The 72,089-nt window shown below is 33.7% G+C and overlaps 1 protein-coding gene across 1 annotated transcript; it reads left to right on the top strand.

The window, feature by feature from the left end:
• The first annotated feature begins 19,885 nt into the window (after nucleotides 1–19,885).
• On the top strand, nucleotides 19,886–40,900 carry LOC110106839 (potassium channel AKT2). The gene is made up of 11 exons (XM_020836889.2): nucleotides 19,886–20,341; nucleotides 20,533–20,751; nucleotides 37,387–37,545; nucleotides 37,646–37,703; nucleotides 37,957–38,274; nucleotides 38,365–38,604; nucleotides 38,689–39,006; nucleotides 39,096–39,281; nucleotides 39,734–39,809; nucleotides 39,885–40,454; nucleotides 40,568–40,900. Exons 1-11 carry the CDS (start codon nucleotides 20,145–20,147, stop codon nucleotides 40,681–40,683), a joined length of 2,457 nt encoding a protein of 818 aa, XP_020692548.2. The 5' UTR covers nucleotides 19,886–20,144; the 3' UTR covers nucleotides 40,684–40,900.
• Nucleotides 40,901–72,089: the final 31,189 nt, after the last annotated feature.

Below are 72,089 nucleotides of genomic sequence, written 5' to 3'. Positions count from 1 at the left end.
ATTGGAAATCTGCCTTTTTCAATCTCCTTGAAGTCAACTTTGTTCCCAAATAGTCTAGTTCTTCTACCACCTTAATCTTCAGGATTCTTGCAATTTTCTTATTCCTTCTTTTCTCAATAGTTTTACTAATAATCATGGCAGATTTTTTAAGATTCAATCTTTGTCCATTCCAACCATAGTAATTGCTTAAAATGATCTTCATCTTCTTAATGCTCTTAACCTTAGCATCAGAAAGTAAAAGGACATCATCTGCATAAAGCAAATGAGAGATCTTCTAACATCTAGAAGCAACCTTGTGCCTAAGTCCTTTCCCTTCTATTAAAGGACATTGGATAGCAATTGGGAACAGATAATAAAAAGAAAAGGGGATAGTGGACATCCCTGACGGAAACCACTCCTCCCCACATTCCACTTGGATAAACCTCCATTGATGATAATAGAAAATCTAGGCTCCATAATGCATTCCATAATCAGCTTCATGTATTTCACGGGAAAATCCATTCTTCTCATCATCTCATAAAGAGTCGTCCAACACATGTTGTCGTAGGCTTGCTCCATGTCAAGCTTGATGGCAACCAAACCTACATTAGATTTAGAAATCCTGATTTTATTAATCAATTCCTGAGCCAGCAATAAATGATCTGAAATACTTCTCCCTTTAAAAACGCCACCTGCTCTTCTGAAATAACTTTTGGGATTACCACCAAAAGCCTGTTCAATAAAACCTTAGCAACAATTTTATAAATGGAATTGCACAAGCTGATAGGACGGAAACCATCAGGAGATAATGGATTAGTAATTTTCGGGATCAACACAATAAGTGTTTCTTTCCATTCACTACACATTTTTCCGGAATAAAAAAATTCTCTAACAGCTTTACATACATCATTACCTATAATCCTCCAGTAATTTTTAAGAAAAGAATATGTTATACTATCATGTCCCAGTGATTTGTTGTTGCTAAGCCCTTTGATAACTTCCAGAATCTCCATATCTGAGATTTGAACCTCCAAACTTCTTCTATCAACATCATCTAGCACAGATAACGGGTTTGGCCAATTATCAGTGCTGCAACTCCTTTGCTTCCATTTGTTTTGAAAAAAAATTGAAAAAAAACCTTATGCAGCTCTTTAAGATCTTCAGTGAGAACTCCATCAACATTCTTAATTTTAGAAATTCTTTTTCCATTTCTTCTAGTATTTGCAAAAGAATGAAAAAAAATTAGAATTAGTATCACCTTCTTCTATCCACTTAGCCTTTGCTCTTTGTCTCCACCACATATTCAACCTTGAAAGAACCAAATTAAGTTCCTTTACTTTTGATCTCAGCATCCAAAGCTTTTCATCAGTAAGCCACCCCACCAAATCCTCTTCTTCTTGAATCAGAGAGATTTCTTCTTTCAGCATCTCCTTCTCCAAAGAAAAGTCCCTAATTCTTGCCTTGCTTCAATAATACAATTCATTCAATGCTTTCTTACACTTCTTATTGAGAATTTCCATATCACTTCCTTGGAACACCTTTCTCCAAACTCTAGCAATGATGAAAGACGAAGCTTTATAAGAAACCCAAACATCTTCAAATTTAAGCATCCCATTCCTTTTATAAGAATTATCAAAAATCTTCAAGACTATAGGACAGTGATCAGAAGCTACTCTAGCAAGGTGTCTTACCACAGCTACCTGAACACTATTGATGGCTATAGAGTTAAGCAAACACCTATCCAATCTCTCAAGTATACGATCTCCTCCTGATTTGTTGTTACACCAAGTGAATCTTGGACCAACAAATCCCACATCATGTAAGTCATTTACATTTAAGAAATCAGCCATCTCTTTGGGACCTTGAGAAAAACAAATTTTCTTCCACCCCTCTTGTCTTCTTGAGATAAAATGCAATTAAAGACTCCCCCAACAATGAAAGGAATCTTTCTATTGGAAACCTCATGTAAACTCCCCCATAACTCTCTCCTCTTAATAACTTCCTTATTGCCATAAATAGTAGCAATCATCCACACCCCTTTATTGAAGACATTGAGGTCTCCAATAATACACTAATATGCTTCCTTTAAAATTGACAAAGAAGCTAAGTCCGATCTCCACAACACCATAATACCTCTAGATAAGCCATCAGATGAAAGAAGATAGAAATCCCAATCAGCTCCCATAATCTTCGCAAAGGAAACTTTGTCAAAAGCATTGATCTTAGTTTCCACTAATCCCACAAACAAAATACCATGATCATTAATCACCTCCTTGAGATATAGAGAGGCCACTTTTTTCTTGGCCCCTCTACAATTCCAAAAAGCTATTGAATTCATTGATGCGACCTAGGGGATGCCGCCCCTTTCCTCCTTTTTCTTCCACCACCATAAAAATTCCTCCCTCTCGGAATGTTCTTGATAGGACCAAGAGATTTCAGCTCTTTAGCTAATTTCATATTGTTAAACTCACCATTAGTACTTCTGTCTTTTCCCATAATACTACCAGAGTTATTACTGTCAACATCTTTAGATTTGTTCAACCTCACTATTTTACCATCATAGATTCCCTCATTTATTTCCATACATTTATCCACATTTAACAACTCTTCGTTTAGCATATTTTCATTGACAGAATTTAGAATATCAAATTTATTAACAGAATTTGATATATTAGGAATAACATAATCAGAGATCGTACCCATATCAACTTCATAAACTTCCTTGCAGTTGACAGAAGAACCTTCTCTAACCACAGCACCAACTCCAATCTCTGTATTATTTTGCCGATCCACTTCCAAAGCCAATTCTCCTACTTCTAGTTGTTCTTCATCTCCCAAATCAGCTATATTTGTGAGGGAAGAGTCTTTCCTGGTATCAGATGGAAACGAACGTTCCTTTTGAACTGCAGTTAGATTGCCATTCTTCTTTACTAATATAGATTTGCTGGATTTCACCACATTGCTTCTTTGAATAGGCCTTCTCCCCTTCTTGTTATTGACAAGAATCCAAGGACCATAGGACAGTTCATCAACTTTATCTTGCGAATTACTTCCTCCAGCAACTTCATTATTGTTACTATCAACAATCTTCATCTCCTTGGAAATGTTTCAGATTTTTCCACACTCATCCTTCAAGTGCCCAATCAAACCACAATTGAAACAAAAGTTTGCCACTTTCTCATATTCAACTTTTTGAAAGAACCTTCCAGAAATGCTATCCACCCAAACTCCCAATGGAAGAGGTTGATCAAGCTTCACCTGAACACAAACTCTAGCAAATTCCCTCCTTCCCCATTGGAATAAATTCCCATCCATTGTTAAATGTTTACCAATTCTAGAAGCAATTCTTGCTATATTAACTTCATCCCAACATTGCAAAGGCAAGTTAGGCATTCTAACCCATATAGGAGAGGTTAGACCCTTCATGGATAAAGCAGAAAAATTTGTAGACCATTTCTCCATCCCAACAATGTGTCCATTAATAAACCACGGACCTCCTGAAAGAGCTGCTTCTACCATCTCTTCCGATTTAAAAGAACATAAAAACCACCCTCTCCCTAAAGTGGTAAAATGAAATTGGCCCAAGTGACTCCATTGCTTTCTAATTTCCCAAGCTACCAAATGAGAAGCTAGTTCTCTTCCAAACACCTTAATAACCACTGAATTCAACAATTTCTTTGAATTTGAAATCTCCATTTATTCATTCATCCTTACTACTTTACCATCATCAGATAACAACATTTCATCTTCTTTAAAATTAATTTTGATATACGGCTTATTACTCCAAGGATTACTGTTGCCAAAACTAACAGTAGTATTCGGCATTTCAACATTCACCTTATCCACTCTCATTTTATTAATCTCATTCACCAATGAATGAAAATTATTGTTAACCAAACTCAAAGAATTCGTATTTATCTCAATGTGTCCAGAGATTGCATTTGAATTCATAAATCTGTTAACAAAAATTTTCATCCCGGAAGAAGATGCAGCGGAATCCAATAAGTTAGATGCAAAAAAAACTTTATCAGTACCTGGAGTAACATTGATTCCAGATTCATATACTCCTTTTCCTTTACCTTCCACATGCTTAATCTTCTTGGGCGCTTCCTCTAAGACATCTTTAATGACCAACAGTCCTTGCGGCTTCAACAAACGATCCTCCGAATACTGTTTGGACAACAGTACTTCGTTTCCCTTCAAATTAATCTTCGAATTACGAATGAAGGATGGAGGTCTAATCGCCGGAGCCTGTGCTTGCCGGCGACTCTCCGCCGCCATCATCCACAGCTCTTCCTGAGAAACAGGAACGAAAACCGGGAACATAAAATTTGAATTTTTTGGGGTTTCTCTCTCTAACGAAATTTCTGGAGTTCTCTCTCTAACCGGGCAGCAAATTTAATCGGGCATCCCTCCAGACACTAAATTTGCTGGATATTGATTTTTCTTGATGAAATTATGATTTTTTAAAGTTTTGATGTATTTTTGAACTAAAGTTGACCAAAAAGTTGACTTTTGATTTTAACTAATTACTTGAGGTTTAACATTTTTAATTAATATTAGACCCTTAAGAAGTCTAACTCCTTCAGGTTTGCTCAATTTCAATATTTATGAAATTAATTATGAATTTTAAAAGTTTGAGTATTTAATTGAATTATTTAATTATTCAATTAAGGAGGCTTTGATGATTTTGCTCCAAACTCAGTCAAAACTTCTTAAAATCACTACAAAATACTAGGGATGATATTTAGGAGTATTTTTAAGAGTTTAAATTTATTTAGAAATTTTAGTGATTTTTATATAACTAATTTAATTAAATGTTAATTTTTCTTGGAAATTAAATTAAGCTTATATTAGAGGTCTAGTGCTGGCACATTTAATTTGTCTAGGTAAGGTCTTGAATTATGAATAATTTTACATTTTTGTGTTTTTTTTATTTAAGTTGAATTAATTATGAATTGATTAAGGCTCTTGGTAAATTTTAGGAGTTGATTTTTAGTTGCCTAAATGGTCAGCCAAATGGATTCCAAATTTAGTGAAATTTGAACCATAAGCTCACATGAACTAAAGGTTAAAACCCTAAAAATTTGCTTCCATAATGGATCCTCTAGGGTGGTTAGCTAAATCACCTAAGGTAACCAATTGATTACCTTCATGGATTTACAAAGGGCTACCTAGGCAAGGAATTGGGATGAAAATGGGGCTATCTAACCCTTACCCTATGCATAACTAATGTATCTAAACAAAAGTCCTTATGCCTATTGGATAGGCTATTAGGTTAATTTGGATTTAGGCATCAAATAATGACCCTTAGAACCAAACTAACCCAAACATGCCCATAATCAAATCAAACATAGGGTGAAATTTTTTGAAATGTTAAAGACATGCCCAAAATTAATTCCCAATGTCCCAAGCCATGGTACGTTCAATCCTAAGAGAAATCACATGAATTCCCATATAAAATTATTATTATTGAAAAGTTTCATACAAGATCAAGGCTCGAAACCGTAGGGCTTATGTGGGTCTCCTCAAAAACTTTCTAATGAGTCTACGAACACCAAATTTTGCCTAGTTCGTGGGAGTTATGATTTTTTGAAATTCACTACAATTTCAAGCATTTTTAAATAAGGAATTGCATATTTAGTGTAAACTTTATGTATAGTGCCCTTTGATTAGACGAAAAATCATTGGGTGATGACTGTGTAATGTAGGATTTTCCATAGCCATTAGATAAATGATCTGATAAATACGATTAAATTTGCTCTGAGATCATGGGATGTAATTTGTGCCGTTTATTTATATCAACTGTTAAGATTACGTCTTCTTACCTCCAAGGGCATTTGAAGCTATAAGATTTCTCCAGCATGATCCGAGAGATCATACCAGGGAACTTCCACCAAACTTAACAAGAAGGATTAGGATATTACTAGTCGTTAATCCAATGGTCAAAATTCAATGGTTTGGCATTTCATTTCACACTTGACCACAACTACAAAACTAGGAGCTAGGGTGAAGCTTATACCTCAGGGAGTGTCCCAATCAATGGGATTTTTACCCTGGAGCTTGAAAGGATGATGATTAGCACTTCTCCTTTAGATTCCACAACCAAAGGATTGCTAGAAGTTATACTTTGAGCGATGGACAAAGGGAAAATGCCAATGTTCACTTTAATTGATGGCCATAGAGGGCTGCAAGGTGGGGGGAAGCAAGGGGAATACTCAAAAACCTCAAGAGAGTATTTTAAAAATGTTGGAGGCAAATAAATAGGTCTGGATATAGGTACCATACTGAAACCTCAAACGATTTAGACCACCATAATCACTTAGGTCAGCCACTGGATTTTTTTCAATTGGAAGGGAATAAGTGCCTTAAGCCTCATAAACTTACGCTGATGAGCTTAGGCCTTTGAAAGGCCTTGCACAGGGATCAAAATGGGGGGGACCACCATAACTCATTTCCAATTGCTTTGGTTACTATCGACCACTGCCTGAGTTAGGCTTTTGTGGAAAGGTTGTTGGGGGTTGGGTAAACTTGATAGTGCGGTAAATTGGGGCTTGGGTGACCCAATTCATCAAAATGGATTGGGTTGACACAACAAATTGAATAATACATTAATGAATTTTACCCACTCTTTCAGCACATCTTATTCTACCCAATCTTGAGCCCTGAATCTTCATTGAGTGGTGCATAATGTACATGAAATGTTAGTGCACACAAAATACAAATATACACTAAAAATACTAGGAGGCATAAAGATGCAATCAGTAATATTTGTTATCATAAAAAACCAAAAACTTGGAAGTCTGAGTTGCAACATGTGGTAGATTATGGTAAAGCTAAAATTAAAAAAAATAATAAAAAAATAAAAAAAATAAAAAATGTTAAAGCTAAAGTTAAAGATAATCCTTCAAATATTGAGGTTTGTTGACATCATTTTTGTGTAAGGTCAAGAACATCAAATCAAATTCAATCTTTAATTTATCTAAATAAGAAATGCGAGTCAAAATCCAAAATCCAAAATAAAATGCTCAAATTCAAATAAAAAATCCCTCAGTAAAAAACCAATTTTGTGGGAAATTCAACTCCTTTAAAACCCTATCGAAAGATCTTAAATTCATAATCAGCCAATTGCATATTAATTAGGCATGTCCCTAGAGTCAACCATATCAATTTGGAAGAATTTTAGGACTCATAAATCCTGAAACTAAATGCATTTTGAAAGACTACAAAACCTTTAAATATTTATAGCTTATGCAATAGGATATTGCATCATATCGAAAATCACCTTAGAAACCTCCCCAAAATCATTCGTCATATTCATAATTAATGTCTAGATTCATCAGACCAACATTGACCCTAGGTGGATCATGGTTTACCACGATTGATCATAAAACTTTTATAACCCTAAAATTCCCTAAAACTAAATTTCTCTTAAACTCCAACATGGCTCAGCCAAACTAAGCATGAAATCTTCTCTAGCACATTTTATATATTAAATGGAGTGCATTGAACCAAACCCTAAGCCTTGGTCAACCTTGGTTGACCAAGTCAACCATAAGCTGGCCAAAACACACATATGTTCTTTAAAAATTAAAAAACTCTTGATTTTGACCAAACCATTAAACCAAATTCATGGGGACATTCCATGGTGTCACCTTGTGTCTCCTAAAAAATATTTTAGACCATGGCCCACCTTGTTTATCCAAATTGGTTGAACCAAGTGGACCCAAATTGATTTTCTTTAGCCAAATCATGATACTTTTGAAATTAAAATACACCAATCATTATAGTAGGTGTTCCTTGGTCTGTTGCATTTAGCCCAATAAGCCCAACCCATGGTATTACCTAGGTTAACCATTTGGGTTAAACTAAGCCCTCTAAAGCCCAAGTTTATGGACCCAAAGACAATCTAGCACAAATTGGTTGTTGTAGGTACTTTAATTTCACTTTAGAAGCTTCTTTCCACCTACCGCAAGCAGCCACTTCATCCAATTTATCTCACTGTGCACTAAAGTCTATAATCTTTTTTTCAAACTCATGTGTCCTTGCATTATCCTTTACCAACCTAAAAGAAGTAAGCTCCAATAACCCAAGCGATGTGGAAAACATCTATGGAAGGCTCCAATCATATTTTGGCCCTTGGTTTAGGCCCTATGGCTTGAATTATGCTGGGTGGATACTCCAAAAGGTGCATGATTGCAATATTCCTCATCCAAAGCATCCCAAGCATGGGTTTCTCTTCCTCATAGATAAAAATATCTACGTAAGTCTCCCCATACCATCTCTTAGCCTTCCCTAGATCTAGAAAGCATTAATTTAGAAGAGAGACACAGAGAGAGAGAGAGAGAGAGAGAGAGAGAGAGAGAGAGAGAGAGAGAGAGAGAGAGAATAAAGAGAGAAATTATTCAATAATAAATAATATTTAATCTAGTGAAAATAAAAGCTTAGATGCTTCAAAGGATTTGTAAAGGAAATTTATAGGAGTCCATAAAGCATAAAATTAAAGGATTTCACTACATGGATTGAGGCATTTTCTATTTAAGTTTTTTATATTCAATGTGCTATTACTTTAATATTCTAATGCATAGAGCCCCCAAACTCATGGATTGAAATATTAGGGCACCATGAAGCTGTATTTCAAATTTTATATTATTTAGAGCACTCCACACAATGTTATGAGCATTTAAAGTTTAGTTTATTTTTTAACTAAAAGACTAAACCAATTTGAGCCATCTGATCAAGTGATCCAATGGCGAAGATCAACTTAACCATGTTATACCACCTTGAGGCTCAAATACAGGTCAATTGGATGGGGCACATGCCTATGTGGCATGATCTCATCCGTTGGATCGATCAAGCATGGTATCGGATGGTTAGATAGAAATCTAACATGTTTAAGTGGCTCAAACACATGATGATGCATGTCTTGACACATGTTGCATCGTGCACCACACACTAATGATTGTGTCACTAGAATTTTATGTTCAAATAAATTTATTAAATTAAAAAATTCATCTCAAATCCATTTCCCACCCAAATTTAATATTTTGGGCTCATTTGAAAGGACTTCGGCCTATTTTTATTTTAAAAATTAATTTCAAGTTATTTTGGCCACTAGATTGTGAGAAATTAGAGGTTGATAGGTAAACTAAATTTTCTTTATTAAACATAAACCATTGGCCCAAGTGAGCTCAATTTTTTGTAAGGCATATTAGGGTGTGTGTCTAGCATACCCTAGTTTTCTTAGACATTGGTGATCAATAGATTTTATAGAATTAAGTTTTCAATGTTCTGTGTCATATTTTGAACCAAAACATTAGAAATTCATAACTCTCCATTCACTTAGAATAAGATCTTAATTTTTCATTTGTTTGAGCATATTAATGTAAAGGTTAAATGCTTATGATTTTATCCTAATCTGAATAGTAGATTTATCTATTTAAATCCCTAAAATATAGATGTATATATCTTTGGGGATCAATTTTGAAACCTAGGAGGACTTTGAGGGTCTTTAAATTTGGTCAATTTAAAGCTTGTGTTCTAATGAAAATATGTTTCATATTTCATAAGATTTGAAGTTCATTTGGCCAATCAATTAGTGGCCCCAAGTTTAACACACATAATTGAACTAGAAACTTGATTAAATTATTATTAATTCAAATTAAATACCAAAAATACACTTTAAGTGTTATACTGCTTAAATTAAAAATCTTGACAATGAAAAATTAAAATCCCCTTGAAATTCAATTAAAATAAAAATTAATTTAAAAATTAAGAAAATTTAATAATTTATTAAATTAAATCGTAAGAAAATTGTAAAGAAATTTAAGCATTTTAATCATCCAGAGGAGTCATAAATGCCATTTGAGGAACATTTCAAGAAATTAGGAGTTGATTTGGAGCCAAAATAAAAAATTACTCCCTTTAATTAATTAATTAATTAAAAAGGTTTGAACTTATAAAATTTATAGCTAATTATAGAAAACTACAAATCACACAAGTTCAAAGGCATTGGACTTATCTCTAGGTCAAGTATTTATGAAAAAATTATAAAGCTTCTAGAAATTATGGTAAATAAAAAAGGTAAATATTTGGTCAAATTTAATTCTTTAATAAAAGCTAAACATGTAAAATTCATAAATAATTATAAAAAAATTCAAATAACACAAACTCAAAGGAATTGGACTCATCTTTGGGTCTATTTTTTAAAAAAATAAGAAATTTTCAAAAATTAAAGTAAATTAAAAAGTCATATTTTAGCCAAACTTTATTAATTAAATTGTCCAACAAATATTAAAATTCAATAAATAATTAAAAACTGAATAAATCATTAACACACTGAATTAAATTAGATGAACAATAATCCCACTTTATACTCCAACAAAATTTTTAGACTGGACTACCTCGAGCTATAGGGCTACATGTTATAAGGAGTCCTTGGTCCTCATGTATAATGTGACAATGCCATGAATGAGTTGATGGAACATAAGTATTAAATTATAAACATTATAAATTAATAATATATAAACTAAATAATTAAAAATCACCAACTAACCACGCGGGCTTATGAGGTTGCTAACGTAACCCCTAAAAGGGTGAAATAAATCTCATAGCCTTAGTTTAATAAAGGTAATTACTGTCAAACTTAAATAACTTTCAAAATTTAGTAATAAAATACTTAAACATTTGAGGCTTTCATATTTCTTTCTTTACTCCTTTCAGGAAGGAAACCGTGTATTGGATTGAAAGCTTTAAATGACTAATCAAAATACTTAAACAACCAATCAACAATCAACTTCAAGAATTGAAATATATCAAAAAAATAAATCTCAAAACATTAAAAATGCTAAAGCTAAAACTTAAATTATAATTCCTTGGCTTTTAACAAACCAAATTCAATCCTTAGAAAATTTTAAGCAATAATAAATCCAAGGACATGTCCAAACCATATAGCCTATTACACACATTATAGATGGATTATTAGAATAACTAACTCTAGTTGTAGGTTTTGTCATTGTTCCTTTCATGTGCTTTTATGTGATGTGAAAGTGATGTACATGTGAATTAGTATTGGTTATTATGGTTTGATATGATGAATTTTGTTATGCTTATGCTGTGATATTTATACCATACTACTTATGTTGTGATCTGTGATGGGGGGTTTATTTTTACTCTAGGTTATGAGTGATCTGGATATTTACCACTTATTAGATTTTTTATAGGTGGTCATGCTTATGCAATGATATAATCAAAGGGGACTAAATAATCATCAAGCTTTAAATTAATTAAATTTTTTTTAGGTACCTTTAGTGCTAAGCAAAGCCCCCTTAACTAAATAAAAACATGGCCAATATATAGTTTGCTCATAAATGAGTAAATGAATGTTATAATGTGATTTTTTCATAGATTCAATTACTTGACTAACATATAGGAAATATGTTGATTCATTTTAAAAAATGTAAATTCATTGAAATAAGAGTGTTGAAAGTTTAAAATAAGGCATTCTTTCAAAGATTAAGGATCTAAAGAGGAAAGAACATCCTTCAATGGAGAGTTCTCTTCATTTGAAAACTCTAAGGGATGAACACAAAGAATACCAAAGACAAGAACAAAGTTGAAAAAGGAAAATTAAAATGCCTTATTATAACACGTACATTATTTCATATATATAGAATCTAGGTTGTTATTGGTAAAGCCTAGCCACCTTAATTTTAGCAGACCCTAGGTTATATATTAAGTGACATTTTTCAAATGGACTTTTCATGTTTATACTCTTTAAAATTGATGTATTTATATCATTTGTGAAGTACAAATAGCCTACTTTTTATAGATTTCTTTCTTGTACATGCTTTTGCCTTGAAGTTTGCTAAGCTTTTAGGAATAAAATTCTTCTACTAATAACTAAATAAAATTTTTATGATAATATAGAAAGATAAAAAAATTTAAGAAGTTAGAGCTTATATGGAGTATCAAGCATTCTTATCCTTCCTTCTCTCCTTATTTAGGCACCTCCCCGTCTGCGAGTGAATTCAGACTACTCAACCTATGGGAGGTATGCTCTTTTAGGAAAATATATATTTTTTATAAGGCCATTTTAGAATCTTCAAAGTTTTTTGGTTTTATACATATTTAATTAGCATGCATTTCATTAGAAATAAGTTAAAAATAATTAAACTTTAATTGTATTAGCTCTAGAAGCAAAATACCATTCATATGTGTAGAGCCACTTAGGATTTTTCTCTAGATGTCTGCCCTAAATTTTAAGAACTTAAATAATAACCTGTCCATCTTCCATAAAGATCAGATAGCATGATTTTGAAGAAATTAGGTGATTTAGCAGGCTTTCCAATCAAAGAATATGTAAGTCTTCATGCACTTCCTTAGAATAGGCTTGGGTTATTATTGCATAGTGCCCAACTTAGATATTGGTTTGGAAGTAAACCTGAAATCAAAAGTCGTCCTCCTCTAGAACTGTAATCCAAAATATCTAATAAAATACTAACTCAAATAAAAAATCTTCTCTCTAAAGTATTAAAGACGAACATAGATTGGAGTGCTTCTAAGAGGTCCCAGAATCTTATAGTGCTCCGTACTCTTCAATTATTTGGCTTCTAGAAAGAATTATTCCAAATTTACCCAATCCCCTTTAAAAATTCCTTACCTCTCATCATTGTCTTAATCATTGATATCTAAGAAAATTTTTACCACTACTTTAATCAAGAGTACTCTTAGGAGATTTAATTTTTCCTAAGATGTGATTAACATAAAGATTTTCCTTCATGGAGAACTTATAAATCTAGATTAAAATAAACCCTACATTATTCTCATAAGAAGAAAAAAAATCTCCAGGAATATAGATGATTTTATAAAAACCCATTTTTGTATTCAAATCACTTCGTAAAATATCATTTTCACTTTCAAGGTGATATAATAATATTATTATTGTATTTGATAACATAAATGGAAAATTTCCAAAATTTCCTTTTTAATTTTTAAATACTATTTTGAAATGATAGTTCTATCTTTTTTCTTGTATCTATATTTACTCATGAAAGTTATTGATTTTCAAAATCTTATTTTTGTATTTAAATCCATTGTAGCATAATTTGTCTATCTCCCGAGGTAGTATTTTATTCTTAATGTCATATTCGATCATAAGAATAGAAGCACCCTAAACTACATGAATTGTAAACTAAAATTTTATTTTCCCAAAAGATTGAGGAAGGTCATGCAATATACTTAACACTGTGACTATTAGATCAACTAAATAAAAAAGATCAATAGATCTCCAATATGAAGAAAAAAGTTGAAGAAATGTTAAATGATATAGATGTTATGCATAGTAGAGTCTCCTTCATTAAAGGCTCAAATAGAGTCACCTCTGGATGAGTCTATATAGATAAATAGTAAAAACAAATAAATCTATAAGGGGGAAGTAGAGAATAAACCAGTAAAATTAGAAAGAGAACTAGTTCACTTTGTTGGCATAAAGTAGATGGTAGGACAATAAGTTAAAGTGACATTAGCACTATCTCAAAGAGCCTTATTTGTATTAAGTGGTAGACCATACCTGGAGGAGTACAACTTGGTCACATATTCAAAAGAAGCTGTGCCGCCATCATTCCAAAACTTTGAGGGCTCAGGTAATACCAAATAACATCTTGCAAATTTTAGAGCTAATTATTATAATGCTAGAAGAAGTGATGCATTATTATTCTGATAGTTTGTTAGTAGTTTAGTCAACATTGCATTTAATTTGTATGTTAAACTATATAATGGGTAGTTTAGACTTTCGATGAACCAAAAACTCTATTCTATAGAAAATTTATTAGACTAAAACACTACACATCGTCAGAGATCTAGTTGTAAAGAAATAAAAATTAAGTGAGAGTTTAGTAGATTACATCCTAAGAAGGAGAAATCATGGCATGAGGTACGAGCCATAATTACAAGAATAACATGCTATAGAAATTCTTTTAAAAATATTCATGGTCCATTAGACTTTCCATTGAAAGGCTACAAAATTAAAACTTTTTAGAAAGTATTAAGCAAAGCTTCTAATCTCTAAGAGGAAGCTTCCCAGTTATCTTTCTTAAAAGATCAATCTTTAGCATATGTAAAGTTGTTAAAGCCTCACAATGTTTTAGAAAATAAATTCTGGGTAAGTGTCTATAGTTGATAAATACAAACACCCGTTATAAATTCAAGTAGAGAATCCAAGACATCGTTCCCAATATTAGTAGTACTGTAAACTATAAAATGATCAATAGTTCACATCTTGATCTAACTTTACTCCAAAAGAGAATAGATAGAAGTTCAAAGCATTTACATAAAATATACCCATTTAAAAGAGAAGCTATTAAAAGAATATTAAAAAATCTTTTAAAAAGTTTAGAATTTAAACTTCGCGATCCTAGGAAGCCGGAAGAAGTAGGTAAATTGGGACAATTCAATTATTTCCAATATCATCAGTTACTCAATCATGAAATGGAAGATTACATGACTTTCAAGGAATAGCTTAAGAGGAACATTAAAATTGGGTAAGTTGTAATACCTAAGGATTATTTAGTAGACTCGAGTCAAGGATCTGCTAAATGTTTAATTGGTGTGCCTTCTGCATCCTTTCCTCCTTCAAAACCTTATCATGTTTCTGACATCATATTATCCCACTCAACCAAAAGAATCCTAAATAAAAGTTATCATTAATTCTTTTACGAATCCCCAGGAGTACAGAGACCCATCCAAGTCGATGTAGTAGCTCCTGATGAAGTTCATGATAAAACTTAAATTGAAGAGTCCAAATAAGTGTGACTTTATTAGGCTTCCACAGTCTAAACTGGCCTTATACTTCAAAGAGGTTTTAATAGTCACATTCTTAAATAAAGATTTGTTCTTGGGAGCTACATATCATAATCAAACGTTGTATATCTCTATAAATATAGACAACTTTAAATTCTCTTGTGTCCTTATTGAATCGGGTGCATCGATTAATAAAATAACAATTATAATATTTGCTTATTTAAAAGTGGACACTCACAAATTCAATTATAATAAAATGATATTGTGAGGCTTCAATGAAAAGGTGAGAGAGCTTTGAGCTTAGTTACCTTCTCTTAGAAATCAAAAGCCTAAAAGTTGATGCCAAATTTTAAATAATAGATTACAAGGCTTCTTTTAACACTCTTGAGTAGACCCTGGCTCTGTGAAAATACAATGGAGCCTTCCACTCATCATCAATGTAACAAATACTTTCATAAAGGAGTTGAGCACTATATTAATGGTGATTTGAAATAATTTTTAATTCATGAAGCTAGAATATACAAAGATACTTTATATTATCTGCCTAAAAGTAAACAATCTACTCCAAAAACTACAAACTTGTCAAAGTAGAAGAAAAAATAAGAAAGGAATAGAAGTAGAAAAAGAAGAAAAAGAAAAAGAAAAGCATCGAGATCTCAAACATGATGTTTGCTTGCATCCGGCTCCTCCTTCACAAAGAGGTGTTAAAAGGGCTCAACAATCTTGAGGGGGAGGTAGAGGATGACAAAATGAAATAGTAAAAAAAATGAAAAAGAGGATACAAATAAAGGAATCTATAATACATATACATTTGGAATCATCTTTAGTGTATGAATCCTATGTGTTTGAGAAAAATCAACATGTTGTAGAATATATGAACGGTATCAAACAATTAAAGTTTAAAATTTTTATAAAAGCTGATAGAAGTAAGGATAGGGTCCAAACCTCTAAAAGGGTTAAAGTTGAAAATCCGATGACAATACCTTAGAGTTTGGTTCAAGTTATTATACTTTACAAATCACCTTAGTTTTAAAGTTTGAGATTAATTTACTATATCATAAGTCCACTCTTTCTAGTTTGAGATTGGTTTACTAATTCTCACATACTTTTGAGTTGCTCAAAATCTGGTGGTCTATGCTCTTCCTTCTTTGACTCTTGGAAATAATTTGTCCAATTTGAATCACCCATTTGAATTTCTAAAAACATCCTTTATATGAACTTTAAAATCCTAAACTATTTTCATTACTTTAATCGAGAGTATTCACCATAGATCACCACTTTTGGGGTGTAATTAATCATAATGTTATGGCTTTATTTGGAGCGTGTACTTTAGAATAAATTAAATCCTCTCTTACTCACACTAGATGGGAATTTCTAAAATGCATCCTTTATCTAGACCTTGAAATCCAAAAAATATTATCCACTATTTTAATTTAGGGTGTTTTTAAGAGATTTCCTCCATGGGGATGTAACTAAACATAAGGGCATGGTTTTATTAGGAACTTGTACCACAAAAAAAAAAAAAAAAAAAAAAAAAAAAAAAAAAAAAAACTTTTCTTGCTGACATTAGGTAAGGGAAAATCTTTAGGAACATAGAAATTTTTCTAAAATCATATTTTTATTTTTGAATCCTTCGAAGAACATGATTTCTATTTTTTTAGAAAGTATATTATTCTCCATGCCATATTTGATTACAAAAATAAAATTTTAAAATCTATAGCTTATTTTTCCACAATTAGTTAGTTGGCTCCATAAAGTTAAAGGAGGGTTTAATGGCAATAACTATTAATGTAAAAGAGAAAGAATTTTGAGATGAATCACCATGGAGAAATAAATATGATGTTTGGAGAGCTGTTATACATGATTGTTTCCTTAAAATTATGATTTTGTTGTGCATAATTTTGAAGAACTAAGTAAAAATAAAATATAATATAAATATTTGATAGCTCCTTAGTGTTGGACCCCATAAGACTAGTGAGATTATAAATGGTTGTAAATTGCCCTAAAATGAATTAAAATTATTTAAAACCACCTCTATAGGCAAATGTTATTCTAATTTTAAGGTTTTAGGATCTTTGGGTCAAGATTAGGCTAATTATGGTATGAATAGTTTGATAATAGGTCAAACCTATGTCAAAATATTCTTAAGGGAGCTTAAGAGTGTTTGAACTCAATTCCCAAGCTAAATGACAATTTTAGGTTGTAGATAATTTTAGAGCTTAAGGTTTCACATTGGTCAAAACATCTTTGACCAAGGGTTAAAAGGAATTTACCAACACTCTTTGACTGCTAAGATGGGTCCAACCTGAGGTCCATGGCCTCTAGGGTATGTTATAGGGCCAATTGTTATCTAGGAAAAAACCAAAGGTTTGGGGTATTTATATAATTTTGGATAGCTATAGGGTTTGGCCTAAGGTTGAACCAAGATTGACTTGGTGAGTTCATTACCTACCTAGGATCATTAGAAAGTTTCATAAGATCTCTATGATGTGTATAGGCTAGTCCAAGGGCTGATGGAATAAAAATAGTCTAAGTAGGTCCAGGGGTTGCACTTATGAATTGTAATCATTTTGAAAGGGTTTTCAGAAATTAGGTGGTTGGTTGGGTGAAAAGAAATGCATAGTAATATTTTCATGCATTTTAAACTCATCCCGTCATACTTTTTTGGTGAATTAAAAGCTTAATCAATTTGGATAATTTATAAATAGACCGTCCATTGTTGCCAGCTCGTGACTTGACTTGACTCACTAACACCCTAAATGGTATATAAGTAGCACTAAGGGTGTAAATGAGTTGATTCAACCTTGATTCACGACTAACCCAATATATGCTCAAACTCTGGTTCAAGCTTAAGCTTAGCTCATCGGAATAATAGCACGCTTGACTAGTGAGCTTAAGGCAAAGTAAGAGAATGCAATAATTGCAAGTAAGTCGTTGCAGCCAACAAGATATTGATGGGAAGAGAAGTTGTAATAAGAACTAATACAAGGATGCAATTATGATAATGATCTGAATCATGATGAGAACTCATGGATGTGCATTGGCAGAATTATTTCCTAGGATTGCTATGGGAGCTCGTTGGAGAAGACCTCGATAGGACCAACACTATTTATTGAAGAGGAAGAGCAGTTCATGAGATGAAACTAAGTTTCAAGTTGGAGATAGAATTGAAGGAAACAATGAATCTAATGGTTGAGAATGAAATGAGATTTATGATTTATTATTCACTTAATCCAAATCATAAGCTAATAAACATAGTCTCAATGAGCTCAATAATATATTATCACTAATAAAGCTTGAGCTTGTTGTTGATGAGATCATTAGTGAGCCGTATTAGAGCTAGCTCTTGAGCCACTCAACTTATTTACACCCCTAGGTGTCACCATATATTGGCTACATGCAACATAAATGCAGAGGGAGTTAGTTCATTTTATTTGAATTGTGTGCATAACATATTGACTCTAACTTTAAATTCTAATGTGATGAAATGCTTTTGTAAATGGTATGACAAAATGAAAATTATGCTAATCCTAATATAAATTAGGGCTAATCCTAATATAAATTAGGTCAATCAGGTTCTTATAGATTAAACAAAATTTATATACTAGCGTTCTGTGTTCCATGAAAGAGCATGATTTTAAGTGTATAGGGGTATCTCTATATTGTCACATTTTGAACCACTTATTTTTCTTCTTCTACTTTATGTGTGGGTGTACCTAAGATTTTGGATAGAATTGGTGATAACTTTTAATTTGTACAACATAATTGCGATTTTCTTATTATTGAATTCATATCTATATCAACTTTTATTTATTTAGGTTTCATTTGGGATAGCTTTTGATGACTATTTTTTTTTGCTACAATCAAGAAATTTTTATGATAAAATACTGTTGCATAGAGCAATAAGAAAAATATCTCAAACAAAACCTGAGTGTTAATTGAAGCTAAACAACTTAAATCTAAACATCTCTTTGGTTGCATTTTATTTTTTCTTTATTATTTATATTTAGGTTTTGTAAATGAGTGTAGTCTAGTATCTAAAAAATCGAGCTAAGCTTGCTTAACGCAACTCTCCTTAGTTTGTTGATTGGGAGTTTTGCTCCCAACTAAGAGGTCTTGAGTTTGAGTCTCGCGTATGTGTTGTATGTGTGTGTTTGGGTGCTACTCGTAATTTCTCAAAAATATATATTATATATATATATATATAAAAGAGCTAAGCTTGCTTAGTTTTTACCAAGCATGAGCTCGAGCTCCTTGTTTACTAAGCTCGAGCTCATTTACATTACTCGAACTCAACATGTTAAACATTTTAAAGGCTCGAGTTCGATTGGAAAACACAAACTTTATCAATTGTTGAGCTTAATTTCTTAATTTTAAATTTATGTTTTTACTTTTTGCCCTAATTTTAAAAAATTAAAATCATTATATAACACTAATTTAAATTAATTGTTAAATATATTTAAGTTACCAAGCGGCTTAACGTGCTTTCGACCAATGCCAGACTTAGCTAGAGCATGAGCTCTAGATCAAACTCATAGCTCAATATGCTCGACTCTTTAGCTCGTTAACGAATCGAGCTCGAGACAATTTGGCTCACTTATACCCTCTTTATATATGCTTGAACATTTTGCGCATGTTATGTCGTCCTACTCTCATATAGAATATTATTTATGGCTAATGAATCCTAATTGAATTTATGCTCCAATCCAATCGTGCAATAATGGTTCTTGGTGCCACCAGCGCCTTCTTTTCATGGCGTACGATACCCCAACAATTATAGTGGTCATAATTATCTAATCTCAACTTACAGGTACCAAAATCAGGGGCCACATGGCCCCATCATCCTTTGTCATCTTCTTCTATTCATCACCTCGCATGTCGGTAAGTCATAAATTATTGTACCTAATTCTCAGCATGTTAAACATTTATAATATTGTATCACAGATTATTGTACCTAATTCTCAGCTTTTTAAAATATTTTTTATTTCATTTAGAGGTTACATTATTATATAATGATGTTAATATGTTATATAGATACATAAATATATATTCGAATCACATACTTAATGATTTATTTGTCCATCTCAACCAAAAAGCAACCTGTTATTTACAAGCTATTGGTCAGGTTGCAAGTTAGGTCCAGTTGTTTGTTCTCTGCCATCACTCAATTATTTGAGGCTGATCTCCTCCACAACTTGGATCCTTTCCCTTTCATTTTTGTTTCTCTTTTTCTTCAATGGAGGATATGCTTATGTTGCAGCTAAGCTGAAGAGGTTTTTGTAGAAATTAACATGGAAATGCTTTTAGAACTCAGTTCCAGATGATTATTTTGCTGACAAGTTTAAAAGATATTTCTACAAATTAAGATGGAAATGCTTTCAGAGCCGAGCTCCAAGGAAGGGGATGAGCAGTTGAAGCCTGAGTACAAGCATAAGCAGTCATCACTTAACCTTCGGGGCCTCTCCAAGCTCATACTTCCTCCCCTTGGTGTTGCAGGCTACAATCAGAGCTCGTCAGGAGATCTATGCAAAAATATTATTTCACCGTTAGATTCAAAATATAGGTAAGAAGAAGGTTTCTCTGCTCGAGTAGTATTTCAGTATGTTTCCTGAAGTTTTTATATTAATTGTTATAACTCATGTGGACCATTTGAGTTCAAAATGTAAAGAATATTTTTTAGGAGCAACAGAGATGCAATTATTTAGCTTTTGAGCTAAGCTAGAAGAGAATTGACCTGTAAATCAATACTTGCAGGTGCTGGGAGACATTTATGGTGATATTGGTGGCTTACTCTGCGTGGGTTTACCCCTTTGAGGTTGCCTTTATGGAAGCAGTTGCAAAAGGTGGTCTTTGCATTGCTGATACCATTGTGGATCTCTTCTTCGCAATCGACATAGTTCTGACGTTCTTTTTGGGTTACATCGACTCGAGAACGCAGATGCTTGTTTGTGAACCTAAGAAAATTGCCATCAGGTTTGTCTTCATGAAACAAACTGGTAGCATAAATTTTTTTTCTCGTTTGTTTTGCAAATCATTACTCGTTCAAAGCGTTAGCAGTGGACACCATCCGGAATCAAAACCTTTAAATTTCCAAACAAATACTGTAGTATGGTAATAAAGCCTTGGAGTTTTTTTTTTTTTTTCATTTTTTCAAGAAATTTTTATTATAAAAAATTGTTGTAGAAAACAGTAAGAAAACGGTCTCATACAAAGCTTAAATCTTTCAGTTTTTCCATGTTAAATTGATTGCTCTTCTATTGAACCCATCATAACATAAGGTCATCATCTACTACTACCAATATGGGTTCAGTTTCATTGCAATTAATTATATTGCAATCCGCACATAATGCATTAAATAAGTTTAGGCATCAAATGCAGTATGGATGTTCAAAGTTTACTGTTTGAAATTAGGAGCGATTTTCTTACAGCTGGCCTTGTTTTTAAACTTCAAATCCTTAACCATACAATTTGGATTGACCGGCAAGAATTGAAACTGCGGGATTTGCTTCAGTCCATTTCAAGGATAAGAAATGCGAATTTTTATTAAGGAAAATATAAAGTTTTAATTGATAAATGTAAAGTTTTTATTTTTATTTCGGTTGGGTTACATCAAGGAAAATATAAAGTTTTAATTTTCACTGCCTTTATTTTTCTTAACATAAGTCAAATCTAATACCTCTACTTTCCTAATTGGGTCATCGGAAGGCTGTCGTTTTATGTGACCAAATCATCTAAGGCGACTCTCTCTAATCTTATCTTCTACTGGAGCAACTCCAACCTTTTCACGTATATGCTCATTTCATATTCTATCTCAAAGGGTAAAGTCACTCATCCACAAGAGCATCCTCATCTCTGCCACACTTAACTTAGTATTATGCTTCTCTTTTAATGGCCAACATTCGGCAACATAAAGCATTGCAGGCCTCACCACCATGTTATAGAATTTTCCCTTATATTTGAGGGGTACTTTTTTATCGCACAATAAGCCTGATGCATTCCTCCACTTCAACCATCCAACTTGAATTCTGCTGATAATATCCCCATCTATTTCACTATCACTCTGAACAATAGATTCAAGATATCTAAAACGTGTACTCTTATTAATGACTTGATTGCCCAAAGTCACAATCCCTTCACTAGGTCTATTCCTACTAAAATTACACTCCATATATTCCATTTTAGATTTACTCAAGCGAAAACCTTTAGACTCTAAGGTTGACCTCCATAATTCAAGTTTACCTTCAACTCCCTCTCTAGTCTTATCAGCAAGAAGAATATCACCAGCAAAAAGCATACACCAAGGTGCATCCTCTTGTAAAGGTCTAGTGAAAACATCCATGACTAAAGAAAAAAAGATATGGGCTTAAGGCTGATCCTTGATGTAACCCAACCGAAATAGGGAAATACTTAGTCAAACAACCTTGTGTTTGCTAAAAAGTAATAGCCCCTACATACATGTCTTTAGTTGTTTGAATATAAGTGGTATTAACTCCTTTTCTTTCAAGAACTCTCCATAGCACTTCTCTTGGAACTTTATCATATGCTTTTTCTAAATCAATAAATATCATATGTAGATCCTCTTTATTTTCTCTATATTTCTCCATCAAGCCCCTTAATAAATGTATGGCTTCCAAAGTCGACCTACCCGGCATGAATCCAATTTGATTTTGAGAAACATTAGTAACACGCTGCAACCTATGCTCCATAACTCGCTCCCATAGTTTTAAAGTATGACACATTAACTTAATTCCTCTATAATTCGCACAAGCTTGTGCATCACCTTTATTCCTAAATTGGAATTAACACACTCAATCTCCACTCATTTGGCATCTTTTTAGTCTTCAAAATAGTATTAAAAAGTTTAGTAAGCCAAGAAATTCCTTCATATCCTAAGCATTTCCACACCTCTATTGGAATATCATCATGTCCAACAACTTTTCCACCCTTCATTTTCTTTAAAGCTTCTTTAACTTCAATTTTACTAAAATGCCGATAAAAATATAAATCTTTGTTTACATTTAGAGTGCTAAGGTCATTACAATCAATCATATTTTCACATTCTTTATTAAAAAGTTTAGAAAAATATCTCATCCACCTTTGTTGAATATCATCTTCTAAGAAAAGTACTTTTTGATCTTCATCCTTAATACAATTCACTTGAACTAAATCCTTACTACTCCTATCTCTTTGTTTGGCAACATTAATTTAAAGAAACTGCATACAATTGCTTGGAAAGATACCTGCTTGCCCAAGATGTATGGTGGTTTGGGTATTCTTTCTATTGAATCTCTCTACCATGCTTTCTTTGCTTCCCTTATCTGGAGGTTCCTTTACTCCAATAATTTGTTGTTTGACTGGTGGCGTCAAAAGTATTGTTCTCTCTAAAAAATCACACTTCTCATTGCTCTCCCTACTGGAACCTTTTGTGCAATACTACTGGGAACATCATGAATTATATCTCTTTTACTGTCCATCCCTACAACATCCTTTCATTACTTTGCGACCCCTTGTTTGATGGTCTCTCTATTTCTAAGCTGCTAGGTAACCGTATCACTGATCACGATTTCTTTGAGCTTCAGAACTGGGAAGTTTCTATGCTCAGTGTTCATTCTACATGGTCACTACCTTCTTGTTTTGACAGTGTTGCTACAACAAAAATCCAAGCTATTAATATTGAGCAACAATTCTCTTCTCATTTTTTGTTGCGCTCTCAAAAACCGATGTTTAAAAACTTTCACTCACAACATTACTCCTCTCTACATACCATATCTTGGCAAAGATTCATCTCGTTTAAAAAGTCGGCTCTTCATTTTTTTGCTTTTTATTGGTTTGTGTTTAAAGGTGGTCTTAAAACTTTTTATGTTATTGCTTCCCGAGGGATTCACACTAATAATAGGTGTTGATTTTGTTTCTCTGAGCCGGAGTCTCACAGCCACCTTTTCTTTGAATGCAATTTTACTTTCAAAATTATTAAAGGCTTTATTCCCTGGCTGGGTGATTTCCTTTTAAGGTTGTACCTCCACCAAGTTTTTGAGAGCATTTATGATTAAGGGATTTCTTGTTACCATCTTAGCTACTTTATGTTAAGTTCATGTGATGTTATTTATCATCTTTGGAGGGCAAGGAATGAATGCTTATTTGGGGGCACTTATGATTACCAAGAAACATTGTCTGCTAAAATTAAAAAGGCTATTTCCCACAAAGTTTCTTCATGGAAATATCTTAAAACTGCTCCTCTAGGGCTTGATGTGAGAAGAATATTCATGTGAGAGAGTAATGGTTGATATTATTTATTAGGCTTCTTCTTTGATTGCAAGTTGAGTAAGGTTTGAATTGTGCAATTTTATATTGAGGTGATTTTTTTTTTTTTTTGTGAGGAAAGGCATAAGCCTCAAGGAATTTTGAGGTGTAATCCTTAGAATAAAAATATTAAATTAATAAAAACATATGAAATAATCAACGATAAACTAAAATTAATGTAAAAAGGTAAATTACAATCATAGAAGTTAAAGTAAGATCCTAGACCAATATAAAAGCTCTAAGCATTAAATCATAGGTTTCTACCCCACTCTTAATTGAATTTAAAAATATAGTCTAATATCATAATTTATGAACCCAAAGGTATCCACCATTTCATCAGTTTGTGGGTCTTCATAAGAATCATCACCACGACAGCAGGGTTGACATGTGAATTACTTGTGGTGTGGAAGTGTGTAGCTCCTTGTAACCAATTTTTTTAAGGGAAACCCATCGAGAGCCTATGCGTTGATTAAAATAATGGTTACAAAGCTCTTAAAGGGACCTTGAACTCCCTATAGCTCCAAGGAGATACAAAAAAATCAAAATAAAATCTAAGAGCTCAAGGTCCCTACTAAGCACAAGTACAAAATTTTGAGAAGATCAAAAGATTGTCATTAGCACCCCTTCTCATTCGAAAATTCAAAATCCAAAAGCCTGCACTATAAGAAACATGCAAGAAAATAATCACAAAAATAACAAGAACAATATGCACCTTTATAAAGTTATCCAGAATTAACCTGAAAATGATTAAATTCAGCCATGGCCAGCTGAAAAAGCAAAACAAGCAGAAAGTACAAAAGCAACCTTCCCAAAAGTTTTTTAATTTATTTATTCTTTTTTAATGAAATAGGTCCATATTTACAACATGTGACTTATAAATTAATTTTAGACTTTTGGATTATAAATTAGAAGAACCTAACATCATCAATTTGAAGTTTCCCCCCATCAAAAATGCTTTGAGGTGTGACTTTAGGCTTGCCTCACAAAATTGAGCATACACCTCAAATGGTCTACATGAGGTTTATAATTCAACGCCTATTTCTATGAGACTTGGGTTGAGGCATGGCTCGCTAAGTGTTTTTTCTTGTTGTATATTATGATCATGGCTTATTTGTTTTTAGTATATTACATAATCTACCATCTTTAGTAAATGTAGGCATGGTTGAGAAAAATTTATGGAAAGCTTGGTGTCTTTGTTTCTCATAGTATATCTCTTTGGAGTTTTTCTATGTCACATTAATCTAAATTTTGGAGACGCTTCGCTTCAAGTCATTTGACGCCTTGATATAATAAATATGCATTTTAACCATTTGAAGAGAGATTGAACCTAAATTTCTCAAAAATCTTAATCACCAATAATGTTTGAATTCACCACATTGGTTATTCATCCCTCTTTAAAAAATGTTTATTAATATCAAGGTCCTGGACCAACAGCATACTTTATGATGTGAATCCATCATGGAGTGACTCGGTCATCAACATGAGCTCAACCATGTTGAATATTAGAAACAATCCATGGGAGCCACAAATATCATGATCAACTTTTTCTCAATTAAGTCCTCAATTTAATATTCCTAATTAGGGAATTAAAATTAAAATGAGGGACAAAGTTGTAATAAATACACAAATGGTTTTTTATTTTTCAACAACAAAAATTAATTTTATTGATGGCTGCTAACCACTTTATAATTTGACTGGCATATTCTTTTTTTGACATTGAATCTATGAGGTTAAATTCAAACTATCACATGCTACAAAATGATCAAGAAAACTATAGATCTCAAATTATAAGAGCGTCTATTATCAATCAAAAAAGATCCTCCAACTATTCCTCATCACCCAAACATATATGACTATGAGGATACATAAAATGTTATAAAAAAAAATAAAAAAATACTATAGCTCCTTATAAAATACCTATAAAATGCTACGCACTACTCGAGACGCATGTATCCACCAAATTGGCTGAAGGAGAATGTGGTTGAAAGGCTTCGATGAGTTATTTTTGGGTGTCCAGTAGTGTTGAATGGATGAGGGTGAGTGTGCTCGAGTAAGTCTAAGGGTGAATACTAAGATGTTAGGGGTCTAATATTTGGTCTACGTGCTAACATTACTAGTGACTTGCATGAGGAATCTTGGATTGCTTGAAAATTTTCTTATTCTAGAAGGCCCGCATGAGCTACACCAAGGACACTCATAATGGATTATAGATAGGTAGGTTGATAGATGGTTCAGACCCCTTCTAGATATGTGTAACACAAATCAACTCCTCCACCCTTGCTATTGGTGGCCTTGTAATCCTTAGTGGCCAAGCTTACTTAGGTGTATTGTGTATTCAATGTAACGTCAACCTCTAGATAGATTTGATCTCATGTTCATCCTATCATTGGGATGAATTATTTCTCTTTCATATCCTCATTGTTTCTCTCATAATAGTGAATTCATAAGGATGAGTGGCTAAGGAGGACTCGGCCACACTCATTAGCATTTGCATGGCCTTTGGCTAGGTCCAATAGCTATGCAAGCATCTTCAACTATTACAACTTAAGTGTATAGATAAATGGACACTCTTTTAATCCTTGTGACAATGTGACCTAGAAAACTATAGGATCTAAGTCCTTTATATGCATCTTTTGTCTTTGAAACCTCACTATAAATCTCTTTAGTCACTCCCCTAGTTCCTACCTCATCTTTAATAGAGCTTGTGAGAACTTTTAGTGTATTTAGGTAGTAGGAAACAAAGGAACAAACATTAGTTTAAATTTTGATAATAAGGTGATCATTCCTAGCTATAGGTGAGTTAACACCTAAGTGTTGACTCCTTAAATATCATAAAGAAGATGCAATACTTAAGAGCATTGCCAATGTTAAGCAAAGAAGATATTAATTCAAAGGTATTCACATGGTCAATTGGATCCGTCTTTCGCTAGTTGGATTCCAAGTGTAGCACTTCTAAATTAGGAGGCGGCTTAACTATGGTGTTCATCCCAAAGAAGGCATTGGTAAGTTCAAGCTCATCATTCTAGCTCACCTTATTAGTGGCCTATAGTTTGTCACTCATCAGCATGCAAATTTTCTCAAGAATTGGTGTTGAGTTCGATGCTCTATCTTCTGGAAACTTGCTGAACTACCAAGTCAAAAGAACATTTAGGGGTGTTGTCTCCTTACACTCACACTTGGAGGTCACCTAGGGAATCTTGGATAGCCTTTATAATCCTCAGGTCATGGTGAGTGGTGTAGTCATCATTCTTCATGTTCAAGGAAGGCTCCTGGATAATTCACTCCTCTCCAAAGGACTCTCTCTTAAGTAAAAACATCTCTACCAGCTCACTTACTTAACACACCTATTGTATTGAAAGAATTATATTAGTCTATTTAAATCAAATCCTATTTTTTAACTTTAAACAGACTAATTATACAGTACAAAGTATGTATCATACTATTTTATTAGTTAAATTGATGATTATGACTAGTTGAATCATATCAAGGATCCTCTAGGATGAACCAATGTTCATCCACCTATTATTATGTTAGATCATTATGAATAACTTGGATCATATGATATAAGCTCCAATTAGGATTTGATCCTGATTTGATTATTTTATCAATAATCTGAATTAGACAAGTTCTTTAATACTCGTATAATATAATTAGTTTGAAATTTAAATTTCAAATTTCAAAATTTTCTATTTTGAAATATTGAATTTTGAGCAGGTAATTTTTAAAAAAATCGATCATCATATATGATTAGTTATGCTATATTTTAATTTAATTAAATAGTTAAGGTAACTCCTAAAATATCTAATCTAACAGTGCAATTGGGATTATGCAGTATTATTTGATCAAAGAATTCAAGTGTTTAATTTTCATGCCCACTCATGAGAGAGTGCTCAGTTATCTTGCCAACATGTACCTAAATACATAACAACTCAAGAAAAAAAAAATACAGACTTTTATTACAAATTTGACGAGACTCGTTACTATACATTCTTGAGTTCTCATTTTTGACTTGACTCGTTATATGTTGTAATTGGAATGTCACTAGCACATAAAGAAAGGCTATATATAATGTTGAAAATAATAAGTGATATAACTAATAATATTTGTAATCATTAAAATATCTAGTAAGTCTCATGTATTTCTCTCTCCATTGTCTAACCCACCCCCACACAACTTCACCTTCAAATAGAAATACTACTAGAGGCACCTTTCTATTCTTGGGACACTATATGATGTCAAAGATCTATTTTATCATTAATAGTCAATAGGGGTTAAACACTGTCAAGCTAACTTGAGAGCTAGCTTAAGCTTGACTTATTAATGAGCTTGCGAGCCGAGCTTATCCAGGATTGAGCTCAAGATCGAGCAAAAATTTTAGCTTTAGATCAAGCTAAAATTTTAGCATAATGGATTATAAAGCTCAAGTTTGATCCTCAAAATACTCAGTTTGATTACTCTTCAAGTGGCTCGAGCATAAAATCAACCAAAATTGCATAACAACGAAAGGTGAATAAGAAGGCAGAATCATGAAGTAGGTTGGGATGTGGAAGCTGACTCAGATGAAAATGACAAGCTCGAACAAGGATGATGGGCATAGATGTGGATGAAGGGTTTGTATGCAAAAGGCAGGCATGGACATGGATTGTGGGCTTGGACGTGGAAGGTAGGTACAAACACATAAGGTAGGCTCAAATGGCGAATCGTAGAATATAGTCACTTGACAAGCACATTTTAATGGTATGAGCTGAGCTTGTGTACACCTTTTGATCTAGATTTGAGTTCGAGCTTAAGTTTGAGCTCAAAATTTGGCTTACGAGTTGAATTAGAGTTAGGTTAGGTCTGACTCGAGCTCAACTTAACTCAGTTGCACCCTAAATAGTAATCTTTAGCTACATTTGGATTTATATCTCCCTTGAATAATTGGGTCTTCAACTTATCAAATATCTAAATATGTTTATATTTCACATTTTCCTTATTCTCGGCCTACTTACTTAGGAAATCACTCATTAACTATGCTATTAGAATGGAAAATTGCATCATGCTATTAGAACTCACTGGAGCTATGATGGGGGTATGTGATTGTATGCAAATTATGATTTTGTTATGGGTTTAAATATGTAATACCCACTGAATACACAAGTGTGCATGTCAATCAATTAATAAGGTGATTGAGAGAGTGTCGATCCCAAGAGGAAGTGTTATGCTGATATACAAACTAACTAGTATCGTCTGCTATAACTACAATGTTTATCTTATTGAATGAAAATACGGGTTAAGATTCTATCTCTACTATGGAATTTAAAAGGAAAGATAAAATACTAGATGATAAATATTTAGGATTAGTAATTATTAATTACTTAAATTTTCCTAAGTAGACCTTCTATGTTTGATGTGGATCAGAGCATAAGCATCCTTAGATCTTTACTGAGCTTGTAAGGATGTAAATAGAGGTTTATGGTCTTCCTACAATTATTGTATCTCTATAGAACCTAGAACACTAAACATCCTACACTTAGTAATACAAGAGTTTCATTCCAACACTTCTAATTATTCTAATATTTCTCCATTGTGGCAATATATCACGCTAAATTTAAACTACACATATGGCAATTGTATGCATTAAATTAAGAATGAGAGCTATTATAAACATTCATTATTCATTCAAATCATAAGAGCCTCCATTAGTACTTATAAAAGATTTGCATTATTAGCCCAAAACAAGGGAATTATTCAAATATGAAATTTAAAGAAAATAAATTCAATTTTGCTTGCTTGCATAAAAGAGAAAATATATGAGTAAAAGTTATTTCATAAGTCACCTAAATGGTATAAATTTACTTTCCACACTCATTTCTCCTCTAAATATCTAATTGCTTATAAAGAGATGGACTAACAATTCTTAAATGTAGTATCCTTCTCTCCCCTAGCCTCCCTTAGACTTTATTCTCAGGGGGTAATATAGTCTAGAAATTACTATAGAGAATTATTACATAACTCTCAAAAAAATGAATTGAGAAACTACTTATATTGGTATAAAAATGGACTCGAGCATCGTGGCGCTTGACATGGTGGCGCTGTGACATTATAAAATAAACTAGCACCTCGGTACTACTAGGCTTACTACGTTGTAGTGCTGGATTGAATTAGTGCATCTAATGACTGAATTTATGTGTCGCTTGGCTAATTTAATGCAATAGCATATTCCATCAACTGCTCCACCATGGTGTTCTAGAAGTTTATCACTGCGGTGCTTTAATGTGCAATCTAAAGCTGCAGCATTATGAAGTTTGGCTCTCCGGAGCTCAAAATCTTAAGACTCGAGTGATACAACACTAATTTCTTGCATTGAAGCATTACGAAGTGCAGAAATGCTAACCTTAGTTTTATTGGGGTACTAAATTAAGTGTAATTTTTCTTAAGGCTCTGACACTGATCTGGCACTTGGGAATTATGATGATGCGACACTAGTGGTTGAAACATTTGGAAGTTGGTTCAACACTTATAAATTTGTCTCTTTTTTCTGAGACATTCTAGCACAACATCAACTACAAATAGTATTTTACTCATATTTAAGATAATAAAATACTAAAAAATTTATACTTAACAAAATAGCCGCAACTTAAACTCATGTTTGTCCTCAAGTAATGGTGTAGTCACCAATTGATTCTCACTAGCCTAAGTAAAAAATAACAATTTAAGATTGCTAAAATGTAAGAAAATAATTTACTAATTATATGTAATTTGAAGGGTCAAAGGTTTAAAATTTTAATTTAAATGACCATGATCAATTATTCTAATCAATAATCCTTATTGTTGCTTAATTTGAAATGATCTATTATAATTATGTGCAATGATGACTACTGATTTTAGATATGAATAATATATAATTTAGAAATTATTTGATCTTGTTGCTAAAAAAAGAAGTTCATTAGTAAACCATCATATGTATTAGTTTACTTATATTTTTGTATTTGATTTTAGTATTAGAATACCTTTAGAATAGAGCTTTATCATATACCAATTTTTGAAGTACGCTTTTTTCCCTTTCTTTTATATTTTTTTTATATCTTTTATATTTTTCATTTTTAATATATAATAATGTTTTTGAATGTATCATAACTTTCTTCTTTCAATTAACCCTAAATTGAATTAATGTAAGGATGTTAGTAAACTCACTAATTCCATGTTCAAGATTATGATGGTCATCATAATTTAATATACAGACTTCATTTCTCTAAACTCAGTTGTTCTTTCTTTAATCATTAGTCTATGCTTAAGTGTATAGATTTTAAGTTCAATGCATGTTAATAACTTAGATGATTTTCCTTTATTGATTATTATGATTTTTAAATTAAAAAATAAGGTTCTTTATTCATCCAAATTATTGCATAGAGTTTAGTATTATTCTTAATTTTAAATATTTTTAATCACTATTTTATTTTGGCTAAATAAGCAATCAAAGTAAAAACCCTATGTAGATGACATTATCAACAGTTAAGCAATAGTGGAAATTTTACTTAAATGTAAATTGAACTTTAACACAATAACATAAACAATCACAATAAATAAAATAGCAAACATAGTATATTGTAATAAACTAAACATGCCTTTTATTATAAATGATACAAAGTCCATGAGGCAATGATAACATATAAAGAAAGTACTTTAGTGCATGATGCAGTAGTTTATTCCTCTAACAGAATCTCATCTCATACACACAACCATCACAACATAATTGATGGCTATAATAGCCATTCACAACATCACATCACCACGAGGATATCTTCACAAGTAAATAAATAAAAATAAAGAAAATTAAAAAGAACATCCCCCAACAATAAACACAAATCACACACACTCTCTCTCTCTCTCTCTCTCTCTCTCTCCTACAAATAAGCCAATCAAAACATCAAGAAAAATATTGAAAAACAACAACCACCACTATCATTCAAAATCTCTATCCTCCTCCTCCTCCTCATCATCATCATCATTATCATTTCAAACAAATGACATATGCTCTAGAGTAGTAGAAAAATGAAGCTAATTTAGATTTTCAATAAAAGGGATCATTTTAGACATTCCCACTAAAGCCTCATTGAATTCACTTGTAAAGTGGTTATGCTTCTCTTACATTCTTGAATAGTGAGCTTTTTATTCCCTACCCTGCTCATAGAAATTATTCATACCCTCCATTTGCTCTCTAAACTCCACCACCTGATCAACTAAAGACTTAGGAGTCTTTGAATGCCTACTACTATTGAGCCTACTGGTCAACCTGGGCACATTGGGACATCCCTCATCCTCAATTCTACTTATTTTAAAACTTTTAATTTTCCTTTAAGTGAGGGTTGAAATAGAAAAAAAGTTCCTCATTCAGATGTCCTCTAACAATAGCATTAATGCATTGAGCATAAATCAAAGAAGGATTACATAAGCTGATAGGGTGGCTCCCTTAATGACATAAGTTAAAGAAGAATGTATCAATTTCCCCACATCAATTAAATAACCCACTTGAATAGCATAATTAAGAATTTCCTTATCCTTTGTCACTTAACTGATATTTTTACTAGGCGAAAAAAAAACAGAGATAAAATAATATTTTTCTTAAGAAAGTTAAGTAAGAAGTGGGAAAATTAATGATTTTATTGAAGCTTTTGTTCCATAAAACACTACTTAAAGGCGCATACATAACACTCAGTAACACCTCAGAGTCATAAGATACTAAATAGAAAGGGATGTACTCATCAAATGCAAATCTTTTTAGTTTGCACAGAAAATTTATCACATAGGAATCAAAAGGTACCCACATCCCCCTCACATAACACCTAATCTCCACAGCTTCCTTAGCATTAGATTTTTTTTTCAAACAATATTAGTAATAACAATATAAGGTTCCTGACAAAGAACTTCCCAACCCCGGTTCATAATCATTTGCATTACAATTCCACTTAGGCTTAGAAAATCTCTCTCATGAATAAGTTGCTTACATGCAAATAGTCGATCATAATGCTGCTTAGCTTCAACATATATGAAATAAATCTTATCATATAATAAATAATTTCTCTTCTTATTGCTAATCTTTTTTGTGGCTATTTCTTCACTAACTCACAAATATAAGGAATATACTAAGATACTCATAATAGAAGGCTCTCAAACATGGTGAAGAACAAATTAATAAAGAATTATTCTTATTTTATAGAATTGAACGAGCACTGCAATGCTTAAGAGAGTGATGGCATCGAAGAACACTAAATAACAAATTGGTCAAACTAACATATGCTGCAGTGGTGCCGGATTCATGACGCTGTGGCACAGGCATGGGAAAAAAAACCACCTACCTTTTTGATTGGATAAATATTGACAAATACCATCGCTGTGGTGCTCCAACTAACTAATTATGATTTTAACTTAACATTGTGTTGCTAAGGATAGTGTTGCAGTCCTCAATAAAGCCTCATAATAAAAAAGTAATGTAAGTTGAATACACTACCAGCAGTACTGTAGTAAATAATAACCTAACATCGTGGTGCTTCAATGTTAGTACTAAGACACCTGATATGGTAACATAGCATTGCAGTGCTAGAAAATATAGTGTTGTGCCAGTGCACTCCATAGATTTTCTTGAGAATCAAGAACTGCAGTGTCAATTTTGAGTGCTACAGTGCTTGACAAGCAAATGTTGTGGCACTTCATATCCTAACAATGCACAGTTAGTTAGATTTTAAATCCACAAATTTTAATTAAAACCAAAATTACTAAGGCACATTTAACAACCATATTAAAATTTTCAAAATTACAAAATAAATAATAAAAAAAATATTATAATTACATAAACATAAAAAAAATTCAACAACAAAAGTAAGACCTAACATCAACATATTTGGGTTGCCTTCTAAGCAGCACTATGTTTATAGTCTTTAACCAGACTTGCCTAGATTTTTCACTTTAGTGGGGTTGCATCACAACCACTCCTAATTAAATTTGTCCATACTTAAATCCTTCAATTTTTCCTTTGGATTAAATTAAATATTATTGGGAAATATTTTAATGGGTTTGCTAGTCAGAGAAATTGTAGTCTATCCTAATTGATTGTCTAAGTTTTTATGTAAAGAAGCTTGCCTTTAAAATTGATTTCTCAATTGAATCGCTACCTTTTCCAAAGGTGTTTTCCTATCTCTGTATTGTTTATTTTGATTAAAACCTGAGGGATAGGAAGGTCTAGGGTTTACTACAGGTTAGTGAGGATTATTATAATTTCCTTCTTGATTTGATTGATCTGCATCCCACTGATTATTATCACCAATATTATTGTTAGATTAAACAAAATTAGGGTGGTTCCTCCAACTTGGATTGTAATTAATAAAGTAGGACTTTTTTCGTCTTCCAATGACATTAATATTCCAACCTCTTAAACTTTATTCTCTCAAATATAATTAAAAGCTTGCTCTTCTCAAAGTTTATGTTATCTGAATCCTAAACTAACTTTAAAATTATCCAACATTTTAGATATAGTATCTACTTGAGCAGTCAAAATGGATAAGGCATATGACTCATAAACTTCAGCTACTCTCCTAGGCATCGGACCATTATGTTTTGCAATGTTTAAAAGAAGTTTATGCTAGGAAGTTTCTTTCTAAGAAAGCCTTCAAGTCACTATAATAACTTTAAAACAATTTTCATAAAAAATTGTAGCAATCTCAATTGGAATATAAGCTTTAATAAAAGGATGCCTTGATTCTATTCATTTTCTATAGAAATTAGATAAGAGAATCAATTTTGTAAGGCTTCATTGAAGCCATTCTCATAACTAGTAATACTCTTTCACATTCTTGTTTTTTTTTTTAAATCTAAAACCACTATATTTTTTTTAGCATTTATTTTTCATATTCAATGACACAATTGTAGATTGATGTAACATGGGATTGGACCTTTCACACACAATGATCATTTATTTAGTCATATTTATTTATTTATTAAAATTATCTAAATGTCTTGAACATGCCTAAAATAATTGGAAAACCTTCAACCATATCTCATTTGTTTTATACCCTTCAAAAACTCACCATCTTTCAAACACAATGATCAAGGTTGGAGTTTTTGTTTACATCATCTTGCTTACGAGGAAAGGACCAAATATATGGGGTGGTATTATGTGTGAGTAAATAGCTCCCTTGTTTGGTATATCATGTTTGGAAAATTTAAAGTTGTGCTAGCTTAAATCTACCAAATGGAGCATTGGATACTTTAGAGTTTACTATTTTGATAAAGCTCATTTCAAACCCATTATGAATTAAATCTAATACTTCTTAAGTCATAATACTCATAGACTTTAGCTCGTTATTGATTATTTCTCACAAAAATGATTCACACAGATTAAATTAAGATTAATTTTATATAGTTGGAGGGACGACATTGGAATCAATTTTGTATCTCAATTTTCATTCCGTTCAACACAAAGGATCATTTGGGATCAATTTTGTCTAACTAAGCAACTAAATTTTTGAAATTTGAACACTAAGGAAATTTTGGCTTCATATAAATAGTCAAGAGGTTATTTTTAGCTTTCTCCCTTTCATATTTATAAGAAAGTAAATAATTCCTATAACTTCTAATAATCGAGATGATTTCAATCAAAATCTAATGTCTTTTAACATAAAAACAACAACAAAAACAACATCAAGCTTTCATCCCACTATGTGGGATCTGCTACATGTTTCCTTTTTCTCCATTATGTCAAATTAATAGTCAAATTATCATTTAAAATTAATTGAAAAAAGGACAACATTAATATTTTTTTAATAAGACTTTTTAATTCTACCTCTTCTTGCTAAATCTAATGCATCTACTGTCCTTACCAGTTCATCGGAAGGTCAACTTTTTATGTGACCAAACCATCTAAGGTGACTCTCTCTAATTTTATTTGTCACTAGAGCTACTCCAACCTTTTCACGTAAATACTCATTTCACATTCTGTCTATAAGAGTGAAGCCACTTATCCACTCAAGTATCCTCATCTCTGCAACAATTATCTTAATTTTATGCTTATCTTTTAATGGCCAATATTATGCATCATTCATTCCAGGTCTCTCCACGATCTTATAGAATTTTCTCTCAAGTTTGAGGGGTAGTTTTCTATCACACAACATGTCAAATGTATTCATCAACCTCCACTATAGGAAAAACGTGTGATACTGGCAGAATAACTGTCAAAAATTCCAGAGATTTTGTACCTCCAATAATTCCACTATGATGAAATTTTTTTCCTACGTGGCTATTAAGGACGAAAAATTTTTCGTCGGAAAAATAGGAATCCATCGAAAATAGCCCAACTTTCTACTAATAATATCCTCATCTATTTCACCATCAATTTTAACAATAGATTCGATGTATCTACTATTTGATCACCCAAAGTTACAGTCTCACAATTAAATATATTACTACTAAAATTACACTCCATATATTCGATTTTAGATATACTCAAATGAAAGCTTTTAAACTCTTAGGTTGACCTCCACTGTTCAAGTTTACCTTCAACTCCCTCTCTAGTCTTATAATCCAGAAGAATATCATCAGCAATAAGCATACACATGGTACATCCTATTGCAAATGTCTATTAAGATCACCCGTGACTAAGGCTAAAAGATATCGGCTTATAGCTAATCATTGATTTAATCCAATTAATATAGGAAAATATGTGGTCAAACCATCTTGGAGTTGAAGGTAAATTTAAACTATGGCATTCAATATATGCATGCCATAAATATAAGTCACTAATTGTTGAAATTTAATGTTTCTTTAGAATTAATTATTCCCTAAATTTTTCTAGAACAACTTTTCTTTATATCTTGATTTATATTATATGAATTTGATTTTATGAGATTGAATTTTAATTTTATTAGAATCTCCCTAAATAATGGGGAATAAAATCAACTTGTAACATAAATAAAACCAAAATTAAATTAAAAAATATTGATAATTTACTTTGCTTAAAGTTCCTCTTCTATTGTCATAGCGCAATGTAATTGGGAATTCCTTCTGGCCTTCTATTTCACTTGTGGAGAAAGTCGCAAAGCATAGGTCTTCCTACCTCAAAGTCTCTGCTTTCTTGAATTCCTTATATGCGCAAGCAAAGATAGCATGTTGGATGTTTACCATATGTTTAAGCATGTTGTTGGATGTACTATACTTCTCTCTTTGATTTGTTCATAACATTCATTTCTGTACTATTTAGCTGGAAATTTATTTTCGATTTAGACTTTTATTTTGTGATCTTGGATAACAATATTTCTGTCAAATGACAACTTAAAGGTATCTGTCCTCTTGGTTCATTATGGATGTGGCATCAACAATCCCTTTTGAAGGTTTAGGCTATTTGTTCACTGGAAAAGTCAAGTCAGGGCTCTCTTACAGTGTTCTGGGCATCTTAAGACTATGGCGTCTTAGGAAGATAAAGCAGTTCTTCACAAGGTCAGAACATATTCTGCAAATCCTCAAAATTTTTACCTCTCCAAGAAAAAAAAAGGATCTTGTAAAATTAATAAGTTCATATTCTGGGCTACCCCTGCAGGCTTGAGAAGGATATCAGATTCAGCTACTTCTGGATAAGGTGTACAAGACTCATATTTGTAAGTAAAGCTTATAATTCTATCTTAGATTTCATTTGGAACAATTTTTTATTATTTTTGAAGCAACTTTTAATAATTTTTTTTTCAAAATATTTTTGCGCTAAAAATTTACTTTAAAAAGTAATAAGAAAGCTGTTTCAAATAAAGTCTTAATTAATTTTTTAAAAGCCTTTAAAGCTTGTTATATACATTAATCTGATCCCTGCTATAGCAGGACTATAAAAACTGAATAAAAGGTACAAATATGTTTCAGGTTACAATATTCTTAGTGCACTGTGCAGCTTGTCTCTACTACCTGCTGGCAGACCGATATCCACATCAAGGAAAAACATGGATAGGTGCAGCTATACCAAATTTCCGAGAGGCAAGCCTGTGGATTCGCTACATATCTGCTCTTTACTGGTCTATTACTACCATGACTACCGTTGGCTATGGCGACCTTCATGCTGTGAACATAACAGAAATGATCTTCAACATATTTTACATGCTATTCAACCTGGGTCTCACTGCGTACTTGATAGGGAACATGACTAATTTAGTTGTTGAAGGAACCCGAAGAACAATGGAATTTGTATGAATCTTCCAATTTCATCAATGATCTTTTTCTAAAAGAAGATAAGCAAATTGGAGCTTCTTATATGATATTTACTGATTGTTGCAGAGGAACAATATACAAGCTGCTTCTAATTTTGTATGTCGGAACCATTTACCACCCAGATTGAAACAACAAATATTGGCCTATATGTGCCTCAGGTTCAAAGCTGAGAGCTTAAACCAACAACATTTGCTAGACCAATTGCCCAACTCAATACGCAAAAACATCTGCGAGCAGCTTTTCCTCCCTACTGTGAAGGATGTCTATCTTTTTAAGGGAATCACAAGAGAAATGCTCCTTCTTCTGGTTTGATTATTTTGGACTTGAATAATTAGAAATAGATTTATATAGTGAGTACTTATCACAGATATTCAATTCTGATTCAACTAGGTTACACAGATGAAAGCTGAGTATATTCCCCCCAAAGAAGACATCATCATGCAAAGCGAAGCACCAGATGACGTGTACATTATAGTTTCAGGTAAAATTGAGATAATACACTCTGAAGAAGAGAGAGAACAAATCGTAGGAACATTAACCACAGGAGAAATATTTGGGGAAGCTAGTGCTCTCACTAACAGGCCTCAGAGCTTTACTTTCCGTTCTAAAACTCTGTGTCAACTGTTGAGGTTAAAGAGGAACACACTCAAAGAAGCTATGAAAGCAAAACAAGAAGATAGCAATGCTATAATAAAGAACTTGTTGAAGGTAAAGTAGAACTACGTACGTTATCAAATCTTGTTTCTTTCTTTTCATGTTCGTTCAGAGGTAAGATTTACGATTATTATATTTTGCAGCATCAAATCGAATGTAGAAATTTTAGCTTTGAGGATTTAATAGGAGAAAATGGTGAACGTGCTGAATCTACAATACCTTGCAATATTCTAACAGTGACTGCCACTGGAAATAGTTGTTTCCTTGAGGAACTCCTGAAAGCTGGAATGGATCCAGATGTTGGCGACTCTAGAGGAAGGACTCCATTGGTATGGCTTTACTGTTTAACTTCAAGAAATTTTGGATATAAGATTAGAAACATCTTTAAAACAACACAAAGAAAACGAAATCTTTGTTGCCATAGCCATCAAATCTCGAAGCCAAATGATATTGTGCTCGAATCAAGCCCATTGATAGTTGATGCATTCAATATGTTATGAAAAGATCTAATATTCTTGAGATTCTCCCACAACCCAAACTTAGGCTTTGTTTAGGATAGATCTTTTACTACTTCTTAAACCAGCTTTTTAGTACAAAATTTTTAATTTTTACACAAAAACAATTTTTTTAAGAAGCAATAAAAAACTATCCCAAACAAAACCTTTAATTCCTTGACTCAAAATAATCGTCAACAACAGAATCTCAAATTCTAGGTTCAGCAAACTTCTATTGTTATCATGCCACAAGTATATTTATTATTAACTTTAATCATGTAATTCAGCACATAGCAGCGATTGAAGGATATGAAGACTGTGTTTTGGTGCTACTGAAGCATGGGTGTAACATAAACATACAAGGTAATTAAGCTTTAAGAACCTACGCTAATAGAAATATGCAAAACTCACTCCCTCACTTTATTATACCATTTGCAGACAAGGATGGAAATACTGCCTTATGGCTAGCAATTACGACAAAGCATAAGAGAATTTTCAATCTATTGTATCATTTCGCCTGCACGTCCAATCCAAATGCCGGAGGTGAACTCATTTGTCTTGCAGCAAAAAGAAATGATCTTTCCACAATCAAAGAAATTTTGAAGCAAGGCTTGAATATAGATTCTACTAACTATGAGGGGCTGACAGCCTTGGAAGTTGCCTTAGCTGAAAAGCAGGTAGAGGTAGCGAGGTTTCTGATTATGAATGGAGCAAACATAGAAAATGTAAATATTCATGGAAGAGATGCAATTCCAAAGGGCGAGCTTGAAGAAATGGTAAAGAAGCGGGAAATTGGCTACCCAATAACGATATTCGAATCACCGGAGGTGTTCAAGAAAAAAATGATATATGGGGACGACGGTGGAAGTGTTAAATTGAGAGAGAGAAGTGTAATTTGTCCCAGGGCCAGTGTGTATAGAGGCCATCCGATGCTTAGGAATCCAACCTCAGAAGCAGGAAAGCTGATAAATTTGCCAAGCACAATGGAGCAGCTCAAGGTTATCATTGGTAAGTTTTAATTTTTGCTATTAATTTATCTTGACAAACCAAGCAAAAGAACTGAGAAATTAACAGGCATGTGTTGTTCTTAAGTTTTATAATATATTTGTTCTTGTTGGCAGGTGAGAAGTTTGGAATTGCTGCCAGGAATGTCAAAATAACAAATGATGAAGGAGCGGAGATAGATTCTATTGAAGTAATTCGAGATAATGATAGGTTGTTCATAGTTCAGGATTAAGATTTCATCAGAAAAGATGGCTTTATGCTATAATACAGATTTAGCTCCTCCTCGCTTTTCCTGCCCTCTAAAGATTTTGCTCGTATTTCTAGAAGTTTATATCTCTATTTCAAAATGTAAAAGGACCATAACGACAATATCCTTCTCACAGTAATATTGTGAATAAGGTCTTAATGATGTAGAAATTGTTGAATTCAAAGTTGTTGATAGAGAATAACCAAAATCTTACTTGAGAATCGAATCACATTAGAAAGCAAGAAGAATGAGAGAAAAAGTAGATTTCAAAGAATATCTTAGGGAATTGGTTCAAAAAAAATTCAATTGAACTATTATAAGATGAGAAGGGAAAGCCAACTGAATTTAACGAACACAATTCAAAGAATAAAAATATTATATGTGAAATTCTTATGATTTCAGAAATTTGCATCTGACCATTGATCCCTAATTATTGGTGGAAACTGTGGCTGTGCTACAGATTTGGCTAATTGATAAAACTAGTTGGAAGATCCTATAGTTACCGAGCCAAACACTACAGGAAAATCATCTATTACTGACAGAATTTTTCGGTAGTTTTTGAATTTACCGGCTGTTTTCCGGCGAAAAAAATTCCACCTGCAAAACACGCATAGGAAAATAAATTCCTGCGACTTTTTCTGCCTGAAAATAATTCTGACGAATTTTCGGCGGAATTAAGACGTCGGAAAATTAAAAAAAAAAATAATTAAAAAAATCACCTGCTCTCCCGCCCGGCAGCCAGCTTGACCTCTCCGAATGCTGCCCGTGTGTGCTAGCCCAGCACCCCGCTCCCGTGCCACCCCAGCAGCTCGCTCCTACTCCCGTGTTTGTCAGTCTAGCAGCTCGCTCCCACGCCAGCCAGCTCCCACGCCCCACAGCCCATGCTCCCGCGCCCGTGTGCTCCCGCACCAGCCTAGCAGCCCGCCCACTCCCGCACCCGTGCTTGCCAAGGGTTTTGAACCCGGGTGGGTTGGGGAGAGTTTCAAACACCCAACCAAATTGCTGAACAGGTAAATATATTTTAAATGTCAATTTTTTATATTTAACATATATTTTGACACAAAATCAAGTTAATAAATAAAATTAAATATACTAACTAATTTAATTATAAAAATAACTAATAAAAATTAATATTTACTAACTAATTTTAAAATGAGGGCGAAATCTCTGGGTAGTGTCTTATCTACAAACCCATCTGCCTTCCAAAATTTACCTCGGAACTTAGTTTATTAATAGCTTGTTCAAATTTGGTTCTTGTTTTATTCGAGCTTTATTATTATTTTTTTATGTTTAATTCATTTAAATTAATGGTGTTCATGCTTGGTTCATATTCAATTCGTTTAGTGCTTATCAAGCTTTAAACTAACAAGCCTTAACGAGCAATGTTCATGATCATATTTAGCGAATTTTTTTACACTATCAAACAAGCATGTTCATGAACAAATCTAATGAGTATTCTTGAGCTATCAAATGAGCAAGATTATGAATTTATACATAACTTGTATTTTTTAGCTACCAAATGAGCTTGTTCATAAACAAATGATCAATTATTCATCCTTTATTTGTTCATGAACATTTTAAACAAACAATCTAGCAAACATTGACAAATGCAACTTTAGAGGAAGGCACTCGAGGTAGGGACTTGTGAATGGTCGTTTATATAATTCTCTATTAATAATAGTAAAGTTTATTGCCTACCTCTAAATTAAGTTGCATTGTAGCAATTAAATCTTCAAGAAGCACACCACCTTTAAAGAAGGACATGATGGGATTGATCCAAGATGTCTCTCTTGGTTCATCAATTGATTGTATAACTCATGGACCTTGGATACTCGGGAAGTGAATATCCTTAATACACTTTCCCTTGAAGACGTCACTAGTTGTAGATGTAGCAAGTTTGGAGAGAACATTTGCTCGCGCATTCTGCTCCTGAAGCATATAAATGATTTGATGCTCTCTTATATAGGTTAAAAACGACTTTACTAACTTATAGTACTCAGCTAGCTATGGGTTATGAACATCAAACTCCCCTTCCACCTGAGAGGTGACTAATTAGAAATCAATGTGGACCACCAAGTTTTGTACTTCGCAGTCGATTTCTAGCCTTAATCCGGCAAAGAGGGCCTCATATTCAGAAAAATTATTTCTTGTAGGAAACTTCAGTCGAGGTCCATATTTAAGGCTAGTTTGTTCTGGGGAGATTAATAAGATTCTAGCATCGATACCAAAACTTCCATAAGTTCCATCGACATGTAAGGTCCAGTTCGAGGAAGAAGGAGAAGCACTCAGCAATTTGTTTGAGAATGGAATGATGCACTCGACTAAAACTTTTTCCAATAACTGCGACTTGATATCAGACCTAGGGAAGTACTGGATGTCGAATTCTCCTACCTCCACCTACCACTTGATTAATCTTCCAAATGCCTCAGGCTTTTGGAGAATGTTTCTCAACGATAGATTTATATAGATTCCATTCATATAAGATTGAAAATAAGGGCATAACTTTATGGCCGAGAAAACTAATGTCAAAACTATCTTATCTGCTAGTGGATAACGTCCTTCTATCTTAGAAAAAAATTTGTTGATGTAATAGTTAGGATGCTGTATAGTATTCTCTTATCGGACTAAGATAGAACTGATGGCCTGAGCAAGAATAGCCATGTACAAATATAACTTTTCTCTAAGCATTGGTTTATAAAGTAGTGGTGGGGATATCAAATGCTTTTTTAGTTGTTAAAAGGCTTTTTAGTATTCATCAGTCTATTGAAATTTCGAGCTGTGAGCACCTCTAAGGAACTTAAAAAGAGTACATATTTGTCTCCTGAGCAAGTCAAGAAATGAAAGAGTGTTTCAATCCTTCCATTTAGTCTCTAGACTTTCTTGATATTTCTCGGGGGAACCATGTCCCTCAGTGCCTTGATCTTCTGAGGATTTTCCTCAACCCCTTGGCGGGTTACCATAAACCCTAAGAACTTTCTAGAGGCGACTCCAAAAGCACACTTGGTAGGATTGAGTTGCATGTTATAGTGTCGTAGTAGGTGGAAGCACTATTCCAAGTCAGGTATATCTTAAGATTTTTCAATATATTTTACCAACATATAATCGACATAAACTTTCATAGTGCGTCTGATAAGGTATTTGAAAATCTTATTCATAATGCATTGATACGTTGCTCCAATGTTCTTGAGCCAGAATAACATCACCAGATAATAGTAAAACCCCTTATCTGTTTGTAAGATGCTCCCTCCTCATCAGTATGATCCATCTTTATTTAATTATATCTAATGTAGGCATATATGAAGCTCAGTACTTGATGTCTAGAGGTGGTAAGACTAACTGATCAGTACAGGGAAGCAAAAAACTATTTTTTTGGCAGGCTTTATTGAGATCTGTATAGTTTATGCACATTCTCCCGACTCCACTTTCCTTCTGAACCCTAACGATGTTTACCAACTAATTGGGGTAGTGCACTTCCCTTATAAATCCAGCATCAAAAAGCTTATTAACTTCCTGCTCAATTTTCTGCTGACTATATGGTGCAAAGTTTCACTTCTTTTGGATTACTGGCTTACACGCCAGGTTGACCATGAGGGAATTCATAATTACGTATGGGTTTATTCTGAGCCTATTGGATGGATTTCATACAAAAACATCTTGGTTTATGCGCAGGTATATACATTTTCTTATATTCATCTAAGAGAAGTTATCCAATCTACAATATCTTTGAAAGGTACTTATTTGATAGAGAGACACAAGCAAGGTCTTCTATGGGGGAAGCCATCTAAGAAATATACTCATTCTTAAGATCAAAATTATCAATGCTTAAGGTAAATGATGGGTATGGTTGAGCCTGCTTAAGATAGTAGGATTATGCTACTAGTTGATCTCCTCGTACTATACCAATTCCTACTATGGTGAAAAAAAATTAGTTTGAGGTGAGGGATTGAAGCTATAATCTCAAAGATTGATTGGAGAGGCCTTCTAAAGATAGTGTTATAGGCCTATTCTGATTTTACCAAAATAAAATAGATGGAGTGTGTAACCTATCAGGGGAATTCTCCAAGTATAACTGGAAGATTAATCGTTACTTTTAATTATAAAGGTCAATTGTCAAATCCGTATAATGGACCTGCAGCCAGCTGCAGTTTCTCTTTGGGGAGGCATATATTGAGAAAGGTAGAGTAGAATATGATGTCTATATAGCTCCAATTGTCGACCAAGATCCTCTTTACATTATAGCATGGATCGCCAATCCTTGTACTAATTACGAGTGGATCTTGATGAGGGGCTTTATTCCTTATAAGTCAAAAACATCAAAAGCAATGGAGTGATCAGTGCGAGACTTCTTTGGTGTTGGCTTTTTATTGGTTGCAATCAAGACTTGACTGGATAATGATGGGGCCCTGACAATGGTTTCAGTTTCCCCAACCACTTGATGATTATTCGACAATTGCTTTTACTGTTGATTTTGCCCACAATGGAGCTAGTTTCATCTCGAGCAGGTAGTATTTGGATAAATTATCATAGATATCCTTGTTAGATTAGTCTCCCAATTTTTTCCTTGAGTTGCCTGTATGCTTTGGTATTGTGTCCACGACTACGATGGAAGTGGCAGTATTGCTCCTAATTTCCAATGTTAGGCTTCAAATGATGTGGCCACTTTATGTTCTCCTGATCTCGAATGGCCGTCAACACATTTGATTGAGATACATTAAGTGGTGTGTACTCCTTTTCTTGGTGAGACTCTCATCACAGTTATGTGGGCCAAGGTGTAAACAATAGTTTCCTTTCTTCTTCCACTGTCAGGATGGATTCTCCATCCTTGATGAATTTTTAAGCTTCCCATTTATTTATTCAAATTACTTTCTTTGAGCATTAATCACTTCATCGACAGAGATTTGTGCCTCTACATGATGGATCAGATCAATGTATAAATAAATGGTGTCTCATATAAGTGCTGAGTAAAATAGGCCATGACGGAGCACTCCGAGGAAAACTCCTTTAAGTAGTTCAGGATCCACCCCCCAAAATTTGTTGAGCCTTAGTAGAAAATCTTTGAAAGTACTCTTTGACGGACTCATTTTTATTCTGGTGAATTCCTGAGAGGTGGGATAAATCTTTAACCATTCTCTAATTGGAAACAAATTATTCAATAAATACTTAGGTCAATTTGACGAACATTTGAATGGTTCCAATTGGAAGTAAATAGAACTATGTTCGAGGTTCCCATTAAGGGTGGCAGGAAAAAATTGGCAGATTAGTACATCTTACACTAGATGTGCATGATGTTCTATAGTGATTGATATATTCGTACGGGTCGGATATTCCGTCATAGGAATCGATGTTCGATAGCTTGAATCCTGCTGGAATGGGATATTGAATGATGGATTCAATTAGGGGTGATGACTTTTAGGAGTCCCACTAATGAAGAGATTATCTTCCACCTCCTATGAGAAACTCTTCTAGGACAAATCTTTATATTTCATGTCATAGGGCATTACAGGATAGCAACAATGTATTGTTAGGCTAAGTCCTCGGGGACGTCTGGAGGAATGCAAGGTTTGTGATCTATGCACGAAGGATGGATAGAGGTTATTGTGTCAACAAGCTCATTGTCTTGATATGTCAGAAGATGCATCATTGGCAGAGGAAGAGAAATCTCAACATGAAGATGCTCAGGTTGAACATCTTCAACCCCTAGTGGGTCTCAAGGGAGAAGAATTTCTTCTTGTGGTACTAACGCCACTCGTTGAGTCTCTAGTAGAAGTAAAATGATCTTATTCTAAGATTCCTCCATCTTTCTGATGCAATCTTCCAGGAAGGGTCCTGATGTCCCTTCCCTCGTAGGGTTTCACTCATCGGAGTGAATAGAGGATGATGTCTGGCATCCCTGGTTCATAAAAGGATTTTTGGATTAGTGTAAGTTGGATTAGGAGACTCCTAAGATGCGATGGCTATACCTGTTAGCCATCGAAGTGCTGCCTAGGATAGTGGGATTGAAGTTTTATATGGCACCAAACTGTTACGAGCAAGAATATACGTGTCAAAAGTGTTATAATCCTACATCTTAGCATTATACGAATATCCAATTCACACATAGAGAATAGAATATTTTTTACATGGAAAATCCTGGTAAGAGAAAAAACCACGGGGCCTAGCCCAATTGAAAATGATTTCACTAGAATTTGAGTAGATAACAGTGGGTTGACTCGCCCTCAAGTGCGATCAGATTACAAATATCAACTTTACAGTTAAAATTTAGGGTAGATAAAAATCTGATGTCATGTGGTAGTCCGGCGGACCTTCAAGGTCACTTGGAAGTATGACATCACTTGGAAATTTGGGTGTCAGTTAGTAGAACTCTGGTGTTCATCGATGGTTCAATGGAACTCTGACATCAAGCAGTGGTCTGGTTAAAGTTTGGGGAACTCCAAGTGTTAATTAGTGGTTTGGCAGAATTATGGGTGTCAGGTGGTGGTCCAATGAAACTCTGTGCATCAGATGGTGGTCAGGCGGAACTCTGGATATCAGGTGATGGCCCAACAGAACTCTGGGCATCATGTGGTGGTCCAGTAAAACTCCGGCATCAGGTGATGGTCCGACGGAATTCTGACATCAGGTGGTGGTTTGGCGAAACTTTTGGTGTTAGGTTATGGTCTGGTAGAACTCAAGGCATCATGTGGTAATTTGAGAGAGCTGTTAGGTTCAAGTCGTGGACCGGTAAAACTCTGGCATTAGATGGTGGTCTGAGGGAACTCCAGGTATCAAGTGGTGGTCTGGAAAAACGCCAGGCATCAGGTGGTGGTCCGACAAAATTCTGGGCTTCAGGTGGTTGTCCGGTGAAACTCGGGGCGTCAGGTGGTGATGCGGCAGAACTCCGAGCAATATGTAGTGGTCTTATGGAACTCTGGGTGTCCGGTGGTGGTCCAGCGGAACTCCACGCTTCAGGTGGTCAGGGAGGAAAAGAGTCAAGAGGGATCTGGGATCTCTTTCTTTTTTCCTTAGGCTTAATGGGCCCTTTTTTAAGAGGAATGAGCGGTCTACTTATAGATTTCATAGAGTACCATGACCCATAAATAAGAGGAAGATCAAGGGTAAATAAAGAGTGGTTTAGATGGATGGTTAATATTGAATATATTAATAACAGACTATTCGCTAGACATTTGAATGTCTTAATGATGTCGGAATTCCTTGATCTTGGGCTCATTGGATTTTTCTCGTCGGTCCGCTCGATTTGATAATAAGCATGTCACGTTTGGAACCCTTTGGCAATCCATATTGTGGTTCGAACCATCCAACATCGCTTCTAGCCATTGATTTGGACCCATTTGGGCTCGATTGGGTCAAATTTGGTGTCGTTAGGTTCATATTTTTAAAACGTTCAGTTTTACTATAAGTTTGATAAAATTGGAGTTTGGATGGTCCCAATTTTAATTTCGGAAGCTTCCAACTTGATTTTGCCTCGAAATTTGTGCCCGGTCAAAACATTATTTTCGACGATGTATCAATATTATTCTCCTTTTACTTATTTTCATAAAATTTTGATTCCCATAAAATTTTGCATTTTATGAATATGCAAACAATTGCATTTTTTGCTTGTAAAAGATGTAAGTCTATATATAATTAACTTTCATTTTTTTTTTTAAGTCTTGAAGAAGTCTTACATATGACTTTCAATCATGTATATAATTGATCTTAAGTATTTAAAGAATTGATCTACCTATGCATGCATTTTCTTTTATATTTCGAGTATGTTAAGAGTTGATCGGCCTATTCCATTGAACCTTTTCAAATTTTCAATGGTTATTCTATTGGTCTATCCATCCTTCAATATACTCTCCAAACTATTCTTTAACAAAAAGTGAAGATAGTTGAAACTTTCTACTACCAACTGTTGTCCATGAAGCAGACACTTCTTTTAATTATATGGATAAACTTTATTGTAATCATGAACCAGCCTGAACTTGCCTTTTGTCAAATTTTTTTAATCTTATCGAACCCTTATCTTCAAATCATGCTCTTAAACAATTCCTCAGCAACAACTTTTAGCAGCTTTAAAGGTACACTAAAAGTGGCGACAATAGTTTTTTCCATTAGGACCTAGCTTAATATATTACCATGAAAAGAAAAAAAAGAAAGTTTACAGGAAAGGAGGGTTAAGAACTATGATGTACAGACAGTTTTCTTCAATGAGGTGTATAGTGTACGACACATATTCGACACGGTACGTATCTGACACTCCTTTGACACGTGTTGAACACGCCGAAAATGTGTCCGATTAAAAAAATATTAATTACAAATTGGATGTGTTCGACACGCGTATCATAATTATTTTATGAAATTTTTTTAAAATATAATTTTTGTATTTAAAATTTTTATTTGTTTAAAATATATAAACTAAATTTCTTATTTCCTGTCTGCAACACCAAATCGATTGCCTGCACTTAATACCCCAGTCATAGAATATTATCATTTTCATTTCTCTTTGGCGTGTTACAACTTTGATTTCACAACAATGTTTGATGTCATCTCAAAATTGACATATGACGTCGTTACAACATCATAATTTCAAAACAACATCCATGTCAAAGTCTGATTTTATCTATACATTGATGCTCGATGCTAGCAATTTCCACAACCACAACTTGACATCTCATCTTTGTCGAATGCTTTCTCAACATCGACGACCAATGACCTCTCAACATCAACAAAAAATGCCCTGTTAATTTTGACGTCTAATATTTACTGCATAGCATTAATATCTGACTCTTGACAGCATTATCTTCTCCTCTCTCAATGACTAATAAAGGGCATCGACGTTGAACTCTTGACATCCTAATATTAATCATTTTAAGCACAAATTATAGTAAAATGACCTATTATTTCTAAATTATTTTTAAAATTATACTTATTTAATTTGTATACATTATTTTAAAATATAAAAACTATAATACCGTGTCAAAACCGTGTTTGTGTCCTCTATTTTTAAGAATTTACGTGTCCCGTATCAGTGTTGTGTGGTATCCGTGTCGCCGTATTCGTGTATGTGCATCATAAGTTAAGAAAAACCAAAACCTTACACAGAAATAGGCACCAGAAATACCAAAAATCATGTAGATCCAAATAATAGGACGTGTTATGTAACTCAGACAAGATGAAAGCGACCGTGGAGATCATGATGCATCCACCAACAATTGTTGCAGGAGCGAGATAAGATGGGGATGAAAAGAGTTGCCAAAGCTGATCCACATTTGGCAATAGATAACATAAATTTCATGCCTTTTTAAAGAACAAAATTGCAGAGTTCACAAGTCAAATTTCATTGTTGCATCCAGAACACAAATGAGATGCCCCATCAGTGGATTTAATAAGATAGAGAAGCGTATAGATAAGAAATAGAAGTTGTTCAAATATGTGGGGATTCCTTCCATTTCATGAATAAATTGAAAAGTTTGTAGAAGAATGTGGTTGAATCAGAATAGCCTATTGTAGGCATGCTTTAACAAGGAATAAGGAGGTGAAATGGCAATCAAATAATTTGTGGCTTGTGTTTTCAGTCATTCGTTGCACTACAAATAGAGATTTATGACCTTTATGCTACATATTCGGATAATTTTTGTTGTTTTGATATCATTTTTTGAATCTAACAAAGTTTAGATAGAGCATCTAAGTGCATGATATTTGTGTGATATAAACTTAAACCATTATATGTTAGCTAGGGGAAAAATATACATATTTGAAAATTTCTATTTTTATGATCAAATATAACATAAAGAATAATACGATATCTTGAATGATAAAAATGATATTCTATAGTGGACTCAAAAATGAAATTAGATGGTCTTAGTTTGAAAATTATCTATTGTCTCCGACATTTTCTCTAACATAACGTGGATAGGATAGGATTTAGTTTATTCTAGTGTTATTATGTTATTTTTCATCTTATGAAAAATGATCACTTGTGGATATTGCAGATTAAATTAGTGGCAAATATGTTTAAAGTTTTAATGTTTAGACAAAGGATGCTCTTTTGAAAGCTAAAATGGGATTGATTCAAATATGAAAGAATTCTTTTCAAGAGTTAAAGAAGTAGAGCGGGGGTACAAGATTTTAAAAATATCAAATGTACTATAACTATCATATGTTGAGTTGTAAAATTTTGAAATTTAAATTTAGTACTTTTTGAATTGATCATTTTATTAGAAAGTTGGAGTTTATATTTCATCAACATAAGATTGAGAAAGAGCTTAGGATATCCATATGTTATAGCAAATAAGCCTTATATCATATGACTTAGGTGAGAACTACTACGTAGTAACTGAGACCTAAATCTAAAGAAAAGTAATGACAATTACAATTTTCACCCACAAAGAATTCATGTTGCCAAGGTCCTTATGAAATGCAAGATAGATTAGCCTGCTCTTAATTAAAAATTGGAATTTATAATTTTGCCGGCTGAAGCAAAGCTGCCAAACTATAAATGGTATGAAATCCATATAGTTAATGCAACAATTTTCTTTTATTATTTTATTATATCTTAGAGATTTTATTATTTTTTATTATATTTCCTAGATGTTATTTTTAGTTATTATTATCTAATTATTTCTCTATAGCAAGACTTTTGATCCTAAGAAAAACTTAATGTTAAATAAATTAGGTTTTCATAAAATTAAGCATACATTTTTTATGTATCACACATATTTCAGTTTTTGCTGTAAATTTAGATATCATTGTTATAAATCGTATGTTTTAAATTTCAGCCTGAATTTATTTTTTTTGTTTGGTATTGCCTAACTAAATTCGAAATTAATGTGATCAGTTTTGATTCAAATATTGTAATTTTGGTGTATTTTTTCTTAGTTTTAGTTTATGTTTTATAATTATTTATCTATGCAATGAAATATAAATAACATATAAGGGAAAAATATTAAAAATGAAATGTAGGAAAATACAATAACTTAACATAGAAATTCTAAGGCAAGTATCATATCCAATATATAGTGTGCACAATGCAATGAAGTGTCACTCTATTATATATTTATTTTTTAATTTTAAATTATTCACGTTAGTTTATAAAATGACATCGATTTAATTTTTCAATTATTTACAACTTTTTATTCCAATTTCATGACTTTGGAAATTCATTTTTATTTAGAGTGTAATTCATCTTAAAGTAAACTTTACCATTTAAAGTGTTGTAGACATAGGCTTCGTTTGGGACGGCTTTTTTATTGCTTTCTAAAACGGAGTTTTAGTACAAATTTTTTTATTTTTGTATTAAAACTCCGTTTTAGAAAGCAATAAAAAAGTTTTCCCAAATGAAGCCATAGTAAGGTTTACACCACTCCTATGAGATGAGGTGACACATTATAGATAGGTCTGCAAACAAACTAAATCGACCTGAGTATATGAGTGTTTATGTTTGAGTTCGTTTATTATTAGCTAACTTATTCAAGTTTAGTTCGTGTTTTATTCAATCTTTATTGTTAGTGTTCATGTTTGGTTTGTCCAAATTAATGGTGTTCGTGTTTAGTTCATGTTCAGTTCATGTTTGGTTCGTTTAGTGCCTATCAAGCTTTAAACAAGCAAGTCCTAACGAGCTATGTTCGTGATCATATTTACAGATTTTTTTTATACTATCGAACAAACACGTTCATGAACAAATCCAATGAGTATTCTTGAGCTATCAAATGAGCAAGATCAAGAATCTATACATAACTAGTATTTTTGAGCTACCAAATGAGCTCGTTCACGAACAAATGATCTATGATTCATTCTATATTTATTCATGAACATCTTAAACAAACAATCTAACAAACATTGACAAATGTGAAATGTCTCTTGTTCATAAACAAATTCATTCTATTGAAGATATAAAATAAAATTTAAAATAAAAACAATTTTCTATTTAAAATGAAAATATGATTAATTTACATGAATATATTTATCGAGCTTATTCACGAGTTCTAAATCAAACACGAATCGAACTTCTTATCGAGCTTGCTCACGAGCTTCAAATGATGTTTTTTGTGAATCTAAATGAACTGAATACATTAGTGTTCAAGCTTGTTTATTTAAGGATCGAGTATTAAAAGTAATATTAAAGTTTATTTGTATAGTTAGTTAAACGATAAAAAATGAGCTTTAATAGAACTGAGCAACGAGTAGCTCGTCGAACGTTTGTTTCGCTTGCAGTCCTGATTATAGTGTTTCTAAATACTTTTTAATGATTTTTTATTAAAAAAATTTAATGATTTTTTATTATATAAGCCCTTTATTTAGAGGTTCGTGAAGAAAGTTTTTTTACCTTCAATATATTTTTTTAATATTTAGTTTTTCATTCTCAATAATTCTATAAGTACAAAAAATATTTTTGGTATATATCTATAAATATATATATTTTTATTGAATTATTAACTAATTTCTAATTTATAGGTTATTTTATAATTATTTTATTAAATTTAAAATTTATTAATTTTTATTTAAGGACTTAATGATCTCTAGAAGTTATAAACTAAATCCATGAAGTTTGAGACAGTCTCACAAACATCCCATTATTCTTTAATTTTTATTTGCTTCTTTTATGATGGAAATTCAAATTTTTATTATGATAAGCTCAATAAAGTATGAGAAAATTTTCATAATTTAGGAGTTCCCTCCCGAAATTATCATTGAAATTTGAACTTCCTTTTTTTTATTTTGTGATTAAATCAATTCTAAATAATATAAAATTTATCATTCAAGACAATGATCACATAAATATTTGAACTCAATTAAAAGAATTTGTAATTCATTATGATTTATTTATATTATTAGTGCATTTTTTCAACAAATTTTTTAAAATATGCTTTTTGATTTTTAATTTTATAACTCTTTCTTTTTTATTTAATTTTTTTTTTCAGATAGAAGACTTTTTGTGTATTCTCAAACAACTTCTTTTTACCATTTTATTTTTTACAATTTATTTCACTTGAAAGGATAACCTGTAGGTAAGAACATGCAATGACAGTCGAACTAAGTGGTCTTCTCTCCATGCTTTAAAGTGAATGATTTTGTATATTTCATACAATGTTGACAAGCTAATTCTTCGGAGGTGTTCCAACCTGAGAGCATATTATGTGCAAGAATGTCACCAATTGTTCAAAGTCATGCTACCCTAGTATTGAAATTTTATTTGGTAGAGATATCATATGTACTCACTCCATCTTCCTATAATAAATTTAAATCATCAATTAATGGTTTTGAGAATACATCTATATTTTCTTTTGGATTATGTGACTCTGAAATGAAAAGCTTCAAAAATATGTAAGGAGTTATCATACACAACTCTGAGGGAAGATTGTATGGGGTGAGTATCACGGGCTAGCATAAGTAAGGTGAAACAGACTGGTTAAATGAAGTAAAACCATTTACGCATAAACCTAATCTTACATTTCTTGATTATGTGGAGAAGGTGAGAGGTGTACAATCAAAGTATTTCCATGCTTCTGCTTCTGACATATGTGTAATAAAACTTTTATGGGCTTCAAAAATTCAGCCCCAGCCTCAGCCCGCTTATTGCTTTTTATTAGAGGGAGTTCTAATGGAATTAAGTTTCAGGATAAATTTTGGAAGGCAAATGGGTTTGTAGATAAGACACTACCTAAAAATTTTATGAGGACTTTATGATCTGAGTTCTGGTTTCCAATAAGCGCAATCCCCTATAGTTAATTACCCTTCCCGGTAATGAGAGAGAACTTTTGATTAAGGCTAGTCGTCGATCCGATATGTAGTATCAGACTTATAATAGCAACAGGTGCAATCAGAATTTGAAAATTTGAAGATTTTGGAGGATTTGATATTTAAAATATAAATTTCACTATCTTGCACTTAAAATGGAAGGTGGGGGAATGGATGATGGACCCGATCATGATCTCATGGTACTGTCATCCCAGGCAATCATGGTCCCTTGTCTACTTAGTCAGAGGAGGTAGTCGACCTAACCTGACAAAAGGATCCTTGTCTGTAGTCATGAGTTGTTTCATCCAAGGGGACCTTATAAACCTGGGGTGGGTATTTGCCTAAGGGGACAAATTTGAATCCACCTTAACAAACTGAGGGCTTTGTGCCCTATCGATTATATCCTATTGATTCATATCCCAAGAAATTGATGCCACTAAGGAGCGTATTGGCTCTGGCCATAAATAGTATTTCATCGTGCCATTTGGCGGTAAAACTACTCGGTTTAGAGGGCCTCGGGTCATAACCGTTTATCCTGTGGTGTCATTTAGTGGTAAAATCGCCAGTTAGAGGACACGTACCATATCCTTACTGGTAGAAGATTATTTCAGAATAGATCCTAATGATATTTTTACTAGGCATTAGCTCTATGTGAGCTGAAGTAAATTTCAAATTTGTCCACCTCGGAAAACTATTATGGAGGGTGGATAAATATTACTTTAAGTGGTTGATGATTAAATTTCAATTTTAAAATATTTTGTATTCTGATGATTTTTTGAAATCTTGTACTTTTGGATATTTGGAACGACATTTCGAATATTTAAAATTAACCCCTCTGGTTGAGATTTTTGTTCAACACATCCATTATCGAGGTGTTTGGGATCATTTTCATTTAATAATATTTGCATTTTGTAGATAAACCTCTTCGAATCTATGCATTTATCAACAAAGGATCGGGTTTCATAGACTTTAAGCCTTTATTAATGAATTCTTTTGATTATAAGTTTTGAAGGCCTAATATAAATGTATTAAAACAAATATACTGTTCATCAAAACCGTATATTTTTTTCGATCGTTCGAACCCTATTGACTTCTATTGATTCACATAGAAAGATTGAATTTGAACATGAATTCACTTATTAACCCACACAACATCTCTAGACATCACGTAAATACTTACAATACGGTCACCGGGGCCTATGCAGGTGTTTGGGAGCATTTTGTAATTATTTATTGAACTTTGTCGACTCCCATTCTACCTACTTAGGAGTATCAGGTTCAAATTTATTGACCCACTCAGCATTCCTAGACATCACATGTGTTCCTACAACACGATCATCGGGGCCCATACGGGTTTTATGACTGCACTTATCCCTTTTATGTACATATGTGTATACAAACTATAATATATATGCAAGGGTATTTTTAGGTATTTAGCTTTGATCAATTGAGCGGACAACTATCATTTGAATGCAATGCTCTACTTGAAAGTTTGTACACGCCTTCTATCCATTTATATGTATGTTGCGGATCTGGTGGCTTATTGTACCGGCTTCTAGATTTAGTTATTTGCTGCATTGTATAGGTAGACTGTCATGCACTACTTGTTACTTTACGTTGGTGAATTATAGTGCACTAAATAATCTCCTACTTTATGTTTGTAGAGACCCACGTTTATTGCATATCATTTGCCTTTGCTCATAGATAGCAACTTGAATATATAACGAGTCTCTTTTAGCAACTAATGGGAACTTATATTCACTGCATGTCGTACATCTTCACCTATAAGAGGATGATGTATTTACCCTCCATTGTAAGGATGTTGATTGTAAGGATGCTGTAACATATGTTGCCCATTTGCTACAATGGCTTATATATGTATAGGTATCTACCCTCATTAAGCTTAGTACATTCTTACTGATAGGAGGATGGTGTATTCACCCACATTTGATTGCATGGAGATGGTATTCACTCCAGATTCTCAAATACCTCTTCATCGTTAGTTCATTGTATGTTGACACCGGATGCTTGCAGCATCCCTACTACATCATCGGGTGTGAGACTTCTTGCACATTTCACCATGGCATTCCTTATATCTCTATTTCATATTTCTTATATATACTTGTTGGGAGTGCCACCATCAGCATGTAGCTCATATGTTCATTATATGTCATTTCTTCTTATTTGTAAAAAGTTCAATGCATTTGTTCTCCATGACATCTTTGATTTTTATTGATCGTTGATTAAGTTGTATTCCTCACCATCCATTTATTCATGCTTGCTTTTTTTTCATTGCTAGGTTTGATTACATTTGCTTGTGTCTTGACATTGATTAGAAAACAACATCACATTCACTCCATTCATGTCTCTTATTGATATTTTCTTGTACTCAAATTACATGCTGAATTTCTTTTGGTCATATTTGATTCCATGATTGACATAGATGTCACTTGATCTCCTTAACAGGTTGACTCAGCTACTAGATGTGTTGCATTTTCCGATCAGTCTTCGCTTGTGAATAGAGTACATAAGTCGCATGTCTATTTAACCATCAATCATGCTTGACTAGTGCTCCAATCAAGCTCAAGTTCAAATCAAGTATCCTTGCATTTAGTTCTATTGAATTTAAGCTTTGTTTTTAGTCCAATGTGCCAATTCAAATCAAGTCCAAAAATGGGTCCAAATCATTTGAGTTCCAATCCATCAAGTTCAAGTTCTTAGTATCTAATCTCAATTCATTTAAATCCAACTTGAATTCTCAATTTAGTTAAAGTAGTTCAAATTCAATTTTGCAGATTCCTGTTAATTTTCAAGCAATGGTTCATGTTCACATTATTTATTCTTGACACTGAAATGAAATTCAAATATTTTTAGAGGTCCTTGCACTTAATTCATTTAAATTCAAGTCCTTTGTTGATTTCTCCAAGTCCTTGTGCTTTGTTTAAGTTCAAATTCATTTAGATTTTAGTTCATTTAAGTCAATTGTATCAAGTCCATAAGTCCCATATTGTCCTTTGACTTCACTCAAGTTCAAGGCTTGTTCAAGTTTGAGTACAGAGTGCAAGATCAGGTTTTTTCCAAATTTGATCCAAGTCAAATTATTTCAGTCCAAATTTCAGCATCCTCCCAGCATTTCCCTCGTTTAGGGGAAAATCCAAGAGGCTTCCTTCTCCTCCACGCTACATGAGCACTTCAGTTAGGTGTTAGGAAACACTGTGGTGGAATTTTTTTTTAAATCCCCACGCGCTATATGAGCATTTAAGGGTCTTTAGGTTCGTGTTTAATATATAGAGCACAATTTTATTTCCCCCCTCTGTACTATGTGATCCTTTGGAGGTACTTATTTCTTTTGTCCCCCTCATGCTACATGAGCACTCCATGGATTACTCGCCTCATTGCGAGCGTCGTCCCGATTTACCTCCCTACTATGCTACATGAGCACGTAGGGGGTTTGCTGGCTCGTCGTAAGCCTTGAGATTGAGATTTTTTAAGTTAGGTCGTCACAAGCGCAGCACCGATTTCCCTCCATATATGAGCGCGTAGGGGGTTTGCCGACTCTTCTCAAGCCATTTGAGCGAGATTTTTTTTGAGTTTAGAAATATACATTTGAGTATCGACTGACGGTGTTGGTGAAATACATAAAAGAATCCCTTCCTCCATTTTTTTTGAAAATTATTTTCATTATATTTATATAATAATAATAATAATAATAATAACTATAAAAGTTATAACTAATATCTAATTAAAAATAAAGTAAAATAACAACTAAATCTTATTACCTATAGAGGCCGAATAAGAGGGGATCAGGTAGAGGCTTTGAGGGCTTGGGTTAAAGAGCTCATCTACAAGTATAGGCAATGGGCTAAGGCAAAGCATTCGAGTATCGAGCTCGGGCAAGAGGGATGCTTACAGTTATGGAGTTTGAGCCTTAGGGTGGAGATCAGAGCTTGGAGTCCGAAGGAAAGTGAGGTAAGGACCTGATCTCTCTCTCTCTCTCTCTCTCTCTCTCTCTCTCTCTATCTATCTATCTATCTATCTATCTATCTATCTATTTATCTATCTATCTCGGCTTGGGTGAGAATCGATAAAGCTAGGGCAGATGCTACAGGAGGAGGAAGGCAAGAGTAAGAGCTTTGGTTGGCTAGGGTGCAGGTCGTGGAGGCTTTTAGAAGTATGAGATGCAGGAAGGAAGTGTGAAGAAGAGCCTTTATTCACATTTTATCAATGAGGGCGGGAATGGGATTGAAGCTTAAGGTGCGTGGTTGGCTCTGAACCGATCCGAATTTTAGGATATGGCACTATAGCAGGTGGCTGATTCGGTAGGGATTTGGGAAAGATTTGGCATAGGTAATGATTATGAGTCCTTTTTTATTTCTTTTGTATGCTCTTGTTTGGATGCTTGATTAGGGGTCAACAAATGCCCCCCAATAAATATGGTAGGCATATAGAGTGAATTATATTTGTTGTATATTTATTGACCTTTTGGATCCCTAGATATTTGTTCTGTATGTCACACTAAGGTTTTCATTTAGTGGATCTCAAAAAGTTTGCTTGGATGTCACACTGATATTTTCATTCTGTAGATCTCCAAGAGTCCATCTCAGTGTCTTTATAGATCTTTAGATGAACTTTTAATCTTCCATATGATTGACATGTTTGTTCTTGTCAAGTTGAGATCCATGGAATAGTGATAGAGTACTTCATACTCATATCCATAGGGTGTTACTTCATAGATTGACGATAGTAGGTAACATTGTCACCCTATGCTCTTCTTTTGCACTACTATTTTTTTAGTTTTTCTACATTTTAGTATAAACTCAACATTCTTTTTTGTCACAGTCATATATGGATATATATATATATATATATTCAGAATTTGCATGAGCTTTGTAAATTCATCATAAGGCGGGACTTTGCTACCTCATAAGTGAATTATATCTTGCTCAAAATATGTTTTATGTTGATAGCACATTCAGTTTACTAAGGATCTGCTACACTCTTATCTCCTTAAATTGTATTTAGATAAAATTTTAAATATTTATTTGGGAATCTTGACACGCAGTGCGATGTCGATCCAAATAAATATTTAAAATGCCCCTAGTCTTTAGGAACATTTATGGATTTCATTTAGGAAGCTTCTTTTATAGCTTTAACTTAAGTCGTGAGATTTTGATCTCTTTTGCCCTGTGGTCTATGCTGCGAACATTGATGGAGAATTACCTGACTTACCAATAATGATTTTTCAAGAGATTTGAGTTCCTTCAGCCCTATGCTTCTTGCTTTGGCGGGCTTGATGAAAGAGTATATGCCGATAAACTAAACCCCTTAGGTTTGTACTAGGTCGGTGGCGAGAAGTTATCGGTCTAGAGCTTTGTGCATAATGGACTTATTGATGAAGGAATCCTCTTAGTTTAGCCTTGAGCTTTATTTGAATTTTAGGACAATTTCTTCGGTCCTTTGCTTTGTGCTTTGACGAACTTATTGAAGAAAATTCCTTCGATCCTTATTTTATGCTTTATAAATTTGTTAAAGGATGTACAGGTTTTGTATTCTGTCGATAGCACCAAATGTGATTAGTATCTTGATCCTTAATCACTTGAGAAGACTTTAATCTAAGTCACTTGAGTTCATCAGATTAGGAGAGCTAGGATTTGATAGCTCCTCATCCTTTTGTTGCTAAGATGGGGGTTCCTCTAATAGGGCTTTCTTATTGCATATTAAGTAGATGGAGCTGCCAGCGATTCAACTATATTTGGGCTTGTTGGATCTAACCTCTTATACCCATTTAGGCTTTAGACTTGAGATATGGGAAATGCACTTCCCAATACTAATTTTACTGAAGTTGGTAGATTTTGAGTTATCCTTTGTGGTTGAATATTTAGAGCCTACGAGCATTTGGTAGTTGTTCGTAACTCCTTCCACTAGAATTTTGATTCTCCGATCAATTAGGAGAACTTTGTAGACTACGACCACTTGAACTTGTCAAGTCAAATTAGCCTTCATACTTTCTACAGTTCTTACTAACAAGTTGAAGAAGTGGGGGTTCTACTACTACGACCTTTCTTATGGCCTATTTAGTAAACAAAGCTGCCAATGATCCGGTCATATTTGGGCATGTTGGATCTAACCTTTTACACCCATTCAAATCTTAAGCTTCAGGTTGTTGAAAGACATTAGGTTGTTCCAGTTTAATTTGTTGGAGTGTGTAGTTAAAAAAGTCTCTTTCCTGACATTTGAATCTTAGTCAGCTGGAGAAGGTAGTGTCCCATACTTTTGGAAAATTACAGGCATATACTTTAAAAAAGAATTTGTTGTTTTCTTCAGTGTAATAAAATATTTGTATTGATAATTTTAAATATTTATTAAGGGATCTCGACATGAAACACGATGTCGACCCGAATAAATATTTAAACTGCCCCTATCTCGCAGGGACATCTTAGAATAGAATAAATTTAGAATTTTGTGATTTTAAATATTTATTTGGAGATCTTGGCACATAGTCTGATGTCTATCCAAATAAATATTTAAAATGTCCCTATCTTATAGGGATATTTAGATAAACTTTATATCTTTGAGGTTTTAAATATTTATTCGAGTATCTCAACACGCGGTACAATGTCGACCCGAATAAATATTTAAAATGCCTCCAGTCTGATGGGAGATTTTGAAATACATTCTTGCTATACAAGAGAATTTTAAAATATAAATATAAGCATGGTTTGATAAATATGCATATAACACGTTGATCATTATAAAGTATATTAGACTTAGAATTTTCATGCATGATTCTTCTTTAAATGTTAGTCGTTGATAGGCTGAATAAGCTTACGTCCATCTTGATAAATCAATTGATAAGATCTTCCTTAGTATACCTACTCGATGACAAAGCAGCCTTCCTAATTGGATATGAATTTTCCACCGATACTTTAGTATGAGATTATTGGTCTTCTCAGCACCAGGACCAACTCCCTTTTTTTAAATGCTCGAGGATGCACCATCTGTTCAAAGGATTTTATCATTCTTCCTCAATAGATTTTCAGATTTTTTTGAGCTTGCAATCTAACTTCATCAAGTGCATCGAGCTCTTCCATTCTTAGGCGCGTATTTTGCTCTTGAGTGAGATTATTTTGGATTGCTAACCGGAGTGATGGTAGTTCAACTTCTAGTGGAAATACTACTTCAACTACGAACACCAGTGAATAAGGAGTGGCTTTGGTTGGCATCTTGTAAGTTATACGATATATCCATAATGCTTTTGCCATCTTCGCATGCCACTCTCTTTTATTTTTTGTGAGAATTTTCTTTAACAGTTTCACCAGCATCTTGTTAAAGGTTTCTGCCAAGCTATTTACTCTCGGGATGTATATGGATGAATACCGCCAATCAATTTTATGCCGATCAACAAACTTATAAATTTTTATACTTTTAATTGTAGTACTGTTGTCTAAGATTATGCAGCATGGCATACCAAATCTATAGATAATATTGTGGGTAAAAAAAATGATCACATGGAGATTTGACTTATTTGAATGGAGCCATTCTTGTCCACTTCGAGAAGTAGTCTGTTGCTGGCAAAATAAAGTGGTGTCCCATTGAAGATGGTGAATCTATCGGCCCAATTATATTTTTACCCCAGCATTGAAATGGTAAGGATGCGACTATTGGGTATAATGGATTTGGAGGCTGATGTATAACATCATCGTGGATTTGATATTCGTGGCACCTCTTGGCATTGCCAATGCAATCTCTAACCATGGTTGGCCAATAATAACCCATTCTTTTAATTTTAGTGACTATTTTGGGACCTGACTGATGTGCACCACAAAGTCCTTCATGGACTTCTACTACTACTCTATCAGCTTCCTTGGTCCTTAGGCACCGTAGCTAAATTTGATCAAAAACTCATCTATATAATGTGTCATTGACAAATGCATATCACAATACTCTTTTTCAGATTTGTGTGGCTAGAGATTTATCCATTGGGAGTTTCCTTTCCTTAAAATATTTGATGAAATGCTGCCTCCAATCATTTCCTTCCTTAATGCCAAAGAAATGCCACCACGATTCTTAAGCTTGACTAGCTTTACATCTCTTGGCTACATGATATCTTTCTGGATAATTTTCTATAAAGATCTGGTGGAGAGGTTGAGGGTCAACTTGGATTATATTTTGCTGGCTTAAATCTGAAATTCCCTCTGCCTTCAAGAATTGTAACAGAGCGAGCTCCAAGATCTGATGGTTGTAAACTCTGATGAATATAAGCTTTTACTAGTTGGTGTTTATCTTCTCCTTGGCCAATTTGGTTATGCAATCTGCTTTGGCATTCTATCCTCGGGGAACTTGAACTATTCTAACATTTGGCACCTACTTCAAGAGCTCAAGGTTTTGCCGGTGGTAATGAGCCAACTCAACCTTGCAAATCTTATAAATTCCCAAGACTTAACTTATCACAAGTTGAGAGTCACAAAAAATTTGAAGATTTCAAAATTTGACGTCGATTGCAATCTCTAATCCAACTATTAGAGCTTCATACTCGGCTTTATTATTGATTCAAGGTTCAGTCAAATGGAATGAAAATCTCATTATGCTTCTTTCAGGTGGTATGAGAACAAGACAGATGCCGGATCAAGCTCTTACAATATTTGGAGGTCGGGCAGGTTTAATCAATGATGCCCCATCAAAGTACATTTCCTAGAATGGTAGATTTTCATTTTCTTCGACCTGTATAATTTTCTCATCAGGTAAATCATCATTTAGTGGTGAGTCTGTATGGATAGGATAAGAGTTGAGAAAATCTGCCAATGCTTATCATTTTACTATCTTTTATGGCATGTATGTGATATCAAACTGCAGTAATAGTACTGCCCACCTCGCTAAATGACATGTCAACATCGATCTTATCATCAAGAACTTTAGTGGATCAATCTTTGATATCAATGTAACTTTATAAGAGAGCATGTAGGGGCGAAGTTTCTAAATTATAAAAATCAATGCTAGGCAATGCTTCTCAATTGAAGAATAGTGAGTCTCTACTCCGATCATCCTCCGATTGATGTAGTAAAGTGCATTTTTTTCCTTCTTCATTCTGTTGGGCCAATAATACTCCGAGGGACTCTTACAGGGCTACCGTATATAGTATAAGAGGATTCCCCGAAATTGGCACTATAAGAATGGGTAGATTTAACAAGTATCTTTTCATAGTATCAAATGCTTCATGACACTCTTCATCCCATTTGAAATGAACATCTTTTTTCATTAACTTTGAAAATGGCTGGCGCCTACCCGATAAATTTGATATAAATCATCGAATGAAAGCCAGTTGCCCTTACAAGGAGCGGATTTATCATAGGCTTCCTAGGGGTGGCATCTTCATGATTGCCTTGATCTTATTGGGATCGATCTCGATACCCTGATAACGAATAACATACCTCAAGAATTTGCCGGAGGAGACCCCAAAAACACATTTGTGAGGGTTCATCTTCATATCAAACTTTTTGATACTTTCAAATACAATCCTCAAGTCATCTAGGTGATCTCTTCGATCCATGCTTTTATCCACAAGGTTGTCCACATAGCACTCAACCTTTTGATGTATTAACTCATCAAAATTATGAGTCATTTCCCATTGGTAGGTGGTACCAGTATTCTTCAGGCCAAAGGGCATGACAATATAACAGAAGATGCCAATGGAAGTTCTGAACAATGTGTGCTTTTCATCCTCAGGGGCCATCTTGATTTGATTGTATCCTAACGATCCATCCATGAAGGAGAACATGACGTAGTTTGATGTATTGTCCACTAAGACTTTGGATATAGGGAGTGGAAAGTCATCTTTTGGGCACGCTTTATTGAGGTTCTGAAAGTCAATACATATACAAATATGCCAATTCTTCCTCTTTATAGAGACAATATTGGCAATCTAATCGACATACTTTTCTTCATGGATGATGCATTCCTCTATGAGCTTTTTCATTTTTATAATCATCTGCTCTTCAATCTCATATCTAATTCTCCTTGGAACTTGTTTGACAGGTGCTACATCTGGTTTAATGGCTAATCTGTGAACTACTATATCAGGGGTTAAGCTAAGCATCTCAGCATATATCCAGGCAAAGCAGTCCATAAATTCATGGAGAAGTTCTTTTATTTCTTCTATTTGCTCCTTAGGTAGGAAAGAACTAATGAAGGTTGGGTGAGAGTCTTTCTTAGTTCCCAAGTTGACCTCTTTTAGTTCATCCATAGTGACTGCCTGTCCATCATCTTCAAGCTCTTCTGGTGCAGGTTTGTCCTCTACGGGTTGATCATCATAATTATCAACTTTGTATGCCTCCTCCTCATCATCGTCATCGAATTTGATTTTTTTGCATATGATTGTTTGGCAAATATCCTTTTGGGGGTACTTCAATACGATGAATCCTAGACCATTTTTTGCAAAAAAATCTTTTTTGTGTAATGAATGAGGGTTTCTTCGAAAATAGAGGCTCAAGTAGAAATGAACTTATTGTTTGGAGGAATGAGTTTTACCTTGCTTCCATAACATTCTTTGAATATTTCTGGTATTATACCTCGAAAATCTTGTAGGTACTAATTCCCAGGAATCGACAAGTGTATGGAATCAGTCACGATTTATTTCTTCTTTGAGTTTTTCAATTGAATAAACTAGACTAGCTGGTCTAGCTTTTTGTTTTTTGGGAGGTACATAGAATGCCATGAGCTCTTTAATATTAAGCACCTCTCAAGGAATGACTTCTTTGAAGTGATACAAGGGAACACATGTGACTATGAGTATGCTATCTGAGATTGATTGAATATTTATTCTTCTAGAGAATACACCTTATACCATACTCATATTGATAGAGTCGTAGTCATAATCATCATTTAAATATTTAACCTCCCTGCTCCATTTGGTTGTTGACTGGCATACCCTTTAAGATTTGGTAGGTGTGACATCATCTTCATCCATGTCACTCCCTAGGTGAGGTATGTATTTATTTTCTTTAAGAATGAAAGGTGACTTGGGGAGTGTTGGCATTTCCATCTTCCTCGCCACCTACTTCTTCATATTTTCTTGTTTAGGTTACTTTGCAGCTTCTAGGTCCGATGCTTGAGCCTCAAGAGAGCTTGACGGCTTCAGCTTCTTTAGAATGAAGTACTTTACATCTTCATATATCGTTACTTCATAAATTGCAAAGGGTTGGATGTCACCAGATATCCTGAATTCTTCTCCATCCCTGAGATACTTCATGCTTTGAAGTAGCATTGACGGGACTGTGCCATACTCATACAACCATGGGTGACCAAGAAGCATCTTAAATACAATATTTACATCAATTACATGAAATTTGGCATCTATATTAAATTCTTAAAATGTGAGGGAAAGAGTAAATGATCCTAGGGTCTTCTGCCCCTTTTCATTAAAGCCATGTACCATTAGATTATCTGACCCAAGATGCTCAACATTAAGCTATAATGATCTAAGAGCTTTTAAGCTCATTAGATTTATGGATGACCTTGGATCAATTAGGATTTGACTAATCATCATCCCATCACTTTTTGTATTAACATATAGAGGGCAATTATGATCTACTGTTCTAAGCATCATATCCTCTTCGGAGACTGTGATGAACAGTTCATTATGGGCTTGCAGAACCTCCATCATATTACACTTAGCAAAATATGCCTCATACCTTTTGGGGTCTTTGAGAGTCTAAATCAAAGTCTCTCGAAGGTCTTTGGACATCACTAAAGCATCATATATGCTGAGTTATGCAGATATTTTCCTCAAATATGATAAGACATTATAATCTACCCCCTTTACTGAAGTATTCTTTTTCTTAGGATCTACAGGGTTAATATCATCATTTATGACTATCTCTTTCTGTTTATCTTTATTAGAGATCCCTTTCTTCGGTGGTGGTGACAATATTTGAATACTCCTTAGTTGCACTTAATTGACCTCCTCTGGCTTAAACTCATTTAATGAATCATTTTCTTCAGAGTCACATATTATTGCATCTAGGTATTCATCTATTAATTCAGAGTCACCACCCAGGTTTATATGTCCCATCTGCGATGCTATGTTGGGGTTCGACTCATCTGTCTTTGGAAAATACATATCCTCCTCCGAATTGTAATCCATTGTCAACACCATCATACAAGATTTACAGGATACTTCTTCAGTATATTCTTCTTTTATCGACGTATTTAGCACCATTGAGATAACCCAACATACTTCTATATGAAGGGATTCCTCATCACCTTCTTTGGCTTCATCTATTTTAAGCCCTGATATAAAATCAGCGAGCTTAATATGTCACCTCACAGTTTGTTAGTATTCATCCAAAATGTTGATAACCCTTTGAGTTGTAGTTTTTTTCTCTTTAGACTTCTTCAGTTTGGTCTTCTTCTTGGAGGGATTCACCTTTCCAGACTTCGAAGTACTAGCCTGATTAAAAAATTATTTAAAAGTAGAAGCTTGTGTCAAAGGCAGAGCCTTCAAATTTAGCACTGGCTCTATAGGGGATTTCCACTTCACCCCTAGAACTCCTTCGAGCTGTTTCAATATTTTCACAGTTTTCTTAGAGACCGTAGTCTCCCACTGTTCTTCTTGAAGTGATTATTTTTCTTTTCTTCTTTTTTCAACAGGGGTTATAGAAGAGGATGTGACCACCCGAGTTAATTTTCTTCTAGGATTAATTAACACATTATCTAACAATGTGAGCTCTCCCTTTTGATATTTTCTTTCTAACCAATCTTTAAATATGTAACAGTCTTCAATAGGATGACTGACTACCCAATGGTACGGGTAATAATTTGGGTCGTCAGTGTGCTTCGACTCCATAGGCATCTTGCATTTAGGCAGTTCTAAACCTGCTTTTAGTGCTTGTTAAAATAACTTGGCGACACTTTCCCTTTTGAATGTATATTCTTTATTCTTCTTTTCTTTGAGGGATGAGAATGTTCTATCACAAGTTCTTGTTGTTTTCCTCGGGCATTCTCCACCACCCTGATAAATTTGTGGCTTATCATTCCCCCTAAGTATCAACTTCGGTTGGGGGTTAGGATTGTTGGCTTGTTTTGACTTTTCTTCGTATTGCATTGGCTGCTTGCCTTTGTCTACGTTGTAAATCACCTGCTTTTCTAAATTAACTCTTGAGAAGAATGTACTAGCACCTAACGCTTTAGCCTTCTTGGGCTTTTCAAAGTGACTTTCTGACCTGGACAAGTTTAGTTTCTCAAACTTGACCACCCTATATAGCAGGTCTTAAAATGTGGTAATCATAGCCATGCATAGAAAAGGTTGCATCTTGTCATAAATGTTTCCTATTAACAACTACATTACATGCTCTTCTTCAAGTTGTTGCTCATATTTCATACTCAAGTTGTGCCAGCAAGTGATGTATTTAGTCACTGATTTATCCTTTCTTCTCTTATCCAGAGCAAGGTCAGCAATTCTTATCTTATCGATTGCACTGGCGAATCTCTTCACAAACATAGTTTCCAATTATGTAAAGGTCTTTACAGAGTCATTTGGCAGTTCAACATACTATTTGAAAGGAGCTGCTGTTAAACTACTAACAAACTATCAGAAGAGTAGGGCGTCGTTTCCCCCTGTATTCCCTCAAGTTGCCTTAAATTATGCCAAGTGATGTCGGGGGTTATTAGTTCCATTGAAAGTATTGAACTTCCAATCCATGGAACAAAAAACCTTACATCAAGGTTGATACAGCAAAGGTGGAGAACTGTCTTATTGAGGATGAAAAGGCAGTTAAATTATTTGAACCGAATGTTAAAAGCAATTCTGATCGTTTGCAGCTATCTATGGTTGTAAAGGTATTTGGAGGAGATGTTTCGGTTCAGACAACTGCTTTGGAATTAAGGTGCCAATGGAATCAATTTGGAAATTTCATTTGACTTCCATTGGTTTAGGATGGATGTTGTGCTCTTTTTTTGAAAAAGAGACAATGGAGAATGTACTTGCTGGTGGTCCTTGGTTTGTCAATGGCCACATCATTGGCATGGATAAATGGAGTTTGGATTTTTCTCCTTCTTCATTGAAAGGATTATGCTCTCCAATTTGGGTAAGAATGCATAATCTTCCCCTCTTTTGTTGGGATGAAATCAATGTTGTAAGAATAGCTTCCTATATTGGCACTCCTCTTCTTATTGATGGAAACATGTTTCAATGGAGCAAAAGGGAGTTTGCCAGAGTATGTGTGAGGATGGAGCTTGATAAACAACTCCCTTTGGGAGTTTGGATTGAAGGACCAAATGGTAGGTTCTTTCAAAAAGTTGAATATGAGAGGATTTCTTCTCTTTGTTATAAGTGTGGTATGATTGGGCACTTTACCAATTCTTGTGAAGAAAATAAGGTGAAAGAATGTAAAATTCTGGGTGCAGCAATTGAGAATAAGGAAACTAATGATGTGGAGGTGGTATCTAAGGCTCCTTTGTACGGACCTTGGGTACATGTCAACAACAAAAGGAAAAAACGGAATTCTTCATTGAAAAGGTTTAATCCTTTGGTTCAAAAGTATGTTCCTGTAAGCAACAAGCAAATTACCAAAGGAATATTAGTTCAGAAAGATGCAAATGTAGGTCTTCAGAGTTCTGGAGACTCTATTCAATCCAAAAATGATGTTAATCTTGCTCCAGTTGTTCCAGAATAGGGAGGATCTCTTGCTTCAGAAAGGGATTAGGTAAGCCTTAATATTTTTGGTTTTTCTTTTCTAAGGAATAATAAATTTGAACTACTTGCTGAGCTTGAAGAGGGGAATGGTGAGAAGAATGTTGAAGGTGATTCTCACAATAAAGATCCTGATATTGAAGAAAGGGAGTTTGTTATTGCTACAAATGAAGAAAATGCAAAAAAAATCCATGATGGAAAAAGGTACAGATGTAATTGTTGCTCTTATTGAAAACAAACATCTGGATAGTGTTGGAAAGGCCAAACCAAAACTTCAAAAGGAACTCAGGTTTTTGGGTCCTTTGAATCAATCATCAAGGCTTAAGAAACTATATGGAATGAATAAAAAGAAAGTTGGGGGTCCTTCCCCCTTGGTGTCCAATTGACTTATCTTGTTTTTTGGAACTATAGAGGGGCAAATAAGAGGGAGGCCGCTCTATATTTGAAGGAGGTTGTCAAAGATTGGGATGCTCTATTTGTTGGTATTATTGAGACCAAAATTGCTTCTATGGATAAATGGGAGTTTAGTAAGTACATGGGATAAGATTGGGAGTTCTTGCACTATCCCTCTAATTGGATGTCAGGAGGGATAATGGTGATGTGGAAAATTGATTTGGCTAAGTTTTCCTTGATCAAAGCAACGGAACAATGTGTGATTGGTAATCTATGCATTGTGAATAAAGACTCTTGGATTGTTTCAATCCTTTATGGAAGAAGGAATGTTTATAGAAGGAGGAATCTTTGGGAGTGTTTGGGATTACACTCTTCATTGGACTTACCTTCTGTTATTGGTGGTGAATTCAATTGTATTCTTTCTCAGGATGAAAAAAGAGGGGGTAAAAAATTTAAATTCTCTCTTGCTGCTTAAGAGATGAATTCTTTTATGAATCAGTTTGATTATCATGATGTTGGAATCATAGGGCCTAAATACACTTGGTGTAATAATAAAAGTGGGAGATCCTAGATATGGGAAAGACTTGATAGGTGTCTTCTCAACTCTAAAGCCCTGGAATTGACTCCTCAAGCAGTTAATAGACATGTGGCTCGGGTGGCTTCAGACCACTGTCCGGTGGTCTTTTAAATTTCTTTCAAAGAAGCTCAAAAGTTCAAACTAATGAGGTTTGAAGATGTTGGTTATCTTATCCCGCCTCCTTTAATGTGGTGAAGAAAGTTTGGAGTAAACTAGTTCAAGGTGATCCCATGGAAATTCTGAACAAAAAGTTTCATAAAGTATTAAGCGCCCTATTCTTTTGGAGTTGATCAAAGCATCAAAATTTATTTGAACTTAAGGAAAAACTCAAAAAGGAGGTGGCTGAGTTACAAATTGAGGAAGCAAATGGTGTTCCAGAACATACCAGTTTTTTACTCAAAGCTAAAGTACACGAATTAAACATCACTCTTGCTCGGTTAAACTCATGGTGGAAACAAAGGATAAAGGCAAAAAGGATAGAGTAGGGCGACATCAACTCTAATTTTTTCCATGCTTTTGCAAATGGAATGAAGAATGGGAATTTTATCAAACAAGTGAAGAATGAAGTTGGCGAGGTAATTCTGATCAAATTGCTATTGAACAAACTCTTTTTAACTTTTTCTCTCAAAAGTGGAAAGAAAGGAGTTGCATTATTTCCGGATGGCCAAATAATCAGTGCTCTTTAAGCTTGGAAGATGTTGATTTATTGAAGGCTGATTTCACCTTTGAGGAAGTTGAGAGTGTTATTTTGAAACTTGGAAATAATATCTCCAGGAATAGATGGCATTACTTATTCCTTCATCAAAGCTTATTGGAATTTTATTGCTCAGGACATTTGGATGGCTTTCTCTCATTTTATTTCTACAGGTAAAATGAATTCTAATTGGAAAGAAACTCTGGTAGTTCTTATTCCTAAATTCAAAAATTCGATATATCCCTCTCAATTTCGTCCTATTAGATTATGCTTGTCTATCTACAAAATTGTAGCAAAAGTTTTATTAAATAGACTAACTTTGGTGATCAATAAATTAATTTCGAAAAATCAAGCTGCTTTTTTAAAAGGAAGATCACTTTCAGAACATGTTCTTCTAGTCCATGAATTATTTCATAAATTTAGATTTTCTAAAGCCAAAAAAGGGATGGTGGTGGTGAAGATTAATATGGAACAAGCATATGATTCTATGTCTTGGAATTCTTTGAAGAATGTTCTAAGCTATTTTGGATTTCCTTTGGGTTTCTCAAATGTTCTTTTGGAATGTATAAATCCAAAATTTTATATACTTTTCAATGGCATTAAATCAAAATGGATAGAAGGAAAGAGTGGATTTAGGCAAGGATGTCCACTGTCTCCCTATCTATTCATCCTATGCTCCCAACTGTTATTTAATAATCTGAACCAAACTGGCAAGGAGATTGGGATAAAAGCAGCTACTACGGCACCTATGACTTCCCATTTATTGTTTGCTGATGATGTCCTCCTCTTTTCGGAAGCAAAAGATGAGCATTTGATATTTCTTAAAAGAATCATTACAGAGTTCTGTAACTGGACAGGCTTAGCCGTTAATGTTGATAAATCTACTGTTATTTATGGTAAATATGTTAGTAATGCCAAAAAGAAGAACTTCTCAAAAATTCTGAAGTTCAGAGAAGTGCAGGAAATGAAGTATTTGGGAATAAAATTGAACATGAGAAGAATGGTTTCTTCAGATTTTTTATTTATCCTTGAGAAAGCAGCGTCAAAATTAAATGCTTGGGGTAATAAGTTCTTCTCTCTTCCAGGAAGGCTAGTCCTGGTTAAGATAGTAATGCTTGCTATTTCTATCTTTTATGTGACTCATTCAATGGTTCCACTCAACATTTTAAAGAAATTGGAGATAATGTGCAGAGAATTCATTTGGAAGAAAGCTGATAATGCTACTAGTATGCATTATATCTCATGGGAAGTGCTATGCAAGCCTTGGAATGAAGGAGGAGCTGGAAGTCATTCATCAAAATCGTTGGTGGGTCCTCTTAGAT

This window comes from Dendrobium catenatum, unplaced genomic scaffold (genome assembly GCF_001605985.2).
Source record: "Dendrobium catenatum unplaced genomic scaffold, ASM160598v2 fragScaff_scaffold_879, whole genome shotgun sequence".
NCBI lineage: Eukaryota > Viridiplantae > Streptophyta > Magnoliopsida > Asparagales > Orchidaceae > Dendrobium > Dendrobium catenatum.
The sequence above is the reverse complement of the archived record's forward strand: the minus strand, read 5'-3'. Positions and strand labels throughout refer to the sequence as shown.

Coding starts and splice junctions, on each gene's coding strand:
- LOC110106839 (XM_020836889.2), top strand. CDS start 20,145: ATGGAAATGCTTTCAGAGCCGAGCTCCAAGGAAGGGGATGAGCAGTTG. Junction 37,546..37,645: donor ATAAAGCAGTTCTTCACAAG/GTCAGAACATAT, acceptor CTACCCCTGCAG/GCTTGAGAAGGATATCAGAT. Junction 38,605..38,688: donor GAGAAATGCTCCTTCTTCTG/GTTTGATTATTT, acceptor TGATTCAACTAG/GTTACACAGATGAAAGCTGA.